The 71,684-nt window shown below is 52.4% G+C and overlaps 1 protein-coding gene across 1 annotated transcript; it reads right to left on the bottom strand.

Moving 5' to 3' along the window:
- Positions 1 to 40,071: 40,071 nt before the first annotated feature.
- Positions 40,072 to 44,671, bottom strand: LOC138924053 (putative neuroblastoma breakpoint family member 5). Its single transcript, XM_070266820.1, has 4 exons — positions 44,368 to 44,671; positions 42,288 to 42,390; positions 41,269 to 41,483; positions 40,072 to 40,200 (listed from the first exon to the last, which is right to left on the bottom strand). The coding sequence occupies exons 1-4, from the start codon at positions 44,597 to 44,599 to the stop codon at positions 40,145 to 40,147; spliced, it is 606 nt and encodes a 201-aa protein (XP_070122921.1). The 5' UTR covers positions 44,600 to 44,671; the 3' UTR covers positions 40,072 to 40,144.
- Positions 44,672 to 71,684: the final 27,013 nt, after the last annotated feature.

The raw sequence follows: 71,684 nt of genomic DNA, 5'->3' as shown, positions 1-71,684 counted from the left end.
GCGAAGCTCCAGACCCCTCTGCTCCTCAAAGAAGCCAATTCACATACAATAGAGAGAAAATCAATCTATGTTTACACCTCAACAGAACAACAATGCGGGACAATACCCTATAAAAACTCAGGGACAGTCATCGTGGGCAAGTACTTCATAGTCACCCAGCTGTCCCTGTGTCAAGGCAGCAGAAAAGAGTGTGGCACATACAACACTCAGGGAGTCCTGCTTCCATCTTGAGGAGTCTTTTCAGGATGAACTCCACCCAACAAGAGAGGACTGAGGAAATTGGGACTTTTGAACAGCTGGTCGTCACTGAATGCATTTAACTGTAGATCTAAAGCAGAAATCTGGAAGGGGCCAAGGGGAGAAAAGCAGTGTGTCAATGGTATACCTTTAACTGGGTTGAAACAATTCTATGAGAAGTGGCCAGGAAGGATGGAAGAAAAGAGGAAAACAGAACAAATGTCCTGGATGGTCACAGTGGTAAAAGTTTGCAGTTGAAAGATGTCATTTCAAACTCGTAAAACAATTATTAGAAGTTTGACAAGTTAGTAAGGGACTAAGATATCAAAAACACTTAGTGAAATATACAGCACTAGCTACACAGTTCTTAAATATCAAATGAAACACACACACAGAAACATGGAAACAGAAAATAGTAAATACCATCTACTACAGGTGGGTAATACAGCCTAAAACGTATGGGAGACTGTAGGACGTAACTATGAAGGAGAGAGAGAAGAATGTTTATATTAATTTATATTTATATCCACCCAGTCAGTCATGATGATGCTGATTATAACACTGAATTTAAAATATTCATGAGTCCACAGTGACAGTCAAAACAAAAATTTTAATAGCATAGAAGGGGAAGGAATGTTCTTTTTCATGGCACAATGCCAACAAATACAAGGCTATAGGTATGAACGGATTAGAAAATTTCCAATGTATAAATGCAAATATGTTAATCGACATACATCAGGGATCATTAAGGATGGTAAAATATTTAGAGAAAGATCTTTAGAAAAGAGGATGTTCACACACTCTCAAAGTACCACTCACCAAATTACTTACTCATTATAGAAAGGAAAAAATGTGCCCTTACAATGAACAGATCTCGTAGGCCCCTCCATGACAACGTGACCCATGCTAGTACGGCAGTCACAGAGGTGGACACACCGGACATTCTTAGTCTCCAGGTGGGCTCCACTAGGAAGCACCCAGCACTAACTACGTAGGGCTCTTGGCAAGAGGGTCGGCCTGAGTTAGTCATGAGGAAGTGGTCAGACCAGTACACAATGTAGAACATTGAACCAGACAACTGTCCTGACCTCTACAAACAAGGCAATGTCACCGCCACCAAAAACAACAAAAGGTGAGGAGAGGTTTTTGGATCCAAAGGACTAAAGAAATCTTTTTAGTCGTTTAGAACCCCAAAAGTCTCTTCTCCTTTTTGTTATCTTACTTGTGGTGACGTTGCCTTGTTTGTTGAGGCGAGGCCAGTTGTCTTGTGCAGTGGTCTAGATTCTGCACTTGTCTCAGGACTACCTCATGACTGAATTCAGGCTAAACGTTGTCACCATAGCACTGCATAGTTAGTGCTGTCTGCTCCTCGCACAGCCCAGCTGGTGGCACAGAACGCCCGGTCTGTCATGTTGTCTTTTGCCAGTTGCTCCTGATTCTGCTGATGTGCAGGACGGGAACTGAGAGCAGCAAGGGTTAAGGTCTCTCATAACCGTGTGTGGGTCTAGGCGGTGGTCTCCTCAGTGACTTAGCGCAGTTGGAGGCCAAAGGGCTGGGATTTTTCCCATCAAAGCAGGCTTTGCAGTAAAAACCTTGGAGAGTGCTTTGTGGTTGTGATGTTGATCTTCAGCATAGGGTCCCTTCACTGTTCTGTTTGGGTTTTAAATTGATTTGCTGTTTCAGATTTTTTTCATCAAGTGAAAACGGTACTTTTTGTGATGCGGTTTCTTTCAGATCAGTAATATCTTTCCTTAGATCCAGAGATCTTGGTATCTGAGAGACAGAAAGAGAAAATAAAAATGAAATGTGAGTCTTTGCAGGTCCCAATGATAGCTGAGCCTGGAGGGATGGCTATGTGGTGACAGAGGCCAGCAGGAAGCTGAGCTCCTGTTGAGGGGAGGAGCTGAAGGAGGAGCACAGGCCGCTGAAGGGGAAAGTGAGAGCCACAAGGTAGAAGAAACACCTCCCTGCACTTCCATCCAGGCTGTGGTGCAGCATCGAGGGACACCCTGTCCTCACCCCACCAGGAGCCTGGTGACATCCCAGCTCAGAGCGGCTGCAGAGCCTTAGCCAGAGCCCTACCAGCCTTTCCTCAGCAGCCACTTCACTCCTGAAGCCCCTCAGTCTGGAGCAAAGTGATGGCTTTCCCACCCCTCCCAGGGAGGGATGTGCTTAGCATCCACCCCCCACATTCAGAAACAGACTGCTGTCGGAACGAGAGGACCCTGGGCAGAGAAGCACACCCTCTTTAACTCCACGTCCCAGTGCTCTGAGGAGGAGGGGCACAACGCTTGAACTGGAACCCAGGCCTCAGGCCCTTTCCATAATTTGTGGAAGGTGAGAGGAAGGGCTCCGATCTGGAGGTGTCCACAGACCACAGACACTGTTGCATCACTTTGGCTCAACGGGAAAAAAGGGTTTACAGAGAAATTCTTCTCCAAAGAGACTGAGGAAAGAACCAAAGAAGGAGAAACTCAAAATGGAATTAACAAAAAGAGAGCAGGGACGGTAACCATGGCCCCATGCATTTTCCTTCATTCTTTAGCGTTGATTCCACACCAGGATACACCTTAGGGCATTTCTAGGAATATTCTCAACATCTAGACCAAAAACTCCGAAGGGGAAGCATGAGGCACCTGGTTTGACTATGTTCTCTCCCACCCCACCCCTTTATTCCCCACAAAGCACTGCATAGAGAAAGATTCTCCTTTAGTCTTTTATGCCAGTGGAAAGAATGGCATAAGAAGCATAAACATGCAATCTTTTCCTGACTTTCAGCTGTTACTTACTATTATGTTCTCTTTAAGGGAATGAGCATAAAGATTCTCTTTGGGGCTTTTACTTAACGACAAAAATTGATCAATACTAAAATTCTCAAACTGTAGTGCTGAACGCATGGGACTTGAAATCAATTGGATGGAATAGGAACTTCTAGTTTTATATGAAAAATATTAAAGAAAATACTAAATTTTATGATGTGTAATAAGGGAGGTATGGTTTTCTGTGCACTGTTTTTCAATGAAATGCTCGTTTGCTGTTTTATCTTGTCTTCAGAAAAGTGGGGGAAACTCTCCTCAAAGAAGGGAGGTCAGAAGTCTAATCCATTCATCTACCTCTTTTATCTTCTCACTTTTTTCCACGTTGTACAAAGAGTGCTGTTGAGAGAGGCATACAAATCCCCTCAATGGCTGATGGATATTCAGGCTTTTTAAGGAAGCAGCCACACATTCTGGGCATTTCTATTCTGAACCTGAGATCATCGTAGAGGAATGGTCCTTGTCAAGTCTAGCTGCATGTTAGAATCCCTGGGGAGCTTTTGAAATCTACTGAAGCCCAAACCCCACTCCTGACAATTTAAATGAGAATCGCCAGGTGGGAGGTCAAGGCACTGATCTTAATTAAATTTTCACCAGGTGCTTATTACAGGGCAGTGTTAATGCCAGCTCCAATGAGGCCCTGAGGTGAGGATGCTGAGTCCCTGGAAGCCCCATGCACATTAGCACAGGCCTGCACATGTGGGCCGAGGAGAAAGCTGGCTCCAGGCCAGTCCAGCACTCCCACCTGTGACCCAGGTTCTCATTTGGTTTTTGTCATCTGGGCTCTTTGTCCTCAGTTTTAACACTTCTTCTTCTTCTTCACATGGAGAAGTCCACGGTTAAGGGTTGTCCTGGGTCAGATTCCCAAAATGACTCAGGAGGAAGATCCATGTGTGAGTGATTCATTGAGAAGAAAGAGGCAGTGGAGTTGGGGAAGCTGGGAAGGGAAGGCAAAGAAATGAAGAAAGTGCGTGATTTCAGGCAAAGTGCCTTGTGTTCAGCGGCATCAATGATGCTCTTGTGATGAGGAGGACCATGGGCTCAGGCTTCCCCGTGGCTAAGATGAAAGCAGAGAGGGAATATCAGGACAGCAGCGGCAGGAACACAGCAGAGTTCAGAGAGCAAATGAGATGGAGCTGGAAGGGCCTGGCAGGGTGGCAGCCCCCATGGAAAACAGAGGGAAGGCCAGACAGAGGTCGCATCAGCTGTTGGAGTGAACAAATGAGGAAGAGAAGACACAGCGGGAGATTGAGCTAGAATCTTAGCTAGAGAGCCATGAGGCATAAGTGCATCTAAGAGCCAGCGATGTGATTACCTCAGTACCCTCAGCTGAAGGCTGGGGAAATTGCATGTGATCCTCCACTTGTTGAAGAGCAGTTTTCTTTTGATAATCTTCTGTTTCTGGGCACTTAAGGCAGCTGAGCCCTCAAGAGCATCACCCTCCAGCTTGGGAGGTTTCTTTCCTCTGAGGGAAGCATCGAAACCCAGTCCTGAAAAATAAAACCACAGCCAACAGGATCCATTGTCATTCATGATCGTACTGGGACTTAATCCTCCACCCAGGAGGGACATCAAATAAGCAGAGTGGCCAGAACAAGAAAGGCCACTGAAAGTCCATGGGTGAGGTAAGGCCAATGGCGACACTTTCATATTTTCTCTTTCTTTGATCTTACTCACACTACCCAGTAGTGATGAGATTGCCAGGAGGTGTGGGAGAGGCCCATCACCTCCCGGCTCCCACCCTCTGACGACTAACAATGGACCAGAGCTTCATATTCCCCTTTTCTCTCTCACCTTGGAAGAGCGGCCACTGATTTCTGAAGGGATCGTGGGCTCTAAAGCTCCAGGTGGTGGAGCAAAGGCCAAGCCTGGCTTTGCCGGCACCACAGTCCAACTGGTCCAGCTGCAGCAGCAGATAACTGGTCACCTGGGTGCCTGGCTGCAGCTGTGTCTGTGAAGCTTGCAGCTCTGGCCTTTGGAAACTCCAGTTTGTCCTCAAAGGCCCTCGGTGACCGGCCTCCAGGGTGGGAGCTGAAAGGAGAAGAGGGCTCAGTGAGACCAATCCCAGCTTTCCTTTCCTCAGCCCTGGGAACCCACCCATTTCTAATGTCCATGCCTGTCAGGGAGACCACCCAGTGTCCCAAAGAAAAAAGGCAGACCTCATGTACATGAAGGAGCTGTCAGCTTCACATGTGTCCCTGGGGATGCTGAGATGGCAGGTGACAGGATGCAGTGTCCCAGAAGTGAGAAACCCACTGAGTCCAGAGGACTTTGGATGCAAGGATGAAGTCATGCCTGTGAATCTGTTGTCATTAACTTAGTCCTATAGCTTAGAGAGAAGGTTCTAGAGAGGCCTTAGGACATGGGGGAGAAAGCGATGTTGATGTGTACCCACAGTAGAAAAGAACAGGGAGAGAAGGACGGCCACAAGTCTTCAGGGCCGGTAGAAGACACAGTTGGGAAACCGTAGAACAGGGACCGAGTTATCCGAAGTTTTGTAAAGTTCTGCGGCCTTTTGAGCAGCTTTGTCTGTAATTTTTGACTGCCCTCCACCCACCCACACATGTAAATATCTATAGCCACGCAGGGCACCGGCAGCTACAGGACATGTAGTAGAGGTCTGAGTCCCCGATTGGAAACTTAGGGACAGAGAAGTGCTACAGAGTCAGACTTTGTGGTTCTTCAGGGAGGTAAGAGAGCGCTCAATCCTGTGTCCCACACCCCTCGGTGGGGGCTGGGCAGTTCTCCCTAATAAACGTGTATATTTTGACTGTGAAATGAACACATACTCTCAGAAAGGGGGCTAACAAAGACTTCAAATAGCCTCAGGCCAGTCCAGGTCAGACTCAGGCGGGCTCCTGGCCCGCAGGGCCTGCTCTGCACTGCGAGGGCTCCCCTCTCTCCTGCCCTCTAGCCATCCTCATTCTCACCAAGGGTTCACTGTTCCATAGAAATGTCTCTGTGTGTCTGTTGCCATTTCGTCTTCCAGATCACAGACTCTCCTGACTCCTGTCCGTGCTCCATCCAGCCTCCCTCAAGGTGCGTTCCCTGGTTCCATCCTCTCTCACCGGCAAATGTCTCACCCGCCTTCTTACCCCAGATCCTGCCCCATCCTGTGCCTGCTCTGCTGGGGGAACTTCCTCTCCCCTCTCTGCTACACACTCTCAACTCTGCACCTCCTTTGCACTCCCTCCTTCTCTCTTCTGGCCCCTCTTTCTTCTACAGCATCGCTTCCCACACCTCCCTTAGATAAATCCTCTGGAATCAGCCTGCCCTCCAGCCCCCACCCCAGCCCTGCGCCACATGCCTCTTCTGGCTTCCAGGTCTTTTTCCACAAGGACTTCTCTCAGGCTGTACCCTGTACTGCCTGTAGCCCCTCTGCTGCCATACACACTGTTTACATGTTGTCATCAGCGAACCCCAACACAGCACGGGTCCGTGTAGAATTTAGGTGATCTCTTCACTTATCTCAGCCCATCTGCATGGGGCAATTTGTCCTTTCCTGCTGCATTTTGAACGATGGCCTGGCAAGGCCGTGCCCCATCACACACATCTCACTTCTGAGGTGTGTCTGAGCATTTCTCATCCTCCTCATGGGGACCGAGACCTGGCTGTCAGGGTAACCGAGACAGAGCTGTGCAGCTTTACAAGGGCAGCAGGACAACTCTAAGTGAGAGCAGAAAAGCCCCGAGGGCAGGGGCTGGGGAGACAGATCTCTCAGCCCTGGCTGATTTTCCACGGAGAGAGCTCCTCATGGAGCTGCAGCTCCCCTGGGAGGGCCTGGGTGAGCCGCTGGCTCTGCTCACAGGACGGAGTGCTCTGAGAGGGTAGGAGCTGGCAGATCGGCATGAGTGGAAACAGGAGTTCTTTGGATGTCTTCCAACTTTTCTGTTTAAGTTTAAAATTGTTTGACATAGTTTGGAACAAAGCACAAGGAAGAGGGTGAGCACCATCCCCGCTTAGTCCCTGATGTTCTGACTGCTGAGAGCAGGAGACAGAGCCTGAGCAGGGGAGTCAGGCCAAACGGGGGCCACAGTCCCACTGTGCACTGACTGGGGGTCTGGGGCTAGCAAAGTGACCTTGCTGAGCCTCAGTGCCCTCGGCTCCAACATGAGATACCTCACCTATTGAGAGCGGCGCTGTGAGGACCGAATGGGTTATAGTGTCCACGGAGCTCACTTGCTGAGGGGCGTGGCACACAACAGACACAAAAGACCTGTGTGACATTTTCAGTCATGAATTGTTGTGATCCTCAGAAAGCCTTCGATTCTCTGCACCTCGGGAAGAACGGGAAACAGGAAAGAGGACGGTCCAGTGTGAAAAGGCCCTTACTGACCCGAAAAGGTTGAAGGACAAGTTGTTCATGGTCGATTTCACTATAAAATAGTCAGAGAGAGTCAGGAACACCACAGAGTTTCTGGCTCTTCCTACAAGATGATTTCATGAGTAAAGGGTCCTAACAATCCAACCACCTCGCCCAGAAGAGAAGTCCGGAAGATCGCCTCCGGGAGAGGAGATGAAAAGTGTGTTTGAATCTCCCGGCTTGAGGAAATGGCGGCCCCAGTGGGATCTTGCTCACCAGGGAGGACTTTTCTGGAGATAATGGATAGGGAAGCTTGTGTGCTTTGCTCATAAATTAGGCCAATACCCCCATCAAGTACACAGGCTGTTGATAGTTTACATGAGATGATACCGCAGAGACTAGACACGTGATTGAAACTACAACCTCCACATGGAATAAATCAATGGTGTTGCACAAAGGATGAAACCCATGGCCATTGGTGGAGGATGAAAAATCAGAATGAGAGCTTTGGCTTCATTGAAAACACAGAAACAGGCAGGATTTGGTGCTCAGGATCTCGTATCCAAATGCTTCAGAAGCGGGTAGGCACCCCAGGGGAAAAACTTTGAGCTCCGGAACCATGTAACACATGTTGCAAATATAGAGCAGAAAGCAAATCTGTGTGGAAAGCCAGAGAGTTTGTACAAAACTACTCAGGAAATACAAGTAGCAACATCATTCCATGAGTATGAGAATTCTTAGGGTGAAAAAGAGAGGTTTTTCACAAATTCCTCCAGGTAGCAAAATGATGGCTGAGACTTTTCCATTATCCCTCTATTTCCCCTCTTGAACCTGACTTGATAGGAACAGTCTGCAGTTGTGAGAAATGCCAGGTGACAGGAGTTGAGACTAGAAGAAGAAAATTATCCGACCACAGGATGCTTCTTAAAATTAACTGCAGGAGCACAACTCAAACTAGAAGGAGTCTACAGAACCCATTGGCAGGGATGCACCTCTCAGCCAATGCAGGGTGCTGGATTCAAAGAACATAGACATTACCAGAAAACCACAAGGAATTTGTGCCATTTACAATGGGAGTACTCACCCTCTGCATCCAGGGTTTGGAAGATTTCGTGTCTGTCAAATGACAATGAAGAATCACTGTAAGGTCTGTAGGAGGAGGACAGGTCATGTTCAATGGAACGAGAAAAAAAATATTTATTCACGGCGTCCTTGGGGAATCCATTATCTTTCATATAGAGCAGATTGCTGCTGAGGCTGTTGGGGTAGAGATGAGTGAAGATAAAAAAGGCATTAGGAAAGACAAAAAACAAGGGACGGTTTGGATGGGAAGGATGAGAGTGGGATCACCTAAAACAGAGTTAAGGCACCCATCAAGAGAGAAAAAGGAAACTGGCCCTGTCTAGGAAGAGAGTGTGGTTGGAAAGTGAACAGGAGAGAGAGGGAGATCATTAGGGAGAAAAGGAGAAAGAGGGAAAGAAAGTGGAAAAAGGACCCAGCAGAGATAGCTTAGAGGATGGACGAAAAGAAAAGATCATGAGAAAGAGGGAAAAAATGTGATGAGAGAGAGGATTGAGTATACCAGGAGACGACAGACATGAAAAAGGTAAACTCAGAAAAGAAGAAGGGTGGCATGAATAGTATTGAATAGAGTGGGCAGGAACATAAACGAAGCAGACAAAGGGTAAACTGACTCTGGCATGAGGGTAAACTCAGAGAAAGCTGGGCTTTCGGGTGTATTTTATTCCGAATTGTGGCATGATGCGGACTTGGGTCACGAAGGACCGTCTTGGCCAGGAAATAGCCGCCACCGTGGGAACGGCAACCGGGCAGAGGCAGACATGCGTCCCCCGCTGGGTGACAGAAGAAAGAGAGAACGGGAGAGCGCACGCCATCCGCCGACAGATGAGCACACCTCCGGCATCTGACCGCACGTGACCACACTGGAGAGAGATCATGGAATTGGCCCATCCGAGGACCACGGTGAGAAACACAGAGCACTCTGGGAAAGGGACACCTGGCGGTTGCGTGCGTGGGGGAAACGGGGATAGTCAGCGCTCGCTGAACTCCCTCGATCGGAGATGCCCAGATGGCCCCTTCCAATGGAGTCCCGGGATTCTTCCGAGTTACCTGCAACACAGGCCGTCTTGGACGCCCCCGTCGTCCTCCGGATCGGTGTGTTGGCCTGGAAAGAAATTCGCACGGGGCCAGTCACACTAAGCAGATCCCCACTCGACCCTTGGGAATCCAGTGTCCAGTCCCAGCCCAGGGACCTCCACATCCTCAGTGTGACAACGGCAGACGGGAAGAGCAATCTGCCAGGAGACCTCAGGCGGTGTCTCGTGAAAGCGCCGGCCTGGCTTTGCTGAGCCAGCGGGCCGCGTCTCCCCGATCGGGGAGGCCCTCAGCCCAGGATGCTCTCCCGAGTCTGGGAAAACAGCCAAAGAGGCGTGGGGCTCACACCTTCTGGGGCACCAGCCTAAGTGCCCGCTCGCACAAGTGCCGCGCTACTCAGCCTTCTCTGCGCGGGGACGCTAGTTGTGGAGGCTCGAGTCGAGCTCATCGCCTGAGGGGAGAAGGCCGGCTGCACTCTACAAACCCTGGCATCCAGAGGCATCGTCGCCCCCTGCTCCGCAGAAACACTGGCCACCCTGTGGGCTGGGAGAAGGCCAAGGCCTAGGCTCGCACGCGGGAAACACGGGAGCACGGGAAACGGGACAGGTGGCTAGGGGCGTTCTTCCGAGGACTGCTTCGGAAGAGAGGCCAACGTGACGGAGACGGAGAGTGGGGCCCACAAGAGTGAAGCCCGGGAGGCGTCTCGGAGGCAGATGTCCACAAGGAGGCCAGGCGCACGGGGTGGGCCTAGAATCTGGAGGGACACGCCTCAGGCGTGAAAGTTAGAGCACTGAAGGTGCGAGGAGACATTTCACGCCAGCGGGGATGTTTGACAGACACCTGCCCTGGCGCTACGTGCGGCACAGGGGAGCTGAGTTTGTCCTGCCGGCTTTGGGTCCCGTGATGTGTCACTGGGGCCAGGGGCACCTGGGCGCATCCTGGCAAGAAGGAAGGGAGCGCAGCTCCCTCAAGCGTCTCCCGTCTGTGCTTCCAACTCTGTCCTCCAGCCTGATTCCCTTCAATGTGTCTGTCTGCACAGCCCGAGGGCTGGCATGCCAAGGACACCGACCGCCCAGGGAGTCCAGCTGGAGCCTTATCCCCTGCACAGCGGCAATACTCACTGGGGGTGTCTGCCAGGGAGGAGACGGCCAGGCCCTGGAAGCAGAAGACGGCACTGCTCGACTGAGTCCAGCAGGACTCGGACTGGCCGACGTCCGTGGCGCAGGTCCAGGAGTATTCCTCCAGGCACGCTCTCGGGAGCGGAGGCTCGACCGTGGGCGGCACATCCCTGCCGAGCCTGTGGGCGGAGGGAGGGCTCAAGTGGAGACAAGCGGCTTTGGGAAACACACATTCCTAGAGCTGCTTTCCCTGGAAGGTGGAAGGGTCTGCTCACAGAAGAGCAATGGGAAGGGCTCAGCCAGGGAGATCACACAATCCTCCTCTGGCTGGGGCCAGGCCGCAGTTGAAGTGGGAACAGGAGAGAGAGCTGGAAAAAGACAGAGACAGAGACAGAGAGGGCCGGGGGGGTGGGGCGCGCAGGGAGAGAGACAGAGAGCGCGAGAGAGCGAGCGATCCAGCGTGAGCCGACGAGAGACAGACAGACAGACACAGACACAGACACAGAGACAGAGACAGAGACAGAGAGACAGACAGAGAGAGACACAGAGAGAGAGAGGGAGAGAGACAGACACACAGACAGAGACAGAGGAGGAGAGAGCGAGCAGAGCTTGCTCAGAGCACCGAGCAGAAAATGAGCTCTTGAGCAAGGAGGACGAGCGCCTCCACTCCACAAGAGTCATCACACACCCACACACTCAGAGGACCCTAAAGGCGGCGTCAACACTCTTGCATCCAGTTGGTGGAAATGCACAGACAGCTGCCAAGTGAACCCTGCCTGGCTCTGGCACCACTGTCGACTCCCAGAAATCTGGAAGCTGCAAGGTCTGCCTCTCTCCCTACTGGGGCATGATGCGGACTTGGGTCACGAAGGACCGTCTTGGCCGGGAAATAGCCGCCACCGTGGGAACGGCAACCGGGCAGAGGCAGACATGCGTCCCCCGCTGGGTGACAGAAGAAAGAGAGAACGGGAGAGCGCACGCCATCCGCCGACAGATGAGCACACCTCCGGCATCTGACCGCACGTGACCACACTGGAGAGAGATCACGGAATTGGCCCATCCGAGGACCACGGTGAGAAACACAGAGCACTCTGGGAAAGGGCCACTTGGCGGTTGCGTGCGTGGGGGAAACGGGGATAGTCAGCGCTCGCTGAACTCCCTCGATCGGAGATGCCCAGATGGCCCCTTCCAATGGAGTCCCGGGATTCTTCCGAGTTACCTGCAACACAGGCCGTCTTGGACGCCCCCGTCGTCCTCCGGATCGGTGTGTTGGCCTGGAAAGAAATTCGCACGGGGCCAGTCACACTAAGCAGATCCCCACTCGACCCTTGGGAATCCAGTGTCCAGTCCCAGCCCAGGGACCTCCACATCCTCAGTGTGACAACGGCAGACGGGAAGAGCAATCTGCCAGGAGACCTCAGGCGGTGTCTCGTGAAAGCGCCGGCCTGGCTTTGCTGAGCCAGCGGGCCGCGTCTCCCCGATCGGGGAGGCCCTCAGCCCAGGATGCTCTCCCGAGTCTGGGAAAACAGCCAAAGAGGCGTGGGGCTCACACCTTCTGGGGCACCAGCCTAAGTGCCCGCTCGCACAAGTGCCGCGCTACTCAGCCTTCTCTGCGCGGGGACGCTAGTTGTGGAGGCTCGAGTCGAGCTCATCGCCTGAGGGGAGAAGGCCGGCTGCACTCTACAAACCCTGGCATCCAGAGGCATCGTCGCCCCCTGCTCCGCAGAAACACTGGCCACCCTGTGGGCTGGGAGAAGGCCAAGGCCTAGGCTCGCACGCGGGAAACACGGGAGCACGGGAAACGGGACAGGTGGCTAGGGGCGTTCTTCCGAGGACTGCTTCGGAAGAGAGGCCAACGTGACGGAGACGGAGAGTGGGGCCCACAAGAGTGAAGCCCGGGAGGCGTCTCGGAGGCAGATGTCCACAAGGAGGCCAGGCGCACGGGGTGGGCCTAGAATCTGGAGGGACACGCCTCAGGCGTGAAAGTTAGAGCACTGAAGGTGCGAGGAGACATTTCACGCCAGCGGGGATGTTTGACAGACACCTGCCCTGGCGCTACGTGCGGCACAGGGGAGCTGAGTTTGTCCTGCCGGCTTTGGGTCCCGTGATGTGTCACTGGGGCCAGGGGCACCTGGGCGCATCCTGGCAAGAAGGAAGGGAGCGCAGCTCCCTCAAGCGTCTCCCGTCTGTGCTTCCAACTCTGTCCTCCAGCCTGATTCCCTTCAATGTGTCTGTCTGCACAGCCCGAGGGCTGGCATGCCAAGGACACCGACCGCCCAGGGAGTCCAGCTGGAGCCTTATCCCCTGCACAGCGGCAATACTCACTGGGGGTGTCTGCCAGGGAGGAGACGGCCAGGCCCTGGAAGCAGAAGACGGCACTGCTCGACTGAGTCCAGCAGGACTCGGACTGGCCGACGTCCGTGGCGCAGGTCCAGGAGTATTCCTCCAGGCACGCTCTCGGGAGCGGAGGCTCGACCGTGGGCGGCACATCCCTGCCGAGCCTGTGGGCGGAGGGAGGGCTCAAGTGGAGACAAGCGGCTTTGGGAAACACACATTCCTAGAGCTGCTTTCCCTGGAAGGTGGAAGGGTCTGCTCACAGAAGAGCAATGGGAAGGGCTCAGCCAGGGAGATCACACAATCCTCCTCTGGCTGGGGCCAGGCCGCAGTTGAAGTGGGAACAGGAGAGAGAGCTGGAAAAAGACAGAGACAGAGACAGAGAGGGCCGGGGGGGTGGGGCGCGCAGGGAGAGAGACAGAGAGCGCGAGAGAGCGAGCGATCCAGCGTGAGCCGACGAGAGACAGACAGACAGACACAGACACAGACACAGAGACAGAGACAGAGACAGAGAGACAGACAGAGAGAGACACAGAGAGAGAGAGGGAGAGAGACAGACACACAGACAGAGACAGAGGAGGAGAGAGCGAGCAGAGCTTGCTCAGAGCACCGAGCAGAAAATGAGCTCTTGAGCAAGGAGGACGAGCGCCTCCACTCCACAAGAGTCATCACACACCCACACACTCAGAGGACCCTAAAGGCGGCGTCAACACTCTTGCATCCAGTTGGTGGAAATGCACAGACAGCTGCCAAGTGAACCCTGCCTGGCTCTGGCACCACTGTCGACTCCCAGAAATCTGGAAGCTGCAAGGTCTGCCTCTCTCCCTACTGGGGCATGATGCGGACTTGGGTCACGAAGGACCGTCTTGGCCGGGAAATAGCCGCCACCGTGGGAACGGCAACCGGGCAGAGGCAGACATGCGTCCCCCGCTGGGTGACAGAAGAAAGAGAGAACGGGAGAGCGCACGCCATCCGCCGACAGATGAGCACACCTCCGGCATCTGACCGCACGTGACCACACTGGAGAGAGATCACGGAATTGGCCCATCCGAGGACCACGGTGAGAAACACAGAGCACTCTGGGAAAGGGACACTTGGCGGTTGCGTGCGTGGGGGAAACGGGGATAGTCAGCGCTCGCTGAACTCCCTCGATCGGAGATGCCCAGATGGCCCCTTCCAATGGAGTCCCGGGATTCTTCCGAGTTACCTGCAACACAGGCCGTCTTGGACGCCCCCGTCGTCCTCCGGATCGGTGTGTTGGCCTGGAAAGAAATTCGCACGGGGCCAGTCACACTAAGCAGATCCCCACTCGACCCTTGGGAATCCAGTGTCCAGTCCCAGCCCAGGGACCTCCACATCCTCAGTGTGACAACGGCAGACGGGAAGAGCAATCTGCCAGGAGACCTCAGGCGGTGTCTCGTGAAAGCGCCGGCCTGGCTTTGCCGAGCCAGCGGGCCGCGTCTCCCCGATCGGGGAGGCCCTCAGCCCAGGATGCTCTCCCGAGTCTGGGAAAACAGCCAAAGAGGCGTGGGGCTCACACCTTCTGGGGCACCAGCCTAAGTGCCCGCTCGCACAAGTGCCGCGCTACTCAGCCTTCTCTGCGCGGGGACGCTAGTTGTGGAGGCTCGAGTCGAGCTCATCGCCTGAGGGGAGAAGGCCGGCTGCACTCTACAAACCCTGGCATCCAGAGGCATCGTCGCCCCCTGCTCCGCAGAAACACTGGCCACCCTGTGGGCTGGGAGAAGGCCAAGGCCTAGGCTCGCACGCGGGAAACACGGGAGCACGGGAAACGGGACAGGTGGCTAGGGGCGTTCTTCCGAGGACTGCTTCGGAAGAGAGGCCAACGTGACGGAGACGGAGAGTGGGGCCCACAAGAGTGAAGCCCGGGAGGCGTCTCGGAGGCAGATGTCCACAAGGAGGCCAGGCGCACGGGGTGGGCCTAGAATCTGGAGGGACACGCCTCAGGCGTGAAAGTTAGAGCACTGAAGGTGCGAGGAGACATTTCACGCCAGCGGGGATGTTTGACAGACACCTGCCCTGGCGCTACGTGCAGCACAGGGGAGCTGAGTTTGTCCTGCCGGCTTTGGGTCCCGTGATGTGTCACTGGGGCCAGGGGCACCTGGGCGCATCCTGGCAAGAAGGAAGGGAGCGCAGCTCCCTCAAGCGTCTCCCGTCTGTGCTTCCAACTCTGTCCTCCAGCCTGATTCCCTTCAATGTGTCTGTCTGCACAGCCCGAGGGCTGGCATGCCAAGGACACCGACCGCCCAGGGAGTCCAGCTGGAGCCTTATCCCCTGCACAGCGGCAATACTCACTGGGGGTGTCTGCCAGGGAGGAGACGGCCAGGCCCTGGAAGCAGAAGACGGCACTGCTCGACTGAGTCCAGCAGGACTCGGACTGGCCGACGTCCGTGGCGCAGGTCCAGGAGTATTCCTCCAGGCACGCTCTCGGGAGCGGAGGCTCGACCGTGGGCGGCACATCCCTGCCGAGCCTGTGGGCGGAGGGAGGGCTCAAGTGGAGACAAGCGGCTTTGGGAAACACACATTCCTAGAGCTGCTTTCCCTGGAAGGTGGAAGGGTCTGCTCACAGAAGAGCAATGGGAAGGGCTCAGCCAGGGAGATCACACAATCCTCCTCTGGCTGGGGCCAGGCCGCAGTTGAAGTGGGAACAGGAGAGAGAGCTGGAAAAAGACAGAGACAGAGACAGAGAGGGCCGGGGGTTGGGGCGCGCAGGGAGAGAGACAGAGAGCGCGAGAGAGCGAGCGATCCAGCGTGAGCCGACGAGAGACAGACAGACAGACACAGACACAGACACAGAGACAGAGACAGAGACAGAGAGACAGACAGAGAGAGACACAGAGAGAGAGAGGGAGAGAGACAGACACACAGACAGAGACAGAGGAGGAGAGAGCGAGCAGAGCTTGCTCAGAGCACCGAGCAGAAAATGAGCTCTTGAGCAAGGAGGACGAGCGCCTCCACTCCACAAGAGTCATCACACACCCACACACTCAGAGGACCCTAAAGGCGGCGTCAACACTCTTGCATCCAGTTGGTGGAAATGCACAGACAGCTGCCAAGTGAACCCTGCCTGGCTCTGGCACCACTGTCGACTCCCAGAAATCTGGAAGCTGCAAGGTCTGCCTCTCTCCCTACTGGGGCATGATGCGGACTTGGGTCACGAAGGACCGTCTTGGCCGGGAAATAGCCGCCACCGTGGGAACGGCAACCGGGCAGAGGCAGACATGCGTCCCCCGCTGGGTGACAGAAGAAAGAGAGAACGGGAGAGCGCACGCCATCCGCCGACAGATGAGCACACCTCCGGCATCTGACCGCACGTGACCACACTGGAGAGAGATCACGGAATTGGCCCATCCGAGGACCACGGTGAGAAACACAGAGCACTCTGGGAAAGGGACACTTGGCGGTTGCGTGCGTGGGGGAAACGGGGATAGTCAGCGCTCGCTGAACTCCCTCGATCGGAGATGCCCAGATGGCCCCTTCCAATGGAGTCCCGGGATTCTTCCGAGTTACCTGCAACACAGGCCGTCTTGGACGCCCCCGTCGTCCTCCGGATCGGTGTGTTGGCCTGGAAAGAAATTCGCACGGGGCCAGTCACACTAAGCAGATCCCCACTCGACCCTTGGGAATCCAGTGTCCAGTCCCAGCCCAGGGACCTCCACATCCTCAGTGTGACAACGGCAGACGGGAAGAGCAATCTGCCAGGAGACCTCAGGCGGTGTCTCGTGAAAGCGCCGGCCTGGCTTTGCCGAGCCAGTGGGCCGCGTCTCCCCGATCGGGGAGGCCCTCAGCCCAGGATGCTCTCCCGAGTCTGGGAAAACAGCCAAAGAGGCGTGGGGCTCACACCTTCTGGGGCACCAGCCTAAGTGCCCGCTCGCACAAGTGCCGCGCTACTCAGCCTTCTCTGCGCGGGGACGCTAGTTGTGGAGGCTCGAGTCGAGCTCATCGCCTGAGGGGAGAAGGCCGGCTGCACTCTACAAACCCTGGCATCCAGAGGCATCGTCGCCCCCTGCTCCGCAGAAACACTGGCCACCCTGTGGGCTGGGAGAAGGCCAAGGCCTAGGCTCGCACGCGGGAAACACGGGAGCACGGGAAACGGGACAGGTGGCTAGGGGCGTTCTTCCGAGGACTGCTTCGGAAGAGAGGCCAACGTGACGGAGACGGAGAGTGGGGCCCACAAGAGTGAAGCCCGGGAGGCGTCTCGGAGGCAGATGTCCACAAGGAGGCCAGGCGCACGGGGTGGGCCTAGAATCTGGAGGGACACGCCTCAGGCGTGAAAGTTAGAGCACTGAAGGTGCGAGGAGACATTTCACGCCAGCGGGGATGTTTGACAGACACCTGCCCTGGCGCTACGTGCGGCACAGGGGAGCTGAGTTTGTCCTGCCGGCTTTGGGTCCCGTGATGTGTCACTGGGGCCAGGGGCACCTGGGCGCATCCTGGCAAGAAGGAAGGGAGCGCAGCTCCCTCAAGCGTCTCCCGTCTGTGCTTCCAACTCTGTCCTCCAGCCTGATTCCCTTCAATGTGTCTGTCTGCACAGCCCGAGGGCTGGCATGCCAAGGACACCGACCGCCCAGGGAGTCCAGCTGGAGCCTTATCCCCTGCACAGCGGCAATACTCACTGGGGGTGTCTGCCAGGGAGGAGACGGCCAGGCCCTGGAAGCAGAAGACGGCACTGCTCGACTGAGTCCAGCAGGACTCGGACTGGCCGACGTCCGTGGCGCAGGTCCAGGAGTATTCCTCCAGGCACGCTCTCGGGAGCGGAGGCTCGACCGTGGGCGGCACATCCCTGCCGAGCCTGTGGGCGGAGGGAGGGCTCAAGTGGAGACAAGCGGCTTTGGGAAACACACATTCCTAGAGCTGCTTTCCCTGGAAGGTGGAAGGGTCTGCTCACAGAAGAGCAATGGGAAGGGCTCAGCCAGGGAGATCACACAATCCTCCTCTGGCTGGGGCCAGGCCGCAGTTGAAGTGGGAACAGGAGAGAGAGCTGGAAAAAGACAGAGACAGAGACAGAGAGGGCCGGGGGGGTGGGGCGCGCAGGGAGAGAGACAGAGAGCGCGAGAGAGCGAGCGATCCAGCGTGAGCCGACGAGAGACAGACAGACAGACACAGACACAGACACAGACACAGAGACAGAGACAGAGACAGAGAGACAGACAGAGAGAGACACAGAGAGAGAGAGGGAGAGAGACAGACACACAGACAGAGACAGAGGAGGAGAGAGCGAGCAGAGCTTGCTCAGAGCACCGAGCAGAAAATGAGCTCTTGAGCAAGGAGGACGAGCGCCTCCACTCCACAAGAGTCATCACACACCCACACACTCAGAGGACCCTAAAGGCGGCGTCAACACTCTTGCATCCAGTTGGTGGAAATGCACAGACAGCTGCCAAGTGAACCCTGCCTGGCTCTGGCACCACTGTCGACTCCCAGAAATCTGGAAGCTGCAAGGTCTGCCTCTCTCCCAACTGGGGCATGATGCGGACTTGGGTCACGAAGGACCGTCTTGGCCGGGAAATAGCCGCCACCGTGGGAACGGCAACCGGGCAGAGGCAGACATGCGTCCCCCGCTGGGTGACAGAAGAAAGAGAGAACGGGAGAGCGCACGCCATCCGCCGACAGATGAGCACACCTCCGGCATCTGACCGCACGTGACCACACTGGAGAGAGATCACGGAATTGGCCCATCCGAGGACCACGGTGAGAAACACAGAGCACTCTGGGAAAGGGACACTTGGCGGTTGCGTGCGTGGGGGAAACGGGGATAGTCAGCGCTCGCTGAACTCCCTCGATCGGAGATGCCCAGATGGCCCCTTCCAATGGAGTCCCGGGATTCTTCCGAGTTACCTGCAACACAGGCCGTCTTGGACGCCCCCGTCGTCCTCCGGATCGGTGTGTTGGCCTGGAAAGAAATTCGCACGGGGCCAGTCACACTAAGCAGATCCCCACTCGACCCTTGGGAATCCAGTGTCCAGTCCCAGCCCAGGGACCTCCACATCCTCAGTGTGACAACGGCAGACGGGAAGAGCAATCTGCCAGGAGACCTCAGGCGGTGTCTCGTGAAAGCGCCGGCCTGGCTTTGCCGAGCCAGCGGGCCGCGTCTCCCCGATCGGGGAGGCCCTCAGCCCAGGATGCTCTCCCGAGTCTGGGAAAACAGCCAAAGAGGCGTGGGGCTCACACCTTCTGGGGCACCAGCCTAAGTGCCCGCTCGCACAAGTGCCGCGCTACTCAGCCTTCTCTGCGCGGGGACGCTAGTTGTGGAGGCTCGAGTCGAGCTCATCGCCTGAGGGGAGAAGGCCGGCTGCACTCTACAAACCCTGGCATCCAGAGGCATCGTCGCCCCCTGCTCCGCAGAAACACTGGCCACCCTGTGGGCTGGGAGAAGGCCAAGGCCTAGGCTCGCACGCGGGAAACACGGGAGCACGGGAAACGGGACAGGTGGCTAGGGGCGTTCTTCCGAGGACTGCTTCGGAAGAGAGGCCAACGTGACGGAGACGGAGAGTGGGGCCCACAAGAGTGAAGCCCGGGAGGCGTCTCGGAGGCAGATGTCCACAAGGAGGCCAGGCGCACGGGGTGGGCCTAGAATCTGGAGGGACACGCCTCAGGCGTGAAAGTTAGAGCACTGAAGGTGCGAGGAGACATTTCACGCCAGCGGGGATGTTTGACAGACACCTGCCCTGGCGCTACGTGCGGCACAGGGGAGCTGAGTTTGTCCTGCCGGCTTTGGGTCCCGTGATGTGTCACTGGGGCCAGGGGCACCTGGGCGCATCCTGGCAAGAAGGAAGGGAGCGCAGCTCCCTCAAGCGTCTCCCGTCTGTGCTTCCAACTCTGTCCTCCAGCCTGATTCCCTTCAATGTGTCTGTCTGCACAGCCCGAGGGCTGGCATGCCAAGGACACCGACCGCCCAGGGAGTCCAGCTGGAGCCTTATCCCCTGCACAGCGGCAATACTCACTGGGGGTGTCTGCCAGGGAGGAGACGGCCAGGCCCTGGAAGCAGAAGACGGCACTGCTCGACTGAGTCCAGCAGGACTCGGACTGGCCGACGTCCGTGGCGCAGGTCCAGGAGTATTCCTCCAGGCACGCTCTCGGGAGCGGAGGCTCGACCGTGGGCGGCACATCCCTGCCGAGCCTGTGGGCGGAGGGAGGGCTCAAGTGGAGACAAGCGGCTTTGGGAAACACACATTCCTAGAGCTGCTTTCCCTGGAAGGTGGAAGGGTCTGCTCACAGAAGAGCAATGGGAAGGGCTCAGCCAGGGAGATCACACAATCCTCCTCTGGCTGGGGCCAGGCCGCAGTTGAAGTGGGAACAGGAGAGAGAGCTGGAAAAAGACAGAGACAGAGACAGAGAGGGCCGGGGGGGTGGGGCGCGCAGGGAGAGAGACAGAGAGCGCGAGAGAGCGAGCGATCCAGCGTGAGCCGACGAGAGACAGACAGACAGACACAGACACAGACACAGAGACAGAGACAGAGACAGAGAGACAGACAGAGAGAGACACAGAGAGAGAGAGGGAGAGAGACAGACACACAGACAGAGACAGAGGAGGAGAGAGCGAGCAGAGCTTGCTCAGAGCACCGAGCAGAAAATGAGCTCTTGAGCAAGGAGGACGAGCGCCTCCACTCCACAAGAGTCATCACACACCCACACACTCAGAGGACCCTAAAGGCGGCGTCAACACTCTTGCATCCAGTTGGTGGAAATGCACAGACAGCTGCCAAGTGAACCCTGCCTGGCTCTGGCACCACTGTCGACTCCCAGAAATCTGGAAGCTGCAAGGTCTGCCTCTCTCCCTACTGGGGCATGATGCGGACTTGGGTCACGAAGGACCGTCTTGGCCGGGAAATAGCCGCCACCGTGGGAACGGCAACCGGGCAGAGGCAGACATGCGTCCCCCGCTGGGTGACAGAAGAAAGAGAGAACGGGAGAGCGCACGCCATCCGCCGACAGATGAGCACACCTCCGGCATCTGACCGCACGTGACCACACTGGAGAGAGATCACGGAATTGGCCCATCCGAGGACCACGGTGAGAAACACAGAGCACTCTGGGAAAGGGACACTTGGCGGTTGCGTGCGTGGGGGAAACGGGGATAGTCAGCGCTCGCTGAACTCCCTCGATCGGAGATGCCCAGATGGCCCCTTCCAATGGAGTCCCGGGATTCTTCCGAGTTACCTGCAACACAGGCCGTCTTGGACGCCCCCGTCGTCCTCCGGATCGGTGTGTTGGCCTGGAAAGAAATTCGCACGGGGCCAGTCACACTAAGCAGATCCCCACTCGACCCTTGGGAATCCAGTGTCCAGTCCCAGCCCAGGGACCTCCACATCCTCAGTGTGACAACGGCAGACGGGAAGAGCAATCTGCCAGGAGACCTCAGGCGGTGTCTCGTGAAAGCGCCGGCCTGGCTTTGCCGAGCCAGCGGGCCGCGTCTCCCCGATCGGGGAGGCCCTCAGCCCAGGATGCTCTCCCGAGTCTGGGAAAACAGCCAAAGAGGCGTGGGGCTCACACCTTCTGGGGCACCAGCCTAAGTGCCCGCTCGCACAAGTGCCGCGCTACTCAGCCTTCTCTGCGCGGGGACGCTAGTTGTGGAGGCTCGAGTCGAGCTCATCGCCTGAGGGGAGAAGGCCGGCTGCACTCTACAAACCCTGGCATCCAGAGGCATCGTCGCCCCCTGCTCCGCAGAAACACTGGCCACCCTGTGGGCTGGGAGAAGGCCAAGGCCTAGGCTCGCACGCGGGAAACACGGGAGCACGGGAAACGGGACAGGTGGCTAGGGGCGTTCTTCCGAGGACTGCTTCGGAAGAGAGGCCAACGTGACGGAGACGGAGAGTGGGGCCCACAAGAGTGAAGCCCGGGAGGCGTCTCGGAGGCAGATGTCCACAAGGAGGCCAGGCGCACGGGGTGGGCCTAGAATCTGGAGGGACACGCCTCAGGCGTGAAAGTTAGAGCACTGAAGGTGCGAGGAGACATTTCACGCCAGCGGGGATGTTTGACAGACACCTGCCCTGGCGCTACGTGCGGCACAGGGGAGCTGAGTTTGTCCTGCCGGCTTTGGGTCCCGTGATGTGTCACTGGGGCCAGGGGCACCTGGGCGCATCCTGGCAAGAAGGAAGGGAGCGCAGCTCCCTCAAGCGTCTCCCGTCTGTGCTTCCAACTCTGTCCTCCAGCCTGATTCCCTTCAATGTGTCTGTCTGCACAGCCCGAGGGCTGGCATGCCAAGGACACCGACCGCCCAGGGAGTCCAGCTGGAGCCTTATCCCCTGCACAGCGGCAATACTCACTGGGGGTGTCTGCCAGGGAGGAGACGGCCAGGCCCTGGAAGCAGAAGACGGCACTGCTCGACTGAGTCCAGCAGGACTCGGACTGGCCGACGTCCGTGGCGCAGGTCCAGGAGTATTCCTCCAGGCACGCTCTCGGGAGCGGAGGCTCGACCGTGGGCGGCACATCCCTGCCGAGCCTGTGGGCGGAGGGAGGGCTCAAGTGGAGACAAGCGGCTTTGGGAAACACACATTCCTAGAGCTGCTTTCCCTGGAAGGTGGAAGGGTCTGCTCACAGAAGAGCAATGGGAAGGGCTCAGCCAGGGAGATCACACAATCCTCCTCTGGCTGGGGCCAGGCCGCAGTTGAAGTGGGAACAGGAGAGAGAGCTGGAAAAAGACAGAGACAGAGACAGAGAGGGCCGGGGGGGTGGGGCGCGCAGGGAGAGAGACAGAGAGCGCGAGAGAGCGAGCGATCCAGCGTGAGCCGACGAGAGACAGACAGACAGACACAGACACAGACACAGAGACAGAGACAGAGACAGAGAGACAGACAGAGAGAGACACAGAGAGAGAGAGGGAGAGAGACAGACACACAGACAGAGACAGAGGAGGAGAGAGCGAGCAGAGCTTGCTCAGAGCACCGAGCAGAAAATGAGCTCTTGAGCAAGGAGGACGAGCGCCTCCACTCCACAAGAGTCATCACACACCCACACACTCAGAGGACCCTAAAGGCGGCGTCAACACTCTTGCATCCAGTTGGTGGAAATGCACAGACAGCTGCCAAGTGAACCCTGCCTGGCTCTGGCACCACTGTCGACTCCCAGAAATCTGGAAGCTGGAAGGTCTGCCTCTCTCCCAACTGGGGCATGATGCGGACTTGGGTCACGAAGGACCGTCTTGGCCGGGAAATAGCCGCCACCGTGGGAACGGCAACCGGGCAGAGGCAGACATGCGTCCCCCGCTGGGTGACAGAAGAAAGAGAGAACGGGAGAGCGCACGCCATCCGCCGACAGATGAGCACACCTCCGGCATCTGACCGCACGTGACCACACTGGAGAGAGATCACGGAATTGGCCCATCCGAGGACCACGGTGAGAAACACAGAGCACTCTGGGAAAGGGACACTTGGCGGTTGCGTGCGTGGGGGAAACGGGGATAGTCAGCGCTCGCTGAACTCCCTCGATCGGAGATGCCCAGATGGCCCCTTCCAATGGAGTCCCGGGATTCTTCCGAGTTACCTGCAACACAGGCCGTCTTGGACGCCCCCGTCGTCCTCCGGATCGGTGTGTTGGCCTGGAAAGAAATTCGCACGGGGCCAGTCACACTAAGCAGATCCCCACTCGACCCTTGGGAATCCAGTGTCCAGTCCCAGCCCAGGGACCTCCACATCCTCAGTGTGACAACGGCAGACGGGAAGAGCAATCTGCCAGGAGACCTCAGGCGGTGTCTCGTGAAAGCGCCGGCCTGGCTTTGCCGAGCCAGCGGGCCGCGTCTCCCCGATCGGGGAGGCCCTCAGCCCAGGATGCTCTCCCGAGTCTGGGAAAACAGCCAAAGAGGCGTGGGGCTCACACCTTCTGGGGCACCAGCCTAAGTGCCCGCTCGCACAAGTGCCGCGCTACTCAGCCTTCTCTGCGCGGGGACGCTAGTTGTGGAGGCTCGAGTCGAGCTCATCGCCTGAGGGGAGAAGGCCGGCTGCACTCTACAAACCCTGGCATCCAGAGGCATCGTCGCCCCCTGCTCCGCAGAAACACTGGCCACCCTGTGGGCTGGGAGAAGGCCAAGGCCTAGGCTCGCACGCGGGAAACACGGGAGCACGGGAAACGGGACAGGTGGCTAGGGGCGTTCTTCCGAGGACTGCTTCGGAAGAGAGGCCAACGTGACGGAGACGGAGAGTGGGGCCCACAAGAGTGAAGCCCGGGAGGCGTCTCGGAGGCAGATGTCCACAAGGAGGCCAGGCGCACGGGGTGGGCCTAGAATCTGGAGGGACACGCCTCAGGCGTGAAAGTTAGAGCACTGAAGGTGCGAGGAGACATTTCACGCCAGCGGGGATGTTTGACAGACACCTGCCCTGGCGCTACGTGCGGCACAGGGGAGCTGAGTTTGTCCTGCCGGCTTTGGGTCCCGTGATGTGTCACTGGGGCCAGGGGCACCTGGGCGCATCCTGGCAAGAAGGAAGGGAGCGCAGCTCCCTCAAGCGTCTCCCGTCTGTGCTTCCAACTCTGTCCTCCAGCCTGATTCCCTTCAATGTGTCTGTCTGCACAGCCCGAGGGCTGGCATGCCAAGGACACCGACCGCCCAGGGAGTCCAGCTGGAGCCTTATCCCCTGCACAGCGGCAATACTCACTGGGGGTGTCTGCCAGGGAGGAGACGGCCAGGCCCTGGAAGCAGAAGACGGCACTGCTCGACTGAGTCCAGCAGGACTCGGACTGGCCGACGTCCGTGGCGCAGGTCCAGGAGTATTCCTCCAGGCACGCTCTCGGGAGCGGAGGCTCGACCGTGGGCGGCACATCCCTGCCGAGCCTGTGGGCGGAGGGAGGGCTCAAGTGGAGACAAGCGGCTTTGGGAAACACACATTCCTAGAGCTGCTTTCCCTGGAAGGTGGAAGGGTCTGCTCACAGAAGAGCAATGGGAAGGGCTCAGCCAGGGAGATCACACAATCCTCCTCTGGCTGGGGCCAGGCCGCAGTTGAAGTGGGAACAGGAGAGAGAGCTGGAAAAAGACAGAGACAGAGACAGAGAGGGCCGGGGGGGTGGGGCGCGCAGGGAGAGAGACAGAGAGCGCGAGAGAGCGAGCGATCCAGCGTGAGCCGACGAGAGACAGACAGACAGACACAGACACAGACACAGAGACAGAGACAGAGACAGAGAGACAGACAGAGAGAGACACAGAGAGAGAGAGGGAGAGAGACAGACACACAGACAGAGACAGAGGAGGAGAGAGCGAGCAGAGCTTGCTCAGAGCACCGAGCAGAAAATGAGCTCTTGAGCAAGGAGGACGAGCGCCTCCACTCCACAAGAGTCATCACACACCCACACACTCAGAGGACCCTAAAGGCGGCGTCAACACTCTTGCATCCAGTTGGTGGAAATGCACAGACAGCTGCCAAGTGAACCCTGCCTGGCTCTGGCACCACTGTCGACTCCCAGAAATCTGGAAGCTGCAAGGTCTGCCTCTCTCCCTACTGGGGCATGATGCGGACTTGGGTCACGAAGGACCGTCTTGGCCGGGAAATAGCCGCCACCGTGGGAACGGCAACCGGGCAGAGGCAGACATGCGTCCCCCGCTGGGTGACAGAAGAAAGAGAGAACGGGAGAGCGCACGCCATCCGCCGACAGATGAGCACACCTCCGGCATCTGACCGCACGTGACCACACTGGAGAGAGATCACGGAATTGGCCCATCCGAGGACCACGGTGAGAAACACAGAGCACTCTGGGAAAGGGACACTTGGCGGTTGCGTGCGTGGGGGAAACGGGGATAGTCAGCGCTCGCTGAACTCCCTCGATCGGAGATGCCCAGATGGCCCCTTCCAATGGAGTCCCGGGATTCTTCCGAGTTACCTGCAACACAGGCCGTCTTGGACGCCCCCGTCGTCCTCCGGATCGGTGTGTTGGCCTGGAAAGAAATTCGCACGGGGCAAGTCACACTAAGCAGATCCCCACTCGACCCTTGGGAATCCAGTGTCCAGTCCCAGCCCAGGGACCTCCACATCCTCAGTGTGACAACGGCAGACGGGAAGAGCAATCTGCCAGGAGACCTCAGGCGGTGTCTCGTGAAAGCGCCGGCCTGGCTTTGCCGAGCCAGCGGGCCGCGTCTCCCCGATCGGGGAGGCCCTCAGCCCAGGATGCTCTCCCGAGTCTGGGAAAACAGCCAAAGAGGCGTGGGGCTCACACCTTCTGGGGCACCAGCCTAAGTGCCCGCTCGCACAAGTGCCGCGCTACTCAGCCTTCTCTGCGCGTGGACGCTAGTTGTGGAGGCTCGAGTCGAACTCATCGCCTGAGGGGAGAAGGCCGGCTGCACTCTACAAACCCTGGCATCCAGAGGCATCGTCGCCCCCTGCTCCGCAGAAACACTGGCCACCCTGTGGGCTGGGAGAAGGCCAAGGCCTAGGCTCGCACGCGGGAAACACGGGAGCACGGGAAACGGGACAGGTGGCTAGGGGCGTTCTTCCGAGGACTGCTTCGGAAGAGAGGCCAACGTGACGGAGACGGAGAGTGGGGCCCACAAGAGTGAAGCCCGGGAGGCGTCTCGGAGGCAGATGTCCACAAGGAGGCCAGGCGCACGGGGTGGGCCTAGAATCTGGAGGGACACGCCTCAGGCGTGAAAGTTAGAGCACTGAAGGTGCGAGGAGACATTTCACGCCAGCGGGGATGTTTGACAGACACCTGCCCTGGCGCTACGTGCGGCACAGGGGAGCTGAGTTTGTCCTGCCGGCTTTGGGTCCCGTGATGTGTCACTGGGGCCAGGGGCACCTGGGCGCATCCTGGCAAGAAGGAAGGGAGCGCAGCTCCCTCAAGCGTCTCCCGTCTGTGCTTCCAACTCTGTCCTCCAGCCTGATTCCCTTCAATGTGTCTGTCTGCACAGCCCGAGGGCTGGCATGCCAAGGACACCGACCGCCCAGGGAGTCCAGCTGGAGCCTTATCCCCTGCACAGCGGCAATACTCACTGGGGGTGTCTGCCAGGGAGGAGACGGCCAGGCCCTGGAAGCAGAAGACGGCACTGCTCGACTGAGTCCAGCAGGACTCGGACTGGCCGACGTCCGTGGCGCAGGTCCAGGAGTATTCCTCCAGGCACGCTCTCGGGAGCGGAGGCTCGACCGTGGGCGGCACATCCCTGCCGAGCCTGTGGGCGGAGGGAGGGCTCAAGTGGAGACAAGCGGCTTTGGGAAACACACATTCCTAGAGCTGCTTTCCCTGGAAGGTGGAAGGGTCTGCTCACAGAAGAGCAATGGGAAGGGCTCAGCCAGGGAGATCACACAATCCTCCTCTGGCTGGGGCCAGGCCGCAGTTGAAGTGGGAACAGGAGAGAGAGCTGGAAAAAGACAGAGACAGAGACAGAGAGGGCCGGGGGGGTGGGGCGCGCAGGGAGAGAGACAGAGAGCGCGAGAGAGCGAGCGATCCAGCGTGAGCCGACGAGAGACAGACAGACAGACACAGACACAGACACAGAGACAGAGACAGAGAGACAGACAGAGAGAGACACAGAGAGAGAGAGGGAGAGAGACAGACACACAGACAGAGACAGAGGAGGAGAGAGCGAGCAGAGCTTGCTCAGAGCACCGAGCAGAAAATGAGCTCTTGAGCAAGGAGGACGAGCGCCTCCACTCCACAAGAGTCATCACACACCCACACACTCAGAGGACCCTAAAGGCGGCGTCAACACTCTTGCATCCAGTTGGTGGAAATGCACAGACAGCTGCCAAGTGAACCCTGCCTGGCTCTGGCACCACTGTCGACTCCCAGAAATCTGGAAGCTGGAAGGTCTGCCTCTCTCCCAACTGGGGCATGATGCGGACTTGGGTCACGAAGGACCGTCTTGGCCGGGAAATAGCCGCCACCGTGGGAACGGCAACCGGGCAGAGGCAGACATGCGTCCCCCGCTGGGTGACAGAAGAAAGAGAGAACGGGAGAGCGCACGCCATCCGCCGACAGATGAGCACACCTCCGGCATCTGACCGCACGTGACCACACTGGAGAGAGATCACGGAATTGGCCCATCCGAGGACCACGGTGAGAAACACAGAGCACTCTGGGAAAGGGACACTTGGCGGTTGCGTGCGTGGGGGAAACGGGGATAGTCAGCGCTCGCTGAACTCCCTCGATCGGAGATGCCCAGATGGCCCCTTCCAATGGAGTCCCGGGATTCTTCCGAGTTACCTGCAACACAGGCCGTCTTGGACGCCCCCGTCGTCCTCCGGATCGGTGTGTTGGCCTGGAAAGAAATTCGCACGGGGCCAGTCACACTAAGCAGATCCCCACTCGACCCTTGGGAATCCAGTGTCCAGTCCCAGCCCAGGGACCTCCACATCCTCAGTGTGACAACGGCAGACGGGAAGAGCAATCTGCCAGGAGACCTCAGGCGGTGTCTCGTGAAAGCGCCGGCCTGGCTTTGCCGAGCCAGCGGGCCGCGTCTCCCCGATCGGGGAGGCCCTCAGCCCAGGATGCTCTCCCGAGTCTGGGAAAACAGCCAAAGAGGCGTGGGGCTCACACCTTCTGGGGCACCAGCCTAAGTGCCCGCTCGCACAAGTGCCGCGCTACTCAGCCTTCTCTGCGCGGGGACGCTAGTTGTGGAGGCTCGAGTCGAGCTCATCGCCTGAGGGGAGAAGGCCGGCTGCACTCTACAAACCCTGGCATCCAGAGGCATCGTCGCCCCCTGCTCCGCAGAAACACTGGCCACCCTGTGGGCTGGGAGAAGGCCAAGGCCTAGGCTCGCACGCGGGAAACACGGGAGCACGGGAAACGGGACAGGTGGCTAGGGGCGTTCTTCCGAGGACTGCTTCGGAAGAGAGGCCAACGTGACGGAGACGGAGAGTGGGGCCCACAAGAGTGAAGCCCGGGAGGCGTCTCGGAGGCAGATGTCCACAAGGAGGCCAGGCGCACGGGGTGGGCCTAGAATCTGGAGGGACACGCCTCAGGCGTGAAAGTTAGAGCACTGAAGGTGCGAGGAGACATTTCACGCCAGCGGGGATGTTTGACAGACACCTGCCCTGGCGCTACGTGCGGCACAGGGGAGCTGAGTTTGTCCTGCCGGCTTTGGGTCCCGTGATGTGTCACTGGGGCCAGGGGCACCTGGGCGCATCCTGGCAAGAAGGAAGGGAGCGCAGCTCCCTCAAGCGTCTCCCGTCTGTGCTTCCAACTCTGTCCTCCAGCCTGATTCCCTTCAATGTGTCTGTCTGCACAGCCCGAGGGCTGGCATGCCAAGGACACCGACCGCCCAGGGAGTCCAGCTGGAGCCTTATCCCCTGCACAGCGGCAATACTCACTGGGGGTGTCTGCCAGGGAGGAGACGGCCAGGCCCTGGAAGCAGAAGACGGCACTGCTCGACTGAGTCCAGCAGGACTCGGACTGGCCGACGTCCGTGGCGCAGGTCCAGGAGTATTCCTCCAGGCACGCTCTCGGGAGCGGAGGCTCGACCGTGGGCGGCACATCCCTGCCGAGCCTGTGGGCGGAGGGAGGGCTCAAGTGGAGACAAGCGGCTTTGGGAAACACACATTCCTAGAGCTGCTTTCCCTGGAAGGTGGAAGGGTCTGCTCACAGAAGAGCAATGGGAAGGGCTCAGCCAGGGAGATCACACAATCCTCCTCTGGCTGGGGCCAGGCCGCAGTTGAAGTGGGAACAGGAGAGAGAGCTGGAAAAAGACAGAGACAGAGACAGAGAGGGCCGGGGGGGTGGGGCGCGCAGGGAGAGAGACAGAGAGCGCGAGAGAGCGAGCGATCCAGCGTGAGCCGACGAGAGACAGACAGACAGACACAGACACAGACACAGAGACAGAGACAGAGAGACAGACAGAGAGAGACACAGAGAGAGAGAGGGAGAGAGACAGACACACAGACAGAGACAGAGGAGGAGAGAGCGAGCAGAGCTTGCTCAGAGCACCGAGCAGAAAATGAGCTCTTGAGCAAGGAGGACGAGCGCCTCCACTCCACAAGAGTCATCACACACCCACACACTCAGAGGACCCTAAAGGCGGCGTCAACACTCTTGCATCCAGTTGGTGGAAATGCACAGACAGCTGCCAAGTGAACCCTGCCTGGCTCTGGCACCACTGTCGACTCCCAGAAATCTGGAAGCTGCAAGGTCTGCCTCTCTCCCTACTGGGGCATGATGCGGACTTGGGTCACGAAGGACCGTCTTGGCCGGGAAATAGCCGCCACCGTGGGAACGGCAACCGGGCAGAGGCAGACATGCGTCCCCCGCTGGGTGACAGAAGAAAGAGAGAACGGGAGAGCGCACGCCATCCGCCGACAGATGAGCACACCTCCGGCATCTGACCGCACGTGACCACACTGGAGAGAGATCACGGAATTGGCCCATCCGAGGACCACGGTGAGAAACACAGAGCACTCTGGGAAAGGGACACTTGGCGGTTGCGTGCGTGGGGGAAACGGGGATAGTCAGCGCTCGCTGAACTCCCTCGATCGGAGATGCCCAGATGGCCCCTTCCAATGGAGTCCCGGGATTCTTCCGAGTTACCTGCAACACAGGCCGTCTTGGACGCCCCCGTCGTCCTCCGGATCGGTGTGTTGGCCTGGAAAGAAATTCGCACGGGGCAAGTCACACTAAGCAGATCCCCACTCGACCCTTGGGAATCCAGTGTCCAGTCCCAGCCCAGGGACCTCCACATCCTCAGTGTGACAACGGCAGACGGGAAGAGCAATCTGCCAGGAGACCTCAGGCGGTGTCTCGTGAAAGCGCCGGCCTGGCTTTGCCGAGCCAGCGGGCCGCGTCTCCCCGATCGGGGAGGCCCTCAGCCCAGGATGCTCTCCCGAGTCTGGGAAAACAGCCAAAGAGGCGTGGGGCTCACACCTTCTGGGGCACCAGCCTAAGTGCCCGCTCGCACAAGTGCCGCGCTACTCAGCCTTCTCTGCGCGTGGACGCTAGTTGTGGAGGCTCGAGTCGAACTCATCGCCTGAGGGGAGAAGGCCGGCTGCACTCTACAAACCCTGGCATCCAGAGGCATCGTCGCCCCCTGCTCCGCAGAAACACTGGCCACCCTGTGGGCTGGGAGAAGGCCAAGGCCTAGGCTCGCACGCGGGAAACACGGGAGCACGGGAAACGGGACAGGTGGCTAGGGGCGTTCTTCCGAGGACTGCTTCGGAAGAGAGGCCAACGTGACGGAGACGGAGAGTGGGGCCCACAAGAGTGAAGCCCGGGAGGCGTCTCGGAGGCAGATGTCCACAAGGAGGCCAGGCGCACGGGGTGGGCCTAGAATCTGGAGGGACACGCCTCAGGCGTGAAAGTTAGAGCACTGAAGGTGCGAGGAGACATTTCACGCCAGCGGGGATGTTTGACAGACACCTGCCCTGGCGCTACGTGCGGCACAGGGGAGCTGAGTTTGTCCTGCCGGCTTTGGGTCCCGTGATGTGTCACTGGGGCCAGGGGCACCTGGGCGCATCCTGGCAAGAAGGAAGGGAGCGCAGCTCCCTCAAGCGTCTCCCGTCTGTGCTTCCAACTCTGTCCTCCAGCCTGATTCCCTTCAATGTGTCTGTCTGCACAGCCCGAGGGCTGGCATGCCAAGGACACCGACCGCCCAGGGAGTCCAGCTGGAGCCTTATCCCCTGCACAGCGGCAATACTCACTGGGGGTGTCTGCCAGGGAGGAGACGGCCAGGCCCTGGAAGCAGAAGACGGCACTGCTCGACTGAGTCCAGCAGGACTCGGACTGGCCGACGTCCGTGGCGCAGGTCCAGGAGTATTCCTCCAGGCACGCTCTCGGGAGCGGAGGCTCGACCGTGGGCGGCACATCCCTGCCGAGCCTGTGGGCGGAGGGAGGGCTCAAGTGGAGACAAGCGGCTTTGGGAAACACACATTCCTAGAGCTGCTTTCCCTGGAAGGTGGAAGGGTCTGCTCACAGAAGAGCAATGGGAAGGGCTCAGCCAGGGAGATCACACAATCCTCCTCTGGCTGGGGCCAGGCCGCAGTTGAAGTGGGAACAGGAGAGAGAGCTGGAAAAAGACAGAGACAGAGACAGAGAGGGCCGGGGGGGTGGGGCGCGCAGGGAGAGAGACAGAGAGCGCGAGAGAGCGAGCGATCCAGCGTGAGCCGACGAGAGACAGACAGACAGACACAGACACAGACACAGAGACAGAGACAGAGACAGAGACAGAGAGACAGACAGAGAGAGACACAGAGAGAGAGAGGGAGAGAGACAGACACACAGACAGAGACAGAGGAGGAGAGAGCGAGCAGAGCTTGCTCAGAGCACCGAGCAGAAAATGAGCTCTTGAGCAAGGAGGACGAGCGCCTCCACTCCACAAGAGTCATCACACACCCACACACTCAGAGGACCCTAAAGGCGGCGTCAACACTCTTGCATCCAGTTGGTGGAAATGCACAGACAGCTGCCAAGTGAACCCTGCCTGGCTCTGGCACCACTGTCGACTCCCAGAAATCTGGAAGCTGCAAGGTCTGCCTCTCTCCCTACTGGGGCATGATGCGGACTTGGGTCACGAAGGACCGTCTTGGCCGGGAAATAGCCGCCACCGTGGGAACGGCAACCGGGCAGAGGCAGACATGCGTCCCCCGCTGGGTGACAGAAGAAAGAGAGAACGGGAGAGCGCACGCCATCCGCCGACAGATGAGCACACCTCCGGCATCTGACCGCACGTGACCACACTGGAGAGAGATCACGGAATTGGCCCATCCGAGGACCACGGTGAGAAACACAGAGCACTCTGGGAAAGGGACACTTGGCGGTTGCGTGCGTGGGGGAAACGGGGATAGTCAGCGCTCGCTGAACTCCCTCGATCGGAGATGCCCAGATGGCCCCTTCCAATGGAGTCCCGGGATTCTTCCGAGTTACCTGCAACACAGGCCGTCTTGGACGCCCCCGTCGTCCTCCGGATCGGTGTGTTGGCCTGGAAAGAAATTCGCACGGGGCAAGTCACACTAAGCAGATCCCCACTCGACCCTTGGGAATCCAGTGTCCAGTCCCAGCCCAGGGACCTCCACATCCTCAGTGTGACAACGGCAGACGGGAAGAGCAATCTGCCAGGAGACCTCAGGCGGTGTCTCGTGAAAGCGCCGGCCTGGCTTTGCCGAGCCAGCGGGCCGCGTCTCCCCGATCGGGGAGGCCCTCAGCCCAGGATGCTCTCCCGAGTCTGGGAAAACAGCCAAAGAGGCGTGGGGCTCACACCTTCTGGGGCACCAGCCTAAGTGCCCGCTCGCACAAGTGCCGCGCTACTCAGCCTTCTCTGCGCGTGGACGCTAGTTGTGGAGGCTCGAGTCGAACTCATCGCCTGAGGGGAGAAGGCCGGCTGCACTCTACAAACCCTGGCATCCAGAGGCATCGTCGCCCCCTGCTCCGCAGAAACACTGGCCACCCTGTGGGCTGGGAGAAGGCCAAGGCCTAGGCTCGCACGCGGGAAACACGGGAGCACGGGAAACGGGACAGGTGGCTAGGGGCGTTCTTCCGAGGACTGCTTCGGAAGAGAGGCCAACGTGACGGAGACGGAGAGTGGGGCCCACAAGAGTGAAGCCCGGGAGGCGTCTCGGAGGCAGATGTCCACAAGGAGGCCAGGCGCACGGGGTGGGCCTAGAATCTGGAGGGACACGCCTCAGGCGTGAAAGTTAGAGCACTGAAGGTGCGAGGAGACATTTCACGCCAGCGGGGATGTTTGACAGACACCTGCCCTGGCGCTACGTGCGGCACAGGGGAGCTGAGTTTGTCCTGCCGGCTTTGGGTCCCGTGATGTGTCACTGGGGCCAGGGGCACCTGGGCGCATCCTGGCAAGAAGGAAGGGAGCGCAGCTCCCTCAAGCGTCTCCCGTCTGTGCTTCCAACTCTGTCCTCCAGCCTGATTCCCTTCAATGTGTCTGTCTGCACAGCCCGAGGGCTGGCATGCCAAGGACACCGACCGCCCAGGGAGTCCAGCTGGAGCCTTATCCCCTGCACAGCGGCAATACTCACTGGGGGTGTCTGCCAGGGAGGAGACGGCCAGGCCCTGGAAGCAGAAGACGGCACTGCTCGACTGAGTCCAGCAGGACTCGGACTGGCCGACGTCCGTGGCGCAGGTCCAGGAGTATTCCTCCAGGCACGCTCTCGGGAGCGGAGGCTCGACCGTGGGCGGCACATCCCTGCCGAGCCTGTGGGCGGAGGGAGGGCTCAAGTGGAGACAAGCGGCTTTGGGAAACACACATTCCTAGAGCTGCTTTCCCTGGAAGGTGGAAGGGTCTGCTCACAGAAGAGCAATGGGAAGGGCTCAGCCAGGGAGATCACACAATCCTCCTCTGGCTGGGGCCAGGCCGCAGTTGAAGTGGGAACAGGAGAGAGAGCTGGAAAAAGACAGAGACAGAGACAGAGAGGGCCGGGGGGGTGGGGCGCGCAGGGAGAGAGACAGAGAGCGCGAGAGAGCGAGCGATCCAGCGTGAGCCGACGAGAGACAGACAGACAGACACAGACACAGACACAGAGACAGAGACAGAGACAGAGACAGAGAGACAGACAGAGAGAGACACAGAGAGAGAGAGGGAGAGAGACAGACACACAGACAGAGACAGAGGAGGAGAGAGCGAGCAGAGCTTGCTCAGAGCACCGAGCAGAAAATGAGCTCTTGAGCAAGGAGGACGAGCGCCTCCACTCCACAAGAGTCATCACACACCCACACACTCAGAGGACCCTAAAGGCGGCGTCAACACTCTTGCATCCAGTTGGTGGAAATGCACAGACAGCTGCCAAGTGAACCCTGCCTGGCTCTGGCACCACTGTCGACTCCCAGAAATCTGGAAGCTGCAAGGTCTGCCTCTCTCCCTACTGGGGCATGATGCGGACTTGGGTCACGAAGGACCGTCTTGGCCGGGAAATAGCCGCCACCGTGGGAACGGCAACCGGGCAGAGGCAGACATGCGTCCCCCGCTGGGTGACAGAAGAAAGAGAGAACGGGAGAGCGCACGCCATCCGCCGACAGATGAGCACACCTCCGGCATCTGACCGCACGTGACCACACTGGAGAGAGATCACGGAATTGGCCCATCCGAGGACCACGGTGAGAAACACAGAGCACTCTGGGAAAGGGACACTTGGCGGTTGCGTGCGTGGGGGAAACGGGGATAGTCAGCGCTTGCTGAACTCCCTCGATCGGAGATGCCCAGATGGCCCCTTCCAATGGAGTCCCGGGATTCTTCCGAGTTACCTGCAACACAGGCCGTCTTGGACGCCCCCGTCGTCCTCCGGATCGGTGTGTTGGCCTGGAAAGAAATTCGCACGGGGCCAGTCACACTAAGCAGATCCCCACTCGACCCTTGGGAATCCAGTGTCCAGTCCCAGCCCAGGGACCTCCACATCCTCAGTGTGACAACGGCAGACGGGAAGAGCAATCTGCCAGGAGACCTCAGGCGGTGTCTCGTGAAAGCGCCGGCCTGGCTTTGCCGAGCCAGCGGGCCGCGTCTCCCCGATCGGGGAGGCCCTCAGCCCAGGATGCTCTCCCGAGTCTGGGAAAACAGCCAAAGAGGCGTGGGGCTCACACCTTCTGGGGCACCAGCCTAAGTGCCCGCTCGCACAAGTGCCGCGCTACTCAGCCTTCTCTGCGCGGGGACGCTAGTTGTGGAGGCTCGAGTCGAGCTCATCGCCTGAGGGGAGAAGGCCGGCTGCACTCTACAAACCCTGGCATCCAGAGGCATCGTCGCCCCCTGCTCCGCAGAAACACTGGCCACCCTGTGGGCTGGGAGAAGGCCAAGGCCTAGGCTCGCACGCGGGAAACACGGGAGCACGGGAAACGGGACAGGTGGCTAGGGGCGTTCTTCCGAGGACTGCTTCGGAAGAGAGGCCAACGTGACGGAGACGGAGAGTGGGGCCCACAAGAGTGAAGCCCGGGAGGCGTCTCGGAGGCAGATGTCCACAAGGAGGCCAGGCGCACGGGGTGGGCCTAGAATCTGGAGGGACACGCCTCAGGCGTGAAAGTTAGAGCACTGAAGGTGCGAGGAGACATTTCACGCCAGCGGGGATGTTTGACAGACACCTGCCCTGGCGCTACGTGCGGCACAGGGGAGCTGAGTTTGTCCTGCCGGCTTTGGGTCCCGTGATGTGTCACTGGGGCCAGGGGCACCTGGGCGCATCCTGGCAAGAAGGAAGGGAGCGCAGCTCCCTCAAGCGTCTCCCGTCTGTGCTTCCAACTCTGTCCTCCAGCCTGATTCCCTTCAATGTGTCTGTCTGCACAGCCCGAGGGCTGGCATGCCAAGGACACCGACCGCCCAGGGAGTCCAGCTGGAGCCTTATCCCCTGCACAGCGGCAATACTCACTGGGGGTGTCTGCCAGGGAGGAGACGGCCAGGCCCTGGAAGCAGAAGACGGCACTGCTCGACTGAGTCCAGCAGGACTCGGACTGGCCGACGTCCGTGGCGCAGGTCCAGGAGTATTCCTCCAGGCACGCTCTCGGGAGCGGAGGCTCGACCGTGGGCGGCACATCCCTGCCGAGCCTGTGGGCGGAGGGAGGGCTCAAGTGGAGACAAGCGGCTTTGGGAAACACACATTCCTAGAGCTGCTTTCCCTGGAAGGTGGAAGGGTCTGCTCACAGAAGAGCAATGGGAAGGGCTCAGCCAGGGAGATCACACAATCCTCCTCTGGCTGGGGCCAGGCCGCAGTTGAAGTGGGAACAGGAGAGAGAGCTGGAAAAAGACAGAGACAGAGACAGAGAGGGCCGGGGGGGTGGGGCGCGCAGGGAGAGAGACAGAGAGCGCGAGAGAGCGAGCGATCCAGCGTGAGCCGACGAGAGACAGACAGACAGACACAGACACAGACACAGAGACAGAGACAGAGACAGAGACAGAGAGACAGACAGAGAGAGACACAGAGAGAGAGAGGGAGAGAGACAGACACACAGACAGAGACAGAGGAGGAGAGAGCGAGCAGAGCTTGCTCAGAGCACCGAGCAGAAAATGAGCTCTTGAGCAAGGAGGACGAGCGCCTCCACTCCACAAGAGTCATCACACACCCACACACTCAGAGGACCCTAAAGGCGGCGTCAACACTCTTGCATCCAGTTGGTGGAAATGCACAGACAGCTGCCAAGTGAACCCTGCCTGGCTCTGGCACCACTGTCGACTCCCAGAAATCTGGAAGCTGCAAGGTCTGCCTCTCTCCCTACTGGGGCATGATGCGGACTTGGGTCACGAAGGACCGTCTTGGCCGGGAAATAGCCGCCACCGTGGGAACGGCAACCGGGCAGAGGCAGACATGCGTCCCCCGCTGGGTGACAGAAGAAAGAGAGAACGGGAGAGCGCACGCCATCCGCCGACAGATGAGCACACCTCCGGCATCTGACCGCACGTGACCACACTGGAGAGAGATCACGGAATTGGCCCATCCGAGGACCACGGTGAGAAACACAGAGCACTCTGGGAAAGGGACACTTGGCGGTTGCGTGCGTGGGGGAAACGGGGATAGTCAGCGCTCGCTGAACTCCCTCGATCGGAGATGCCCAGATGGCCCCTTCCAATGGAGTCCCGGGATTCTTCCGAGTTACCTGCAACACAGGCCGTCTTGGACGCCCCCGTCGTCCTCCGGATCGGTGTGTTGGCCTGGAAAGAAATTCGCACGGGGCCAGTCACACTAAGCAGATCCCCACTCGACCCTTGGGAATCCAGTGTCCAGTCCCAGCCCAGGGACCTCCACATCCTCAGTGTGACAACGGCAGACGGGAAGAGCAATCTGCCAGGAGACCTCAGGCGGTGTCTCGTGAAAGCGCCGGCCTGGCTTTGCCGAGCCAGCGGGCCGCGTCTCCCCGATCGGGGAGGCCCTCAGCCCAGGATGCTCTCCCGAGTCTGGGAAAACAGCCAAAGAGGCGTGGGGCTCACACCTTCTGGGGCACCAGCCTAAGTGCCCGCTCGCACAAGTGCCGCGCTACTCAGCCTTCTCTGCGCGGGGACGCTAGTTGTGGAGGCTCGAGTCGAGCTCATCGCCTGAGGGGAGAAGGCCGGCTGCACTCTACAAACCCTGGCATCCAGAGGCATCGTCGCCCCCTGCTCCGCAGAAACACTGGCCACCCTGTGGGCTGGGAGAAGGCCAAGGCCTAGGCTCGCACGCGGGAAACACGGGAGCACGGGAAACGGGACAGGTGGCTAGGGGCGTTCTTCCGAGGACTGCTTCGGAAGAGAGGCCAACGTGACGGAGACGGAGAGTGGGGCCCACAAGAGTGAAGCCCGGGAGGCGTCTCGGAGGCAGATGTCCACAAGGAGGCCAGGCGCACGGGGTGGGCCTAGAATCTGGAGGGACACGCCTCAGGCGTGAAAGTTAGAGCACTGAAGGTGCGAGGAGACATTTCACGCCAGCGGGGATGTTTGACAGACACCTGCCCTGGCGCTACGTGCGGCACAGGGGAGCTGAGTTTGTCCTGCCGGCTTTGGGTCCCGTGATGTGTCACTGGGGCCAGGGGCACCTGGGCGCATCCTGGCAAGAAGGAAGGGAGCGCAGCTCCCTCAAGCGTCTCCCGTCTGTGCTTCCAACTCTGTCCTCCAGCCTGATTCCCTTCAATGTGTCTGTCTGCACAGCCCGAGGGCTGGCATGCCAAGGACACCGACCGCCCAGGGAGTCCAGCTGGAGCCTTATCCCCTGCACAGCGGCAATACTCACTGGGGGTGTCTGCCAGGGAGGAGACGGCCAGGCCCTGGAAGCAGAAGACGGCACTGCTCGACTGAGTCCAGCAGGACTCGGACTGGCCGACGTCCGTGGCGCAGGTCCAGGAGTATTCCTCCAGGCACGCTCTCGGGAGCGGAGGCTCGACCGTGGGCGGCACATCCCTGCCGAGCCTGTGGGCGGAGGGAGGGCTCAAGTGGAGACAAGCGGCTTTGGGAAACACACATTCCTAGAGCTGCTTTCCCTGGAAGGTGGAAGGGTCTGCTCACAGAAGAGCAATGGGAAGGGCTCAGCCAGGGAGATCACACAATCCTCCTCTGGCTGGGGCCAGGCCACAGTTGAAGTGGGAACAGGAGAGAGAGCTGGAAAAAGACAGAGACAGAGACAGAGAGGGCCGGGGGGGTGGGGGCGCGCAGGGAGAGAGACAGAGAGCGCGAGAGAGCGAGCGATCCAGCGTGAGCCGACGAGAGACAGACAGACAGACACAGACACAGACACAGAGACAGAGACAGAGACAGAGAGACAGACAGAGAGAGACACAGAGAGAGAGAGGGAGAGAGACAGACACACAGACAGAGACAGAGGAGGAGAGAGCGAGCAGAGCTTGCTCAGAGCACCGAGCAGAAAATGAGCTCTTGAGCAAGGAGGACGAGCGCCTCCACTCCACAAGAGTCATCACACACCCACACACTCAGAGGACCCTAAAGGCGGCGTCAACACTCTTGCATCCAGTTGGTGGAAATGCACAGACAGCTGCCAAGTGAACCCTGCCTGGCTCTGGCACCACTGTCGACTCCCAGAAATCTGGAAGCTGCAAGGTCTGCCTCTCTCCCTACTGGGGCATGATGCGGACTTGGGTCACGAAGGACCGTCTTGGCCGGGAAATAGCCGCCACCGTGGGAACGGCAACCGGGCAGAGGCAGACATGCGTCCCCCGCTGGGTGACAGAAGAAAGAGAGAACGGGAGAGCGCACGCCATCCGCCGACAGATGAGCACACCTCCGGCATCTGACCGCACGTGACCACACTGGAGAGAGATCACGGAATTGGCCCATCCGAGGACCACGGTGAGAAACACAGAGCACTCTGGGAAAGGGACACTTGGCGGTTGTCTGCATGGGGAAACGGGGAGAGCGAGCACTTCCTGATGTCCCTATATCTGAGATCGTCACATTTCCCCTTCTAATGAAGTCCCTTCTTGTTTCATTGTATAACTCCATGATGGTCTGCATTCTATGCTTCCTTCTCTGACTGTTTACAGAACAGGTACATTTTTCTCATCTCACTGCATTTTTGTTGTTTAATGCGGTTAATCATCCCTTTACTTTTTGCACTGCTAGTTTACTTCCTTCCAGAGACCATCATTAATGTGTAGCAGTTAGATATGCGTCTCACCCTGATTTTTGTTGCAGGAGAAAATAGACCTTTTCTCTATGTGCATGATTTCCTAAGGGTGTTGCGTTCTCTTGTGTCAGACTTACAGGTCCATAGAGATGAGTGACATTGAAGTTAACAGAGCCTTTTCCTTGTTGGTTGAGTGAATTAAATCATTACAACCTCCACGTTTCCTTCTCTTGCCTCTGGCATTTGTGACTTTGTTCCCCTCACTTACTCTTCTTTCTGATACTGTCTCCACATTTTCCCTGCCCATTACCGGCACCAGATTAGTCATTGTCACCTGTGAGTGAGTGTGCCTTGTGTCTTTTCGTCTTCCTTGTCTTCGTTATTCCCTGCAAATAAATTCAGAAATGTCCAGTTAGCACTTTCCCACTTTAACCTCTATAAACGCAGTGACTTCAACAGCCATAGAGACATAAATATCTATGCAGGAGTCCGTATGGTCTTGAAGTCCTAGTGCATTGTCTTGTAAGCATTGCCCCAGCATGGATTTCTGATTCATCAGGCGGTGTGTCTGTGATCCACTTGATCACCATCATTGCAGACTCTGCCTGAAATTGGGCAAAAGTTTAAGCTGTCTTTTGTTCCTCATATCACTGGATACTTGTCCAGCTTCCATCTTGAATTCTGTAACTGCGTGCTCCATTCTGCCACAAGTCCTGCCAAAGGCACAGGCCCTATATCCCTTCCCAGCTCTCACAGAGAACCTCGTCCTTTCTCTAAGGAGACAAGAAAGAACCCAAGCCAACATCCCTCATCTGGGGACTTTAAGGGCCCTCCAAGTTGGCTTCTGTGTGTTGTGGAGGGAAATTCTCTCTACGGAAAGGTCTCCAGTCTAAACTCTCCACCACCAAGTTCTACCACATCCAGTACCTTGCCCAACCCCACAGAGCGAGGGGCTTGCTTTGTTCTGAAGTGCATTCATAGACATTCCTGCGTTTGATGACTACAGCTACCGTGAACAGATTATTGGATCCATTTTACTGCTGAGGAGATTGATACGGATGAAGTAAAAGTCAATCTCTCACCCAGTGTTAGTACCGTCAGCTCTCAGGCTGGAGCCTGGGAATGGCCACCCTTAGTCCAAGGCTCTTTTCACTCAAACAAGCTGCCTCCTGTCACGTCCTCCTTTGTGTCCTCTGACAGTAGGTAGGTACGGCCTCGTACCCTAAAGGTCACAGTCCATCAGGAAGGAAGCCGACACTTGCACCACTATGACCTCCACCCTGGGCATATCTGCTCTCTGCGCCCACCTAGCCAGTCCTGGTCCTACCACGGTCCCAAGTGCAACACGCAAACTGGGACAGCTTGTCAAAACATTACGAGGGGAGGTGTGGAGGGTCTTGTGAGCCAGGCACCTTGGAGAATTTCAGTGCAGTGAGGGCCTGTGGCCACCTTACCTGGGCCGAGTATGTGGGCAAGGTGCTTGGCCAGCCTATATCCCTCAGCCAGTTGCTGGCGGAAGGCCTGCCCTTGGTGGTCGTCAGAGCCATTGTGTGTCAGCAGGTCATTGAGGTGCTGACTCAGCAGGGCCCACACTTCTCGCCCTTCCTGTAACTTGTGCCGCAGATAGGCCAGTTGCTGCTCCTGCTCTTGAATTAGGAGATTGGATTCCCTAAGGTGGGACAGAAGAGAAGACTTGAGAGTCCAAAGGGATGAGTGACAGATTCTAAAGATTTTCAAGATTTCTGTGAGAACTGCCCCCAAGGAGTCCTCAGAGAATTCTGGCCGATGTGTGGTGACTTGCCTGTGGCAAAGAGAAAGAGGAAGGTAAATCACAGGTTTCCTCTGTATCAGAGAGAGCTCCCGTCAGATTCCTGGACATCCTACTCATTGTTTCTGCTGTCAACAAAACCAGGTGTCTTCCTAAACCTGTTTTAAAAACGTGTCTCTTCAGTTAACCCCTTCAGCCATGCCCGCTTCTATGTTGAAATACACATGGTGCATTCTGCAGTGAATGGACACAAAGCCAGACACAGAAATGTGCACGAGCACAGCTGGGTTAGCTGGAAAGAACACGAGAATGACAGGATCAAGGAGACAGAATTCTTTAGAAAGAAAACACAACAAGCCCTCGTGAGACAGGCGGTGATTGTGATTAAAGGGAAATGAGCGGGTGATGGCACAACACTGTCAACGTACTAAATGCCACCGAATCGTTCACCTCAATTTGTGCAAATTCGTGTTTGGTGAGTTTCAGTTCAAAAATTTATAGTTTTGAAAAAAAAGAGTAAGTGAGCCTCTGAATAACTGGAGTCCATAATTTTCCAATTACTTTTCCCTAGTTGCTTTATAAACATTTGAACACAAGTGCCTGCCGTGTACATTTCTGCCTTCTCTTGGCCCAAAGTTGCTCCCTGCCCCACTTCAGCTTTTCCCACAGCTACCCACCAGCCTACCCCCACACAGCCCTCCTTACCTGAGCTTCTTGGCTAGCGTTGACTTCTCTGCCAGCTTCCCCTCCTCAAAAGGCAGCTTGTCCCCAAGCACGGATTCAATGATGTCTTTGCACTCTCCACACTCTGAAAAAGGACAGAGAGCCCTGCCTCAGTGGAAAGCTGGCCATGCTGCTGTGGTCACTGCCTTCAAGGGAGGAAGCAGGGTCCATGCCCAGTACCAGGCTCCACACTGGGATTTCCGCATCTTATTCCTCGGCCTCCAAACTACTACACAGCATTGGGTTACTCCCCATTTTAGAGCTGAGGAAAGAGAAGCTCCAAGGCACAGAAAGTAATTAGATACGTTAACTTCTATTTGACAAAGGCAGAATTCCCATCCCCTGAGACTGACCCTGAGTCGTGGGCCTTAGTCACGTTACCAAGCCTCACAGCCTCTTAAGTGAAACACCAAGCAGGCGCGTGCAGTAGTGATTGCCTGTGTGCTTGGGAAGGCCCGGTGGACTCTACTGACTGTTGGTTCCCTTGAGCTCAGAATTTCAAGGTCAAGTACATCCAAGATAAAGACGTTTATATGGATTCAACCCTGTAAAATATTATGCATTTGCCCATAAATTTCTGAAGGAAACGTGCACAGATACTAAGAAAGTTTGTGTTAAATTAAAAGCAATAGAAGGAAGAACTAACAAATAGTGTTGACCCTGTGACAGGGACTTACAGAAATCATCCATGTGATGCATTGCAACAACTCAAACAAGTAGGTACCATGACAGCACCGTATTAACAGAGGAGGAAACTGAGGCACAGAAAGACACACAGCTTGGATTGGAGCCCAGAAAGACTGGCCCAGAGTCCATGCTCTTCACCACTGCACCGTGTTACATTGACACCCAGGTCTTAAGTGATATCTTTCTTCTTCATCAGCTTCAAAATGTGTTTCCTACAGTTACGCTGTGATTCTAAGGCAGGATGTAAATAAAACTTCGTTTGTCCTTTCCTGAAAGCTCATCTCTTCACTTTTTAAATGGCAGGCTTTGATTTTCTCTGTGTCAGTCATTTTAGTTACTCCCCCCTCAATGGCTTATTGAAAAGCAATTGTAGGAAACGACCCCAATTCAGGCTCCGAGTTGTCAAGATCCTTCTAAACACTCTGCTGTGCACATGCCCTGGTTGTCACGGTTCTTGTCGTCACTACAGCCCAGTCTCACTGAGCAGGCAATCGAGCTTCCAGTTTTGAGGCTGACTGGGGCAGGGAAGGGCCTGCCTCACACACTGGCTTGAGTTTTCCTGGGGCTAGTGGTCTCCCCCACCTACCTCACTTTGTGGCCTCAATTTGGCCACAGGTCTCATAGCCCAGACTCTCAAGGTCACCTGGACCTGTTGGTTGCCCTGCGTCCCTGAGGGTTCACCAGCTGAGAGGGAGACACAGGTGGTGGGACAGATTCTCTGGTTTCCATAGAAACAGCCCCAACCTTACCACAGGGTGTCAAACGTCTTCCTCAGACTCAGGAAGAAGAGCCCGTGCCCTGGAAGAGAGGGCTTCCCTCTCACCAGGGCATTCCCTGTCTTGATGGTGTCACTCCTGGATAGCACAGTTTCGGTGAGGAGCATATTCATCTTTAAGCTCCTATAAAGCAGCTACTATCATCTGTTTTCCCACTGTAAGTAGCACAGTGCTTTGCCCATGGGACCTCAGAGAAGCTTGAACTGAGGGAGTTCACTCGTCCCAGACATTTAGGCCCAGAGTGATGCAGGATGTGGTAAAGGACAGAGAGGATGCTGAGAGAAACAGTGCAGCCCTTTCCTGAGAGGAAGACTCAATTGTGTGGCTGCACCAGCATTCGATGTCTGGGACTCGAATACTAAAGCCGCCGTATACCACACTGCAAATCTGAAAAAGTGGCTAAACTCTTTGTGCATCAGTTTCTCCATCCCCAGCAAAATGAGGGCAAAATACCTACCTCTGACTTTCCTGGATTGTGGTCAGAATGAAAGTTATTTTGACAAAGGGACCAGAGGATAAAGTCTGGAGAAATTTTAGTGTCCTAGAGGGCAGACAGGGATCACTCACCCATCTGGGGAGCACAGCCCTGGGAGACTTACTGTGCTTCTGCAGCTCGGTGGCCAGGGAGTAGGCAGCAGCTTCGGATACAAGGAATTCCTCCATGAGGGCTTGGAAGTCCTGCTTGCTTTGTGCCAGCTGTGAACGCAATTCCTGGTTGGACTCCTGGAGGGTCACCTCTGCCCTCGGATCAGACAAAGCGTGAGGACACACGGCCATGGTGATGTTGGCAGAAGAGGTAGAGCCAGAGGCTGGGCAGAGAAACCCAAACATATAATGAGTGAAAAACAAGCAAAGACAAAACGGTTTCACCAGGCCAGAGGGGTGTTTACACAGGAATCCTTAACTTACCGTTGGGGACAACTAGATCAACACTCCACAACAGCTGAGGGTCCGGAACTGCCAAAACAAGGTTCAAGATGACAGAGCTCAGAGCCACAGGCACCGCCTGCAGCTCAGAGTCAGACAGGAGTGATGGAGAGAGGCCCCAGCACGCCGGTTAATGGTCCGGCGTTGCAATAACAGAATTGGAAGGTGGAGGTGTCATGGAATCTTAGGAGCCCCTGCCTTCCAGTTGCCTAGGCCCTGCTGCTACCCCAGGCTGCCCGGCCTTTGCTGAAGGCCACTGCTGATGGGCATCACCCCAAAGCAGCTGTCTACTCTCGTGGTGACGCTACCGACCTGTCTCTTTCCAGAAAATATCTAAGCATAGTTCTCAGTGCCCATTCCTGTGTGCATCTCAAAACAGAAAGAGAAACCAGTGTCCCAACAAAGTTTGTCTTCTGAAGCACCGTCACGAAGTCACCCCACTTTCTCTCTAAATGTAAACCGATCTTAAGGTTTTCCCATACGTGAAAGATGGCAAACTTGTAGACTCTCATGCTGCTATTCGCTGGGCTCTCTCCAGTTTTTTCCTCATCCATTAAAAGGGACAAAAGCAGAGTGTAATACTAAGTGAATGAATACTTCGTTAAAAAATTATTCTCTGTCCTGACTCACAATACTCCTCTTGCTGCATCCCTGTGTTGTGTCGACTTCTTGCCCCTCACTAGGGCAGCATGTTCGCTTATCTTCAAACTTAAGTGAGTGTGACATCTCTACCTCCTAAAATCCTTCTCTATGTGTGGGCCGCTTTTGTGGTTGTTACTTTTTAAGTGTCCGTAAACACTATCTTTCCTACTTGTTGGTTCCGGATATCCACATATTATGCCTTCTAGTCCCACAAGAGCTCTTTTCCAGCTCTGAAAATGATTACAGTGGTTTATGAGTATATCCTGAATACACGTAGTGGCCCTTTCTTTTGCAAACACTTGTCAACCTGATGCTATTTCTTGTCGTCATTCAGTTCACTCACGTTTGGAACAGATCAGGGATGCGGAGCAGTGTTGATGGATTGTTGCTGGACAGATCCCTTCGAGCTGTCGTCATGCTACTGACCTGCGGTTATATTCCTCTACCAGAATGCGGAATTTCAAGGTCACGGTTCAGGGATGGTGGATGACCCACAGTGTTATGTGTGTGATGGGGTTCAGTGACAGAGAAGCTGAGGTTGACAAGAGAGGCACAGGCAGGCAGGGGAAAGTGGTGCCCTGAATGCCCTGCTCACTTTCTTGTCATCTCTTCCCACCCGGGTCTTCTGAAGAGGAGGCCTGGGAGACCCCCTGTGGCATTGGTCTCTTCAGTTTAGCTGCTGCACTCGCCCGAGCTGAGGGCGCGATGGGTCTGGCCATGTACCACCGAGCTTTCATGTCAAGGTAAAGGACAGAGGACCGCATCAACCGCTTTTGAGGCTCATCTCCTCCCCACGCCACGCCATCCTCCAACGACACTGTGGAATGCTATTGGTGTGTCAGAGCCATGAAAAGCTTTAAAGAAATCTCTCTTTTGGTGTCAGTTGGATGTGACATTCTTTTCTTTATGTCTCAAAGTCTGTGGTCTAGTGGGCCCAACTGTCCTGAACTGGAATGGACTTGCCAACTTTCTGGTGTTTTGTTAGGTGGCTAGAATATTTATAAGATTTTCTGAGTTCAAACCTCACTGTTGAAGTTTGAATGAAGAATGACAGGACTTACTTTGTAAAGTGAGAGACTCAGAGAAGATTGGTCTCATCGATGAGCAGAAAGAGTAAATTTCACTTCTACTCAAAGCACGCTAGAATTTGAAATTATGGCTCTCACTGTTGTCAAGGTGGAGTGCCGGGTGCCTGAGGCGTATGTCCCTAAGGCCTCATGTCTATGCTATAAAATGGATGAAGTTAAAATGCAGTCAGATGGCCCAGGTCCCCTTCCATTCTAGAGTCCTCCAACAGTTTCTCCCCTGCTTTAGCGACTTGATTGAAAGTATCCTTGTTGTTCTGCTCTGTCCTGCTTTTGTCTTTTGCATAAAAGTTATACAGCTCCATGTTTCCTACCCCCAGGTCAATCATTATAATAAGCACCTGCATCCAAAGCAGTCCTGAGACAAAAGAAACAAAGCTGGAGGTATGGTACTCCCTGATTTCAAAATATACTACAAGCTCTATTAATCAAAACATTATGGGGCCAGCCCGTTGGCACGCAGAGTGCTTTGAGCTCACATGTGCCACTTCAGCGGCCCAGGGTTCGCCAGTTCGGATAGTGGGTGTGGACCTACTCACTGCTTAACAAGTCATGCTGTGGCACCGGTCCTACAGAAAAGAAAATAGAGGAAGATGTGCATGGATGTCAGCTCAGGCCCAATCTTCCACAGCAAAAAGGTGAAGATTGGTGGCAGATGTTAGAAGAGGACTAAACTTCCTCAAAAAAAAAAAATCATGATACTGGAAAGAAAACAGACACAAAGATCAATAGAACTGGAGCTCGATCCAAGATGGCGCCATGAGTAGTCCTCTTTGTCTCTCCCCCTTCGAGTCTACAATTATTTGGACACTTATCGCTTAACAAAGGATATCCAGACAGCATCTCAGGACGTCTGAGAGACCCACGCGACTATACATCGAAAGGCGGACCCACTTTCCTCCGGGATGATGTGGAAATAGGTGAAAACTCTCCGACCCCGACCCAACAGCCTAGTACCCACAAGCGGCTTTCTTCCAACGGATGCCCCCAGAAGATCAACACACATCTAGGGCAGGAGCGAGCACACAACAGAGGAGCGACGGTGGAAACAGGTGACCAGAACCCTACCTAAACCTCCTGCCGTTACTCCTAAAGGCAGAGGGAAACTTTGGAGTTGCACACCTGGGCCAGCGGGGAGAGTCTTTCCCCGCCATTGGCGGGGAGATCCCGCCTGGTGCTCACGGCGCCCGGAGGGTCCCAGAGAGAGTCTCTGAGGGTACGGAGGTCCCCCGGCTGCCACTGCCTGCACGGTGGGGCTAGGGAGTGCCGGAGATCTCCGAGCAGACTGGGGCTGGGTGAAGCTCCAGGGGCCGGCTCTGCGCCCTGGAGGGGAAGCTCTGGAGTTCTGCCTGGGCAGCAGACAGGGCTCTCTGTCTGCCATTAGTGGAGGGGCCATGCCCAGCATTCACAACTCCGGGAAAGTCCCGGAGAGAACCCCAGAGGGCGAAGTGACCTCCAGCTGCCATTGCCCGCCCCGTGGGGCTAGGGATTGCCGGAGATCTTGGAGAGGACTGGGGCTGGGTGAAGCTCCAGAGGCCGGCTCCGCGGCCCGGAGGGGAAGCTCCAGAGTTCTGCCCGGGCAGCAGACAAAACTCTCTGCTATTAGCGGAGGGGCCACGCCCAGCATCCACAATACTGGGAGGGTCCCGGAGAGGAGAATATCAGGCAGGGCAGCAGCTGACCAGCTACCACTGAAATCAGGATCTCTGGCTATCCCCCAAGACAGGGCAAAGGGCTCCCCGAGTTCCTGGGGAACAGGACTGGGGCTGGGGGGAGTTCCAGCGACCCAGCTCCATAGCCTAGGGGGAAACCCTACAGGCTCACAGCAGCCTCAGGGAAAGCCTCTGCACAGCACTAGTAGAAAGCACCCATCCGGCAGCCACAAGGCTGGAAGAACCTGGGACAAAAGCAGCATAGCTAGGTGAACTAACCACAGACTGTAGAAGATGCCAATAGCTCTCCTGCGACCCATAGTGGACAAGTGAGATTTTGTGGGTGCTGACAGCGACGGAGTGACAAATATAAGTGATCCCACCCCTGGCCGCTGGAAAAGCCCATAACACCGTTGCAGACACCAAGGAGGGAGCACGTCTACGTGGGCTGCAACAGTAGGCACCAGCAGCCTGAAGCCCCCCGAGACAGCCCCCAAGGCAGAGGAGGGAATCCAAAGGACCACTGTGACTACGAGGAGGGGCCCAGGCCCAGTTAGCAACTGCAGATAGGGTTCCTGGTTGGTGCAGTATAAACAGCTGCTCCCCCACCGCAGCAGCAGAAACAAGTGAAAGGAGCAACTAAACTCTATCTCTATGCGGAGGCACAAATCAACAACATCAAGCAATATGAAAAAATACATTAAATCTCCAGAACAGAAAGAAAATAACAAACACACAGAAAACAATCCCAAAGAAAATGAGATATATAACCTAAATGATGATGACTTCAAAACAGCCATCATTAAAATACTCAATGAGTTAAGAGAGAATTCTGACCGACAACTCAACGAGTTCAGGAGCTATGTCACAAAAGAGTTTGATACGATAAAGAAGAACCAAACAGAAATACTGGAAATGAAGAACACAATAGAGGAGATTAAGAAAAATCTACATGCTCTGAACAGTAGGGCCGATAATATGGAGGAAAGAATTAGCAATTTGGAAGATGGCAATATAGAATTGCTGAAGGCAGAGGAGGAGAGAGAAGTAAGACTAAAAAGAAATGAAGAAACTCTCCGAGAATTATCAGACACAATTAGGAGATGCAACGTAAGGATTATAGGTATACCAGAGGGAGAAGAGAAGGAGAAAGGGGCAGAAAACCTATTCAAAGAAATAATGGCTGAGAACTTCCCAAATCTGGTGAGGGAGATGGAGCTTCAGGTGACAGAAGCCAATAGATCTCCAAACTTTATCAATGCAAGAAGACCAACTCCACGGCATATAGTAGTGAAGCTAGCAAAAGTCAACGACAAGGAGAAAATACTAAGGACAGCCAGGCAAAAGAAACTAGCCTACAAAGGAACCCCCATCAGGCTATCAGCAGATTTCTCAGCAGAAACTTTACAGGCTAGAAGAGAGTGGAATGATATATTCAAAAATCTGAAGGACAAAAATCTACAGCCGAGAAGTCTCTACCCAGCGAAAATACCCTTCAAATACGATGGAGAAATAAAAACTTTCCCAGATAAACAAAAATTAAGGGAGTTCATTGCCACAAAACCTCCTCTTCAGGAAATCCTCAGGAATACCCTCATTCCTGAAAAATCCAAAAAAGGAAAGGGGCTACAAAACCAAGAGCAGAGGAGATAAGTAGAAGGACAACAACAGAGAGTAGCAGCTCTACTTCAGAACAGATTAAACCATGGGACGAGAAACAAAGGAAACTGAAGAAAACCGGAAAACAAGACACAAAATGGTAGTGGTAGGCCCCCACATCTCAATAATCACTCTAAATGTAAATGGATTGAACTCCCCAATCAAAAGACACAGAGTGGCAGGATGGATCAAAGAACAAGATCCAGCAATATGCTGCCTCCAGGAAACACACCTCAGCCCCAAAGACAAACACAGACTCAGAGTGAAGGGATGGAGAACAATACTCCAAGCTAATAATGAACAAAAGAAAGCAGGTGTCGCTATACTAATATCAGACAAGGTAGATTTCAAAGCAAAACAGATAAAGAAAGACAAAGAGGGACAGTACATAATGATAAAAGGGACTCTCCACCAAGAAGACATAACACTTATAAATATATACGCACCCAACACAGGAGCACCAAAATTTGTAAAGCAACTCTTAATAGAACTAAAAGAAGACATCAACAACAATACAATAATAGTAGGGGACCTCAACACACCATTAACACCAATGGACAGAACATCCAGACAGAAAATCAACAAGGAAATAATAGAAGTAAATGAAAAATTAGACCAGATGGACTTAATGGATATATAGAGAACACTTCATCCAAAAACAGCAGGTTACACATTCTTCTCAAGTGCACATGGAACATTCTCAAGGATTGACCATATTTTGGGAAACAAAGCAAACATCAATAAATACAAGAGAGTTGAAATAATATCAAGCATCTTTTCTGATTATAATGCTATGAAACTAGAAATCAACTACAAGAAAAAAGCAGAGAAAGGTGCAAAAATGTGGAGACTAAACAACACGCTTCTCAACAAACAATGGATCATTGAAGAAATTAAAGAAGAAGTCAAATATTATCTGGAGACAAATCAAAATGAGAACACGACATACCAAACCATTTGGGATGCAGCAAAAGCAGTCCTAAGAGGGAAATTCATCGCAATACAGGCTCACCTCACTAAACAAGAAAAAGCTCACGTAAGCAACCTCAAACGACACCTAACAGAACTAGAGAAAGAAGAACAAGCAAAGCCCAGAGTCAGTAGAAGGAGGGAAATAATAAAAATAAGAGCAGAAATAAACGATATTGAAACAAAAAAGACAATAGAAAGGATCAATGAAACAAAGAGTTGGTTCTTCGAAAGAATTAACAAAATTGACAAACCCTTAGCCAGACTCACCAAGAAAAGAAGAGAGAAATCGCAAATAAATAAAATTAGGAATGAGAGAGGAGAAATCACAACAGATACCAATGAAATACAAGAGATCATAAGAGAATACTATGAAAAACTATATGCCAACAAATTGAACAACCTGGAAGAAATGGACAAATTCCTAGACTCCTACAATCTCCCCAAACTGAATCAGGAAGAAATGGAGAATCTGAATAGGCCAATGACAAGTATGGAAATAGAAACGGTAATCAAAAACCTCCCCAAAAATAAGAGTCCAGGACCAGACGGCTTCTCTGGAGAATTCTACCAAACATTCAAAGAAGACTTAATACCTATTCTTCTCAAACTGTTCCAGAAAATTGAGAAAGATGGAGTACTCCCTAACACATTCTATGAAGCCAACATCACTCTGATCCCCAAACCTGACAAGGACAACACAAAGAAGGAGAACTACAGGCCGATATCACTGATGAACATAGATGCAAAAATCCTCAACAAAATTTTGGCAAACCGAATACAGCAATACATCAAAAAGATTATACACCATGATCAAGTGGGATTTATACCAGGGACACAGGGATGGTTCAACATCCGCAGGTCAATCAACGTGATACACTACATCAACAAAATGAAACACAAAAACCACATGATCATCTCAATACATGCAGAGAAAGCATTCGACAAGATCCAACACCCATTTATGATAAAAACCCTCAATAAAATGGGTATAGAAGGAAAGTACCTCAACATAATAAAGGCCATATATGACAGACCCACAGCCAACATCATACTCAATGGACAAAAACTGAAAGCCATCCCTCTGAGGACAGGAACAAGACAAGCGTGCCCACTTTCGCCACTCCTATTCAACATAGTACTGGAGGTGCTGGCCAGAGCAATTCGGCAGGAAAAAGAAATAAAAGGAATCCAAATAGGTAACGAAGAAGTAAAACTCTCGCTGTTTGCAGACGACATGATCTTATATATAGAAAACCCCAAAGAATCCATAGAAAATCTATTAGAAATAATCAACAACTACAGCAAAGTAGCAGGGTATAAAATTAACGTGCATAAATCAGTAGCATTTCTATACACTAACAATGAACTAACAGAAAAAAAACTCAAGAACTCAATCCCATTCACAATCGCAACGAAAAGAATAAAATACCTTGGGATAAACTTAACCAAGGAAGTGAAGGATCTATACAATGAAAACTACAAGACTTTCTTGAAAGAAATTGACGATGACATAAAGAGATGAAAAGACATTCCATGCACATGGATTGGAAGAATAAACATAGTTAAAATGTCCATACTACCTAAAGCAATCTACACATTCAATGCTATCCCAATCAGAATCCCAAGAACATTCTTCACAGAAATTGAACAAACAATCCTAAAATTCATATGGGGCAACAAAAGACCGCAAATTGCTAAAGCAATCCTGAGCAAGAAAAACAAAGCCGGCGGAATCACAATCCCCGATTTCAAAACATACTACAAAGCTACAGTGATCAAAACAGCATGGTACTGGTACAAAAACAGGTCCACAGATCAATGGAACAGAATTGAAAGCCCAGAGATAAAACCACACATCTATGGACAGCTAATCTTCGACAAAGGAGCAGAGGGCCTACAATGGAGAAAAGAAAGTCTCTTCAACAAATGGTGCTGGGAAAACTGCACAGCCACATGCAAAAGATTGAAAATTGACCATTCTTTTTCACCACACACCAAAATAAACTCAAAATGGATCAAAGACCTAAAGATTAGGCCTGAGACAATAAGTCTTTTGGAAGAGAATATAGGCAGTACACTCTTTGACACCAGTTTCAAAAGAATCTTTTCAGACACTATAACTCCTCAGTTGAGGGAAACGATAGAAAGAATAAACAAATGGGACTTCATCAGACTAAAGAGCTTCTTCAAGGCAAGGGAAAATAGGATTGAAATAAAAAAACAGCTCACTAATTGGGAAAAAATATTTACAAGCCACTTATCCGACAAAGGGTTAATCTCCATAATATACAAAGAACTCACACTGCTTAACAACAAAAAAACAAACAACCCGATCAAAAAATGGGCAGAGGACATGAACAGACATTTCTCAAAAGAAGATATGAATATGGCCAATAGACACATGAAAAGATGTTCATCATCGCTAATCATCAGGGAAATGCAAATCAAAACTACACTAAGATATCACCTTACACCCGTTAGATTGGCAAAAACATCCAAAACCAAGAGCGACAAATGTTGCAGAGGTTGTGGAGAAAAAGGAACCCTCATACACTGTTGGTGGGAATGCAAACTGGTACAGCCACTGTGGAAAACACTATGGAGATTTCTCAAAAAGTTACAAATAGAAATACCCCATGACCCAGCCATCCCATTACTGTATCTATACTAAGAACCTGAAATCAGAAATCTCAAGAGTCCGTTGCACCCCTATGTTCATCGCAGCATTATTTACAATAGCCAAGACGTGGAACCAACCTACATGCCCAGAAACTGATGATTGGATAAAGAAGATGTGGTATATATACACAATGGAATACTACTCAGCCATGAAAAAAGACAAAATTGGCCCATTCACAGCAACGTGGATGGACCTCGAGGGTATTATGTTAAGCGAAATAAGCCAGTCAGAGAAAGATGAACTCTATATGACTCCACTCATAGGTGGAAGTTAGTATATTGATAAGGAGATCTGATCGGTGGTTACCAGGGAAAAGGGGGGGTGGGGGGAGGGCATAAAGGGGGAAGTGGTGTACCCACAACATGACTAACTAAAATGTACAACTGAAATCTCACAAGGTTGTAATCTACCATAACATTAATAAAAACTAAAAATAAAAAAAAAGATCAATGGAACGGAATGGAGAGCACAGAAATAAACCCTCACATCTATGGACAGCTAATCTTTGACAAAAGAGCCAAGAACGTACAGTGGGGAAAGGAAAGTCTCTTCAATAAATGTTAATGGGAAATTGGACAGCCACATGCAAAAGAATGAAAGTAGACCATTATCTTACACGACACAGAAAATTAACTCAAAATGCATTAAGGACTGGAATGTAAGACGTGAAACCAGAAAATTAGAAGAAAACATAGGCAGTGCACTCTTTGACATTGGTCTTCACAGTATCCTTTGGATTATCATGTCTCCTCAGGCAAGGGAAACAGAAGCAAGAAGAAACAAATGGGACTACGTCAAACAAGACTTCTTAACTCACGGTGGAGAACGACTTGATCAGCACTCCACAACAGCTGAGGGTCCGGAACTGCCAAAACAAGGTTCAAGATGACAGAGCTCAGAGCCACAGGCACCGCCTGCAGCTCAGAGTCAGACAGGAGTGATGGAGAGAGGCCCCAGCGCGCCAGTTAACGGTCTGGTGTTGCAATAACAGAATTGGAAGGTGGAGGTGTCATGGAATCTTAGGAGCCCCTGCCTTCCAGTTGCCTAGGCCCTGCTGCTACCCCAGGCTGCCCGGCCTTTGCTGAAGGCCACTGCTGATGGGCATCACCCCAAAGCAGCTGTCTACTCTCGTGGTGACGCTACCGACCTGTCTCTTTCCAGAAAATATCTAAGCATAGTTCTCAGTGCCCATTCCTGTGTGCATCTCAAAACAGAAAGAGAAACCAGTGTCCCAACAAAGTTTGTCTTCTGAAGCACCGTCACGAAGTCACCCCACTTTCTCTCTAAATGTAAACCGATCTTAAGGTTTTCCCATACGTGAAAGATGGCAAACTTGTAGACTCTCATGCTGCTATTCGCTGGGCTTTCTCCAGTTTTTTCTACATCCATTAAAAGGGACAAAAGCAGAGTGTAATACTAAGTGAATGAATACTTCGTTAAAAAATTATTCTCTGTCCTGACTCACAATACTCCTCTTGCTGCATCCCTGTGTTGTGTCGACTTCTTGCCCCTCACTAGGGCAGCATGTTCACTTATCTTCAAACTTAAGTCAGTGTGACATCTCTACCTCCTAAAATCCTTCTCTATGTGTGGGCCGCTTTTGTGGTTGTTACTTTTTAAGTGTCCGTAAACACTATCTTTCCTACTTGTTGGTTCCGGATATCCACATATTATGCCTTCTAGTCCCACAAGAGCTCTTTTCCAGCTCTGAAAATGATTACAGTGGTTTATGAGTATATCCTGAATACACGTAGTGGCCCTTTCTTTTGCAAACACTTGTCAACCTGATGCTATTTCTTGTCGTCATTCAGTTCACTCACGTTTGGAACAGATCAGGGATGCGGAGCAGTGTTGATGGATTGTTGCTGGACAGATCCCTTCGAGCTGTCGTCATGCTACTGACCTGCGGTTATATTCCTCTACCAGAATGCGGAATTTCAAGGTCACGGTTCAGGGATGGTGGATGACCCACAGTGTTATGTGTGTGATGGGGTTCAGTGACAGAGAAGCTGAGGTTGACAAGAGAGGCACAGGCAGGCAGGGGAAAGTGGTGCCCTGAATGCCCTGCTCACTTTCTTGTCATCTCTTCCCACCCGGGTCTTGTGAAGAGGAGACCTGGGAGACCCCCTGTGGCATTGGTCTCTTCAGTTTAGCTGCTGCACTCGCCCGAGCTGAGGGCGCGATGGGTCTGGCCATGTACCACCGAGCTTTCATGTCAAGGTAAAGGACAGAGGACCACATCAACCGCTTTTGAGGCTCATCTCCTCCCCACGCCACGCCATCCTCCAATGACACTGTGGAATGCTATTGGTGTGTCAGAGCCATGAAAAGCTTTAAAGAAATCTCTCTTTTGGTGTCAGTTGGATGTGACATTCTTTTCTTTATGTCTCAAAGTCTGTGGTCTAGTGGGCCCAACTGTCCTGAACTGGAATGGACTTGCCAACTTTCTGGTGTTTTGTTAGGTGGCTAGAATATTTATAAGATTTTCTGAGTTCAAACCTCACTGTTGAAGTTTGAATGAAGAATGACAGGACTTACTTTGTAAAGTGAGAGACTCAGAGAAGATTGGTCTCATCGATGAGCAGAAAGAGTAAATTTCACTTCTACTCAAAGCACGCTAGAATTTGAAATTATGGCTCTCACTGTTGTCAAGGTGGAGTGCCGGGTGCCTGAGGCGTATGTCCCTAAGGCCTCATGTCTATGCTATAAAATGGATGAAGTTAAAATGCAGTCAGATGGCCCAGGTCCCCTTCCATTCTAGAGTCCTCCAACAGTTTCTCCCCTGCTTTAGCGACTTGATTGAAAGTATCCTTGTTGTTCTGCTCTGTCCTGCTTTTGTCTTTTGCATAAAAGTTATACAGCTCCATGTTTCCTACCCCCAGGTCAATCATTATAATAAGCACCTGCATCCAAAGCAGTCCTGAGACAAAAGAAACATAGCTGGAGGTATGGTACTCCCTGATTTCAAAATATACTACAAGCTCTATTAATCAAAACATTATGGGGCCAGCCCGTTGGCACGCAGAGTGCTTTGAGCTCACATGTGCCACTTCAGCGGCCCAGGGTTCGCCAGTTCGGATAGCGGGTGTGGACCTACTCACTGCTTAACAAGTCATGCTGTGGCACCGGTCCTACAGAAAAGAAAATAGAGGAAGATGTGCATGGATGTCAGCTCAGGCCCAATCTTCCACAGCAAAAAGGTGAAGATTGGTGGCAGATGTTAGAAGAGGACTAAACTTCCTCAAAAAAAAAAATCATGATACTGGAAAGAAAACAGACACAAAGATCAATAGAACTGGAGCTCGATCCAAGATGGCGCCATGAGTAGTCCTCTTTGTCTCTCCCCCTTCGAGTCTACAATTATTTGGACACTTATCGCTTAACAAAGGATATCAAGACAGCATCTCAGGACGTCTGAGAGACCCACGCGACTATACATCGAAAGGCGGACGGACTTTCCTCCGGGAGGATGTGGAAATAGGTGAAAACTCTCCGACCCCGACCCAACAGCCTAGTACCCGCAAGCGGCTTTCTTCCAACGGATGCCCCCAGAAGATCAACACACATCTAGGGCAGGAGCGAGCACACAACAGAGGAGCGACGGTGGAAACAGGTGACCAGAACCCTACCTAAACCTCCTGCCGTTACTCCTAAAGGCAGAGGGAAACTTTGGAGTTGCACCCCTGGGCCAGCGGGGAGAGTCTTTCCCCGCCATTGGCGGGGAGATCCCGCCTGGTGCTCACGGCGCCCGGAGGGTCCCAGAGAGAGTCTCTGAGGGTACGGAGGTCCCCCAGCTGCCACTGCCTGCACGGTGGGGCTAGGGAGTGCCGGAGATCTCCGAGCAGACTGGGGCTGGGTGAAGCTCCAGGGGCCGGTTCTGCGCCCTGGAGGGGAAGCTCTGGAGTTCTGCCTGGGCAGCAGACAGGGCTCTCTGTCTGCCATTAGTGGAGGGGCCATGCCCAGCATTCACAACTCCGGGAAAGTCCCGGAGAGAACCCCAGAGGGCGAAGTGACCTCCAGCTGCCATTGCCCGCCCCGTGGGGCTAGGGATTGCCGGAGATCTTGGAGAGGACTGGGGCTGGGTGAAGCTCCAGAGGCCGGCTCCGCGGCCCGGAGGGGAAGCTCCAGAGTTCTGCCCGGGCAGCAGACAAAACTCTCTGCTATTAGCGGAGGGGCCACGCCCAGCATCCACAATACTGGGAGGGTCCCGGAGAGGAGAATATCAGGCAGGGCAGCAGCTGACCAGCTACCACTGAAATCAGGATCTCTGGCTATCCCCCAAGACAGGGCAAAGGGCTCCCCGAGTTCCTGGGGAACAGGACTGGGGCTGGGGGGAGTTCCAGCGACCCAGCTCCATAGCCTAGGGGGAAACCCTACAGGCTCACAGCAGCCTCAGGGAAAGCCTCTGCACAGCACTAGTAGAAAGCACCCATCCGGCAGCCACAAGGCTGGAAGAACCTGGGACAAAAGCAGCATAGCTAGGTGAACTAACCACAGACTGTAGAAGATGCCAATAGCTCTCCTGCGACCCATAGTGGACAAGTGAGATTTTGTGGGTGCTGACAGCGACGGAGTGACAAATATAAGTGATCCCACCCCTGGCCGCTGGAAAAGCCCATAACACCGTTGCAGACACCAAGGAGGGAGCACGTCTACGTGGGCTGCAACAGTAGGCACCAGCAGCCTGAAGCCCCCCGAGACAGCCCCCAAGGCAGAGGAGGGAATCCAAAGGACCACTGTGACTACGAGGAGGGGCCCAGGCCCAGTTAGCAACTGCAGATAGGGTTCCTGGTTGGTGCAGTATAAACAGCTGCTCCCCCACCGCAGCAGCAGAAACAAGTGAAAGGAGCAACTAAACTCTATCTCTATGCGGAGGCACAAATCAACAACATCAAGCAATATGAAAAAATACATTAAATCTCCAGAACAGAAAGAAAATAACAAACACACAGAAAACAATCCCAAAGAAAATGAGATATATAACCTAAATGATGATGACTTCAAAACAGCCATCATTAAAATACTCAATGAGTTAAGAGAGAATTCTGACCGACAACTCAACGAGTTCAGGAGCTATGTCACAAAAGAGTTTGATACGATAAAGAAGAACCAAACAGAAATACTGGAAATGAAGAACACAATAGAGGAGATTAAGAAAAATCTACATGCTCTGAACAGTAGGGCCGATAATATGGAGGAAAGAATTAGCAATTTGGAAGATGGCAATATAGAATTGCTGAAGGCAGAGGAGGAGAGAGAAGTAAGACTAAAAAGAAATGAAGAAACTCTCCGAGAATTATCAGACACAATTAGGAGATGCAACGTAAGGATTATAGGTATACCAGAGGGAGAAGAGAAGGAGAAAGGGGCAGAAAACCTATTCAAAGAAATAATGGCTGAGAACTTCCCAAATCTGGTGAGGGAGATGGAGCTTCAGGTGACAGAAGCCAATAGATCTCCAAACTTTATCAATGCAAGAAGACCAACTCCACGGCATATAGTAGTGAAGCTAGCAAAAGTCAACGACAAGGAGAAAATACTAAGGACAGCCAGGCAAAAGAAACTAGCCTACAAAGGAACCCCCATCAGGCTATCAGCAGATTTCTCAGCAGAAACTTTACAGGCTAGAAGAGAGTGGAATGATATATTCAAAAATCTGAAGGACAAAAATCTACAGCCGAGAAGTCTCTACCCAGCGAAAATACCCTTCAAATACGATGGAGAAATAAAAACTTTCCCAGATAAACAAAAATTAAGGGAGTTCATTGCCACAAAACCTCCTCTTCAGGAAATCCTCAGGAATACCCTCATTCCTGAAAAATCCAAAAAAGGAAAGGGGCTACAAAACCAAGAGCAGAGGAGATAAGTAGAAGGACAACAACAGAGAGTAGCAGCTCTACTTCAGAACAGATTAAACCATGGGACGAGAAACAAAGGAAACTGAAGAAAACCGGAAAACAAGACACAAAATGGTAGTGGTAGGCCCCCACATCTCAATAATCACTCTAAATGTAAATGGATTGAACTCCCCAATCAAAAGACACAGAGTGGCAGGATGGATCAAAGAACAAGATCCAGCAATATGCTGCCTCCAGGAAACACACCTCAGCCCCAAAGACAAACACAGACTCAGAGTGAAGGGATGGAGAACAATACTCCAAGCTAATAATGAACAAAAGAAAGCAGGTGTCGCTATACTAATATCAGACAAGGTAGATTTCAAAGCAAAACAGATAAAGAAAGACAAAGAGGGACAGTACATAATGATAAAAGGGACTCTCCACCAAGAAGACATAACACTTATAAATATATACGCACCCAACACAGGAGCACCAAAATTTGTAAAGCAACTCTTAATAGAACTAAAAGAAGACATCAACAACAATACAATAATAGTAGGGGACCTCAACACACCATTAACACCAATGGACAGAACATCCAGACAGAAAATCAACAAGGAAATAATAGAAGTAAATGAAAAATTAGACCAGATGGACTTAATGGATATATAGAGAACACTTCATCCAAAAACAGCAGGTTACACATTCTTCTCAAGTGCACATGGAACATTCTCAAGGATTGACCATATTTTGGGAAACAAAGCAAACATCAATAAATACAAGAGAGTTGAAATAATATCAAGCATCTTTTCTGATTATAATGCTATGAAACTAGAAATCAACTACAAGAAAAAAGCAGAGAAAGGTGCAAAAATGTGGAGACTAAACAACACGCTTCTCAACAAACAATGGATCATTGAAGAAATTAAAGAAGAAGTCAAATATTATCTGGAGACAAATCAAAATGAGAACACGACATACCAAACCATTTGGGATGCAGCAAAAGCAGTCCTAAGAGGGAAATTCATCGCAATACAGGCTCACCTCACTAAACAAGAAAAAGCTCACGTAAGCAACCTCAAACGACACCTAACAGAACTAGAGAAAGAAGAACAAGCAAAGCCCAGAGTCAGTAGAAGGAGGGAAATAATAAAAATAAGAGCAGAAATAAACGATATTGAAACAAAAAAGACAATAGAAAGGATCAATGAAACAAAGAGTTGGTTCTTCGAAAGAATTAACAAAATTGACAAACCCTTAGCCAGACTCACCAAGAAAAGAAGAGAGAAATCGCAAATAAATAAAATTAGGAATGAGAGAGGAGAAATCACAACAGATACCAATGAAATACAAGAGATCATAAGAGAATACTATGAAAAACTATATGCCAACAAATTGAACAACCTGGAAGAAATGGACAAATTCCTAGACTCCTACAATCTCCCCAAACTGAATCAGGAAGAAATGGAGAATCTGAATAGGCCAATGACAAGTATGGAAATAGAAACGGTAATCAAAAACCTCCCCAAAAATAAGAGTCCAGGACCAGACGGCTTCTCTGGAGAATTCTACCAAACATTCAAAGAAGACTTAATACCTATTCTTCTCAAACTGTTCCAGAAAATTGAGAAAGATGGAGTACTCCCTAACACATTCTATGAAGCCAACATCACTCTGATCCCCAAACCTGACAAGGACAACACAAAGAAGGAGAACTACAGGCCGATATCACTGATGAACATAGATGCAAAAATCCTCAACAAAATTTTGGCAAACCGAATACAGCAATACATCAAAAAGATTATACACCATGATCAAGTGGGATTTATACCAGGGACACAGGGATGGTTCAACATCCGCAGGTCAATCAACGTGATACACTACATCAACAAAATGAAACACAAAAACCACATGATCATCTCAATACATGCAGAGAAAGCATTCGACAAGATCCAACACCCATTTATGATAAAAACCCTCAATAAAATGGGTATAGAAGGAAAGTACCTCAACATAATAAAGGCCATATATGACAGACCCACAGCCAACATCATACTCAATGGACAAAAACTGAAAGCCATCCCTCTGAGGACAGGAACAAGACAAGCGTGCCCACTTTCGCCACTCCTATTCAACATAGTACTGGAGGTGCTGGCCAGAGCAATTCGGCAGGAAAAAGAAATAAAAGGAATCCAAATAGGTAACGAAGAAGTAAAACTCTCGCTGTTTGCAGACGACATGATCTTATATATAGAAAACCCCAAAGAATCCATAGAAAATCTATTAGAAATAATCAACAACTACAGCAAAGTAGCAGGGTATAAAATTAACGTGCATAAATCAGTAGCATTTCTATACACTAACAATGAACTAACAGAAAAAAAACTCAAGAACTCAATCCCATTCACAATCGCAACGAAAAGAATAAAATACCTTGGGATAAACTTAACCAAGGAAGTGAAGGATCTATACAATGAAAACTACAAGACTTTCTTGAAAGAAATTGACGATGACATAAAGAGATGAAAAGACATTCCATGCACATGGATTGGAAGAATAAACATAGTTAAAATGTCCATACTACCTAAAGCAATCTACACATTCAATGCTATCCCAATCAGAATCCCAAGAACATTCTTCACAGAAATTGAACAAACAATCCTAAAATTCATATGGGGCAACAAAAGACCGCAAATTGCTAAAGCAATCCTGAGCAAGAAAAACAAAGCCGGCGGAATCACAATCCCCGATTTCAAAACATACTACAAAGCTACAGTGATCAAAACAGCATGGTACTGGTACAAAAACAGGTCCACAGATCAATGGAACAGAATTGAAAGCCCAGAGATAAAACCACACATCTATGGACAGCTAATCTTCGACAAAGGAGCAGAGGGCCTACAATGGAGAAAAGAAAGTCTCTTCAACAAATGGTGCTGGGAAAACTGCACAGCCACATGCAAAAGATTGAAAATTGACCATTCTTTTTCACCACACACCAAAATAAACTCAAAATGGATCAAAGACCTAAAGATTAGGCCTGAGACAATAAGTCTTTTGGAAGAGAATATAGGCAGTACACTCTTTGACACCAGTTTCAAAAGAATCTTTTCAGACACTATAACTCCTCAGTTGAGGGAAACGATAGAAAGAATAAACAAATGGGACTTCATCAGACTAAAGAGCTTCTTCAAGGCAAGGGAAAATAGGATTGAAATAAAAAAACAGCTCACTAATTGGGAAAAAATATTTACAAGCCACTTATCCGACAAAGGGTTAATCTCCATAATATACAAAGAACTCACACTGCTTAACAACAAAAAAACAAACAACCCGATCAAAAAATGGGCAGAGGACATGAACAGACATTTCTCAAAAGAAGATATGAATATGGCCAATAGACACATGAAAAGATGTTCATCATCGCTAATCATCAGGGAAATGCAAATCAAAACTACACTAAGATATCACCTTACACCCGTTAGATTGGCAAAAACATCCAAAACCAAGAGCGACAAATGTTGCAGAGGTTGTGGAGAAAAAGGAACCCTCATACACTGTTGGTGGGAATGCAAACTGGTACAGCCACTGTGGAAAACACTATGGAGATTTCTCAAAAAGTTACAAATAGAAATACCCCATGACCCAGCCATCCCATTACTGTATCTATACTAAGAACCTGAAATCAGAAATCTCAAGAGTCCGTTGCACCCCTATGTTCATCGCAGCATTATTTACAATAGCCAAGACGTGGAACCAACCTACATGCCCAGAAACTGATGATTGGATAAAGAAGATGTGGTATATATACACAATGGAATACTACTCAGCCATGAAAAAAGACAAAATTGGCCCATTCACAGCAACGTGGATGGACCTCGAGGGTATTATGTTAAGCGAAATAAGCCAGTCAGAGAAAGATGAACTCTATATGACTCCACTCATAGGTGGAAGTTAGTATATTGATAAGGAGATCTGATCGGTGGTTACCAGGGAAAAGGGGGGGTGGGGGGAGGGCATAAAGGGGGAAGTGGTGTACCCACAACATGACTAACTAAAATGTACAACTGAAATCTCACAAGGTTGTAATCTACCATAACATTAATAAAAACTAAAAATAAAAAAAAAGATCAATGGAACGGAATGGAGAGCACAGAAATAAACCCTCACATCTATGGACAGCTAATCTTTGACAAAAGAGCCAAGAACGTACAGTGGGGAAAGGAAAGTCTCTTCAATAAATGTTAATGGGAAATTGGACAGCCACATGCAAAAGAATGAAAGTAGACCATTATCTTACACGACACAGAAAATTAACTCAAAATGCATTAAGGACTGGAATGTAAGACGTGAAACCAGAAAATTAGAAGAAAACATAGGCAGTGCACTCTTTGACATTGGTCTTCACAGTATCCTTTGGATTATCATGTCTCCTCAGGCAAGGGAAACAGAAGCAAGAAGAAACAAATGGGACTACGTCAAACAAGACTTCTTAACTCACGGTGGAGAACGACTTGATCAGCACTCCACAACAGCTGAGGGTCCGGAACTGCCAAAACAAGGTTCAAGATGACAGAGCTCAGAGCCACAGGCACCGCCTGCAGCTCAGAGTCAGACAGGAGTGATGGAGAGAGGCCCCAGCGCGCCAGTTAACGGTCTGGTGTTGCAATAACAGAATTGGAAGGTGGAGGTGTCATGGAATCTTAGGAGCCCCTGCCTTCCAGTTGCCTAGGCCCTGCTGCTACCCCAGGCTGCCCGGCCTTTGCTGAAGGCCACTGCTGATGGGCATCACCCCAAAGCAGCTGTCTACTCTCGTGGTGACGCTACCGACCTGTCTCTTTCCAGAAAATATCTAAGCATAGTTCTCAGTGCCCATTCCTGTGTGCATCTCAAAACAGAAAGAGAAACCAGTGTCCCAACAAAGTTTGTCTTCTGAAGCACCGTCACGAAGTCACCCCACTTTCTCTCTAAATGTAAACCGATCTTAAGGTTTTCCCATACGTGAAAGATGGCAAACTTGTAGACTCTCATGCTGCTATTCGCTGGGCTTTCTCCAGTTTTTTCTACATCCATTAAAAGGGACAAAAGCAGAGTGTAATACTAAGTGAATGAATACTTCGTTAAAAAATTATTCTCTGTCCTGACTCACAATACTCCTCTTGCTGCATCCCTGTGTTGTGTCGACTTCTTGCCCCTCACTAGGGCAGCATGTTCACTTATCTTCAAACTTAAGTCAGTGTGACATCTCTACCTCCTAAAATCCTTCTCTATGTGTGGGCCGCTTTTGTGGTTGTTACTTTTTAAGTGTCCGTAAACACTATCTTTCCTACTTGTTGGTTCCGGATATCCACATATTATGCCTTCTAGTCCCACAAGAGCTCTTTTCCAGCTCTGAAAATGATTACAGTGGTTTATGAGTATATCCTGAATACACGTAGTGGCCCTTTCTTTTGCAAACACTTGTCAACCTGATGCTATTTCTTGTCGTCATTCAGTTCACTCACGTTTGGAACAGATCAGGGATGCGGAGCAGTGTTGATGGATTGTTGCTGGACAGATCCCTTCGAGCTGTCGTCATGCTACTGACCTGCGGTTATATTCCTCTACCAGAATGCGGAATTTCAAGGTCACGGTTCAGGGATGGTGGATGACCCACAGTGTTATGTGTGTGATGGGGTTCAGTGACAGAGAAGCTGAGGTTGACAAGAGAGGCACAGGCAGGCAGGGGAAAGTGGTGCCCTGAATGCCCTGCTCACTTTCTTGTCATCTCTTCCCACCCGGGTCTTGTGAAGAGGAGACCTGGGAGACCCCCTGTGGCATTGGTCTCTTCAGTTTAGCTGCTGCACTCGCCCGAGCTGAGGGCGCGATGGGTCTGGCCATGTACCACCGAGCTTTCATGTCAAGGTAAAGGACAGAGGACCACATCAACCGCTTTTGAGGCTCATCTCCTCCCCACGCCACGCCATCCTCCAATGACACTGTGGAATGCTATTGGTGTGTCAGAGCCATGAAAAGCTTTAAAGAAATCTCTCTTTTGGTGTCAGTTGGATGTGACATTCTTTTCTTTATGTCTCAAAGTCTGTGGTCTAGTGGGCCCAACTGTCCTGAACTGGAATGGACTTGCCAACTTTCTGGTGTTTTGTTAGGTGGCTAGAATATTTATAAGATTTTCTGAGTTCAAACCTCACTGTTGAAGTTTGAATGAAGAATGACAGGACTTACTTTGTAAAGTGAGAGACTCAGAGAAGATTGGTCTCATCGATGAGCAGAAAGAGTAAATTTCACTTCTACTCAAAGCACGCTAGAATTTGAAATTATGGCTCTCACTGTTGTCAAGGTGGAGTGCCGGGTGCCTGAGGCGTATGTCCCTAAGGCCTCATGTCTATGCTATAAAATGGATGAAGTTAAAATGCAGTCAGATGGCCCAGGTCCCCTTCCATTCTAGAGTCCTCCAACAGTTTCTCCCCTGCTTTAGCGACTTGATTGAAAGTATCCTTGTTGTTCTGCTCTGTCCTGCTTTTGTCTTTTGCATAAAAGTTATACAGCTCCATGTTTCCTACCCCCAGGTCAATCATTATAATAAGCACCTGCATCCAAAGCAGTCCTGAGACAAAAGAAACATAGCTGGAGGTATGGTACTCCCTGATTTCAAAATATACTACAAGCTCTATTAATCAAAACATTATGGGGCCAGCCCGTTGGCACGCAGAGTGCTTTGAGCTCACATGTGCCACTTCAGCGGCCCAGGGTTCGCCAGTTCGGATAGCGGGTGTGGACCTACTCACTGCTTAACAAGTCATGCTGTGGCACCGGTCCTACAGAAAAGAAAATAGAGGAAGATGTGCATGGATGTCAGCTCAGGCCCAATCTTCCACAGCAAAAAGGTGAAGATTGGTGGCAGATGTTAGAAGAGGACTAAACTTCCTCAAAAAAAAAAATCATGATACTGGAAAGAAAACAGACACAAAGATCAATAGAACTGGAGCTCGATCCAAGATGGCGCCATGAGTAGTCCTCTTTGTCTCTCCCCCTTCGAGTCTACAATTATTTGGACACTTATCGCTTAACAAAGGATATCAAGACAGCATCTCAGGACGTCTGAGAGACCCACGCGACTATACATCGAAAGGCGGACGGACTTTCCTCCGGGAGGATGTGGAAATAGGTGAAAACTCTCCGACCCCGACCCAACAGCCTAGTACCCGCAAGCGGCTTTCTTCCAACGGATGCCCCCAGAAGATCAACACACATCTAGGGCAGGAGCGAGCACACAACAGAGGAGCGACGGTGGAAACAGGTGACCAGAACCCTACCTAAACCTCCTGCCGTTACTCCTAAAGGCAGAGGGAAACTTTGGAGTTGCACCCCTGGGCCAGCGGGGAGAGTCTTTCCCCGCCATTGGCGGGGAGATCCCGCCTGGTGCTCACGGCGCCCGGAGGGTCCCAGAGAGAGTCTCTGAGGGTACGGAGGTCCCCCAGCTGCCACTGCCTGCACGGTGGGGCTAGGGAGTGCCGGAGATCTCCGAGCAGACTGGGGCTGGGTGAAGCTCCAGGGGCCGGTTCTGCGCCCTGGAGGGGAAGCTCTGGAGTTCTGCCTGGGCAGCAGACAGGGCTCTCTGTCTGCCATTAGTGGAGGGGCCATGCCCAGCATTCACAACTCCGGGAAAGTCCCGGAGAGAACCCCAGAGGGCGAAGTGACCTCCAGCTGCCATTGCCCGCCCCGTGGGGCTAGGGATTGCCGGAGATCTTGGAGAGGACTGGGGCTGGGTGAAGCTCCAGAGGCCGGCTCCGCGGCCCGGAGGGGAAGCTCCAGAGTTCTGCCCGGGCAGCAGACAAAACTCTCTGCTATTAGCGGAGGGGCCACGCCCAGCATCCACAATACTGGGAGGGTCCCGGAGAGGAGAATATCAGGCAGGGCAGCAGCTGACCAGCTACCACTGAAATCAGGATCTCTGGCTATCCCCCAAGACAGGGCAAAGGGCTCCCCGAGTTCCTGGGGAACAGGACTGGGGCTGGGGGGAGTTCCAGCGACCCAGCTCCATAGCCTAGGGGGAAACCCTACAGGCTCACAGCAGCCTCAGGGAAAGCCTCTGCACAGCACTAGTAGAAAGCACCCATCCGGCAGCCACAAGGCTGGAAGAACCTGGGACAAAAGCAGCATAGCTAGGTGAACTAACCACAGACTGTAGAAGATGCCAATAGCTCTCCTGCGACCCATAGTGGACAAGTGAGATTTTGTGGGTGCTGACAGCGACGGAGTGACAAATATAAGTGATCCCACCCCTGGCCGCTGGAAAAGCCCATAACACCGTTGCAGACACCAAGGAGGGAGCACGTCTACGTGGGCTGCAACAGTAGGCACCAGCAGCCTGAAGCCCCCCGAGACAGCCCCCAAGGCAGAGGAGGGAATCCAAAGGACCACTGTGACTACGAGGAGGGGCCCAGGCCCAGTTAGCAACTGCAGATAGGGTTCCTGGTTGGTGCAGTATAAACAGCTGCTCCCCCACCGCAGCAGCAGAAACAAGTGAAAGGAGCAACTAAACTCTATCTCTATGCGGAGGCACAAATCAACAACATCAAGCAATATGAAAAAATACATTAAATCTCCAGAACAGAAAGAAAATAACAAACACACAGAAAACAATCCCAAAGAAAATGAGATATATAACCTAAATGATGATGACTTCAAAACAGCCATCATTAAAATACTCAATGAGTTAAGAGAGAATTCTGACCGACAACTCAACGAGTTCAGGAGCTATGTCACAAAAGAGTTTGATACGATAAAGAAGAACCAAACAGAAATACTGGAAATGAAGAACACAATAGAGGAGATTAAGAAAAATCTACATGCTCTGAACAGTAGGGCCGATAATATGGAGGAAAGAATTAGCAATTTGGAAGATGGCAATATAGAATTGCTGAAGGCAGAGGAGGAGAGAGAAGTAAGACTAAAAAGAAATGAAGAAACTCTCCGAGAATTATCAGACACAATTAGGAGATGCAACGTAAGGATTATAGGTATACCAGAGGGAGAAGAGAAGGAGAAAGGGGCAGAAAACCTATTCAAAGAAATAATGGCTGAGAACTTCCCAAATCTGGTGAGGGAGATGGAGCTTCAGGTGACAGAAGCCAATAGATCTCCAAACTTTATCAATGCAAGAAGACCAACTCCACGGCATATAGTAGTGAAGCTAGCAAAAGTCAACGACAAGGAGAAAATACTAAGGACAGCCAGGCAAAAGAAACTAGCCTACAAAGGAACCCCCATCAGGCTATCAGCAGATTTCTCAGCAGAAACTTTACAGGCTAGAAGAGAGTGGAATGATATATTCAAAAATCTGAAGGACAAAAATCTACAGCCGAGAAGTCTCTACCCAGCGAAAATACCCTTCAAATACGATGGAGAAATAAAAACTTTCCCAGATAAACAAAAATTAAGGGAGTTCATTGCCACAAAACCTCCTCTTCAGGAAATCCTCAGGAATACCCTCATTCCTGAAAAATCCAAAAAAGGAAAGGGGCTACAAAACCAAGAGCAGAGGAGATAAGTAGAAGGACAACAACAGAGAGTAGCAGCTCTACTTCAGAACAGATTAAACCATGGGACGAGAAACAAAGGAAACTGAAGAAAACCGGAAAACAAGACACAAAATGGTAGTGGTAGGCCCCCACATCTCAATAATCACTCTAAATGTAAATGGATTGAACTCCCCAATCAAAAGACACAGAGTGGCAGGATGGATCAAAGAACAAGATCCAGCAATATGCTGCCTCCAGGAAACACACCTCAGCCCCAAAGACAAACACAGACTCAGAGTGAAGGGATGGAGAACAATACTCCAAGCTAATAATGAACAAAAGAAAGCAGGTGTCGCTATACTAATATCAGACAAGGTAGATTTCAAAGCAAAACAGATAAAGAAAGACAAAGAGGGACAGTACATAATGATAAAAGGGACTCTCCACCAAGAAGACATAACACTTATAAATATATACGCACCCAACACAGGAGCACCAAAATTTGTAAAGCAACTCTTAATAGAACTAAAAGAAGACATCAACAACAATACAATAATAGTAGGGGACCTCAACACACCATTAACACCAATGGACAGAACATCCAGACAGAAAATCAACAAGGAAATAATAGAAGTAAATGAAAAATTAGACCAGATGGACTTAATGGATATATAGAGAACACTTCATCCAAAAACAGCAGGTTACACATTCTTCTCAAGTGCACATGGAACATTCTCAAGGATTGACCATATTTTGGGAAACAAAGCAAACATCAATAAATACAAGAGAGTTGAAATAATATCAAGCATCTTTTCTGATTATAATGCTATGAAACTAGAAATCAACTACAAGAAAAAAGCAGAGAAAGGTGCAAAAATGTGGAGACTAAACAACACGCTTCTCAACAAACAATGGATCATTGAAGAAATTAAAGAAGAAGTCAAATATTATCTGGAGACAAATCAAAATGAGAACACGACATACCAAACCATTTGGGATGCAGCAAAAGCAGTCCTAAGAGGGAAATTCATCGCAATACAGGCTCACCTCACTAAACAAGAAAAAGCTCACGTAAGCAACCTCAAACGACACCTAACAGAACTAGAGAAAGAAGAACAAGCAAAGCCCAGAGTCAGTAGAAGGAGGGAAATAATAAAAATAAGAGCAGAAATAAACGATATTGAAACAAAAAAGACAATAGAAAGGATCAATGAAACAAAGAGTTGGTTCTTCGAAAGAATTAACAAAATTGACAAACCCTTAGCCAGACTCACCAAGAAAAGAAGAGAGAAATCGCAAATAAATAAAATTAGGAATGAGAGAGGAGAAATCACAACAGATACCAATGAAATACAAGAGATCATAAGAGAATACTATGAAAAACTATATGCCAACAAATTGAACAACCTGGAAGAAATGGACAAATTCCTAGACTCCTACAATCTCCCCAAACTGAATCAGGAAGAAATGGAGAATCTGAATAGGCCAATGACAAGTATGGAAATAGAAACGGTAATCAAAAACCTCCCCAAAAATAAGAGTCCAGGACCAGACGGCTTCTCTGGAGAATTCTACCAAACATTCAAAGAAGACTTAATACCTATTCTTCTCAAACTGTTCCAGAAAATTGAGAAAGATGGAGTACTCCCTAACACATTCTATGAAGCCAACATCACTCTGATCCCCAAACCTGACAAGGACAACACAAAGAAGGAGAACTACAGGCCGATATCACTGATGAACATAGATGCAAAAATCCTCAACAAAATTTTGGCAAACCGAATACAGCAATACATCAAAAAGATTATACACCATGATCAAGTGGGATTTATACCAGGGACACAGGGATGGTTCAACATCCGCAGGTCAATCAACGTGATACACTACATCAACAAAATGAAACACAAAAACCACATGATCATCTCAATACATGCAGAGAAAGCATTCGACAAGATCCAACACCCATTTATGATAAAAACCCTCAATAAAATGGGTATAGAAGGAAAGTACCTCAACATAATAAAGGCCATATATGACAGACCCACAGCCAACATCATACTCAATGGACAAAAACTGAAAGCCATCCCTCTGAGGACAGGAACAAGACAAGCGTGCCCACTTTCGCCACTCCTATTCAACATAGTACTGGAGGTGCTGGCCAGAGCAATTCGGCAGGAAAAAGAAATAAAAGGAATCCAAATAGGTAACGAAGAAGTAAAACTCTCGCTGTTTGCAGACGACATGATCTTATATATAGAAAACCCCAAAGAATCCATAGAAAATCTATTAGAAATAATCAACAACTACAGCAAAGTAGCAGGGTATAAAATTAACGTGCATAAATCAGTAGCATTTCTATACACTAACAATGAACTAACAGAAAAAAAACTCAAGAACTCAATCCCATTCACAATCGCAACGAAAAGAATAAAATACCTTGGGATAAACTTAACCAAGGAAGTGAAGGATCTATACAATGAAAACTACAAGACTTTCTTGAAAGAAATTGACGATGACATAAAGAGATGAAAAGACATTCCATGCACATGGATTGGAAGAATAAACATAGTTAAAATGTCCATACTACCTAAAGCAATCTACACATTCAATGCTATCCCAATCAGAATCCCAAGAACATTCTTCACAGAAATTGAACAAACAATCCTAAAATTCATATGGGGCAACAAAAGACCGCAAATTGCTAAAGCAATCCTGAGCAAGAAAAACAAAGCCGGCGGAATCACAATCCCCGATTTCAAAACATACTACAAAGCTACAGTGATCAAAACAGCATGGTACTGGTACAAAAACAGGTCCACAGATCAATGGAACAGAATTGAAAGCCCAGAGATAAAACCACACATCTATGGACAGCTAATCTTCGACAAAGGAGCAGAGGGCCTACAATGGAGAAAAGAAAGTCTCTTCAACAAATGGT

The sequence above is a fragment of the Equus caballus genome, chromosome 5 (assembly GCF_041296265.1).
Source record: "Equus caballus isolate H_3958 breed thoroughbred chromosome 5, TB-T2T, whole genome shotgun sequence".
In the NCBI taxonomy this organism is placed as follows: Eukaryota; Metazoa; Chordata; class Mammalia; order Perissodactyla; family Equidae; genus Equus; species Equus caballus.
Note: the sequence above shows the minus strand (reverse complement) of the source record. Positions and strands in the feature narration are given on the sequence as shown.

Bases quoted from the DNA above. Each gene is read 5' to 3' on its own strand.
- LOC138924053 (XM_070266820.1), bottom strand. From the start codon at position 44,599: ATGTTTGGGTTTCTCTGCCCAGCCTCTGGCTCTACCTCTTCTGCCAAC. The intron at 42,391-44,367 runs GTAAGTCTCCCA...GTCCTTTTTCAG, and splicing joins CACCGAGCTGCAGAAGCACA to AGTGTGGAGAGTGCAAAGAC. The intron at 40,201-41,268 runs GTAAGGTGGCCA...ATTTATTTGCAG, and splicing joins TGCCCACATACTCGGCCCAG to GGAATAACGAAGACAAGGAA.